The sequence below is a fragment of the Bidens hawaiensis genome, unplaced genomic scaffold (assembly GCF_021521415.1).
Source record: "Bidens hawaiensis isolate Kalapana, Puna unplaced genomic scaffold, B.hawaiensis_p1.1 tig00004364_1, whole genome shotgun sequence".
Lineage (NCBI taxonomy): Eukaryota > Viridiplantae > Streptophyta > Magnoliopsida > Asterales > Asteraceae > Bidens > Bidens hawaiensis.
In genome coordinates, this window is record NW_027491263.1 from 997,745 (window position 1) to 1,069,833 (window position 72,089).

At 39.8% G+C, this 72,089-nt stretch overlaps 1 protein-coding gene across 1 annotated transcript; it reads left to right on the forward strand.

The window, feature by feature from the left end:
* Positions 1 to 39,796: 39,796 nt before the first annotated feature.
* LOC143626447 (uncharacterized) lies at positions 39,797 to 40,255 on the forward strand. Its single transcript, XM_077096540.1, has one exon. It carries the CDS (start codon positions 39,797 to 39,799, stop codon positions 40,253 to 40,255), a length of 459 nt encoding a protein of 152 aa, XP_076952655.1.
* Positions 40,256 to 72,089: the final 31,834 nt, after the last annotated feature.

Genomic DNA, 72,089 nt, shown 5'->3' on the forward strand with positions numbered 1-72,089 from the left:
CTTATTGAGTGTATCGTAAATTTGCGATAAGAAGTACACCAGGTATTTACTGATAAAGAGTGTCTTATCTTGAAACTCGGATACGTGATTCCCGAGGACATGGTTGTCATGCGATCTCCTCGATCAAATGATATTTATGTTTTAAATATGAGTTCTAAAGTATCAACGTCTATCGAAATATGTTTTGTCTCCAAAGCAACCGAGAAGGACTCTATTCTATGGCATCGTAGAATGGGTCACATTCATGTTCGAAAGATGAATTATGTAATGGCTAATGACTTAGTTGAGGGTGTCTCGTTGAAGAACTTTAAGTTATCTGATCACTGCATTGCATGCAAGAAGGGCAAGCAGAGAAAAAGTCTCATCCTTCTAAGTTATTGAATTCCATTGATACTCCTCTTGAACGACTTCATATGGATTTTTTTGGTCCTGTGAATCGTGCGAGTATTTCTGGAGATTGGTATTGTCTTGTGGTAACCGATGATTATTCATGATACTCATGGGTGTTATTTATGAGTTCGAAAGATCAAACACCTATTTTGGTACAAAACCTTATCACTAAGATCGAATCACTATACAAACAAAAGGTGAGGAGAATACGAAGTGATAATGGTACTGAATTCAAAAACATTGTATTGGATTTCTTTTGTGTTCAAAAAGGAATTCACAGAGAATATAGTGCACCCTATGTACCTCAACAAAATGGTGTTGTTGAACAAAAGAATAGAACTTTGATTGAAGCTGCAAGAACCATGCTTGTTGATTCTAAGCTTCCCGTCCAATTCTGGAATGAGGCAATGAATACAGCTTGCTATACGCTTAATCGGGTTTTAACTGTTAAACGACTCAAGAAGACAAGTTACGAGCTTTTGAACAATCGAAATCCTAACTTAAAGTATCTGGAACCATTTGGGTGTCCGTGTACAATGATGAAGAAGGATGCAGGTAAATTTGATGAAAAAGCTATCGAAGGTTATTTCTTGGGATATGCATCTCCAAAGAAACATGTATTTAATTTCACGTCCGGTTGCATTGAGGAATGGTATCATGTGGATTGTCAAAAGTACACCACTCCTGCTCAAGGGAAAAGTCCCGACTGGATGTTTGACTATGATGGCTTATTTAATTCATTTATTCCTTCAACTGAACACCTTGATGAAGATCTGGTTCGTGCATACTTTGAAGATCATCTGACCATTCCAAGATTTTCAAGTTCTAATGATGTTGAAGCTCAACCTGATGCTCCAACTGAAGAACCACATGTTGCTTCTCCAGTTACTGTTGATAATTTATCTTCTTCTTCTGATGATGATCAAGCTGAAGATCAAGTTATTGAACTTGACAGTGATATTGTTTCATTTCCTGAACTTGGTGAACATTACACTAATTTATTTGATAATGTTGTTGTTCCTGAGAATCCCATTCTTCGGATTCATGGATATCATCCACAGGAGAACATCATTGGAGAACTTGATGTTGGAGTTCAAACACGTCATCAATTTGCTTCGTCAAATGAGAATAATGTATTTTGTGCCTATGCTGATTTACATTCCTCTGGAATTGTAAATGTTGCTAAATTCACTTGCTTTCTATCTCAAGTTGAGCCAACAACACCACGTATGGCTCTTTAAGATCCTTCTTGGGTTGAAGCTATGCAAGAGGAATTACAGCAATTTGCACGGTTGGGTGTTTGGGACTTAATCGACAAACCGGCTAGAGTCAAGAAAGCTATTCCGACTAAGTGGGTATTTAAATGTAAGAAAGACGATCGAGGGGTGATTGTCAGAAACAAAGCACGTCTAGTGGTGCAAGGTTTTCATCAGCAAGAGGGTATTGATTACACAGAAGTATATGCTCCAGTTGCAAGATTAGAGTCGATTCGAATCTTTCTGGCATATGATGCTTATAAGAATATCAAGGTTTATCAAATGGATGTTGAAAGTGCTTTTCTCAATGGTGAACTACACGAGGAGGGGTTTGTTTTACAGCCTCTTGGTTTTGAAGATCCTGGTTATCCGGACCGAGTTTACCGATTAAACAAGGCCCTGTATGGTCTACATCAAGCCCCGAGAGCTTGGTATGGAACACTCGCCGAACATCTGACTGATAACGGCTTCAAGCGAGGGACTGTTGATTGCACTTTGTTTCATAAGACTGTTGGTGATGATCTTCTCCTAGTTCAGATTTATGTCGACGACATTATCTTTGGGTCTACAAACGATACGTTATGTAAGGAGTTCGAGAAGTCCATGCAAATTAAGTTCGAGATGAGCTCGATGGGAGAGATGAATTTCTTTCTAGGGTTGCAAGTTCACCAGTCTGCAAACGGAATCTTTATTCATCAGACCAAGTATGTGAACGATGTCTTGAGCCGATTAAAGATATCTGCCGGAAAAATCCCTTCTACTCCTCTCCCCGTGGTTCACAATTTATCACCGGATGAATTGGAGGATACCGTTGATCCTACCCTCTATCGGGCCATGATCGGTTCTTTAATGTATCTAACGGCTTCTCGCCCCGACATTATGTTTGCTGTTTGTCTTTGTGCTAGGTTCCAAGCAAGTCCACGAGTGACTCACCTAGCTGCGGTTAAGCGAATACTTCAGTATCTGAGGGGAAATCCAGACATCGGGTTGTGGTACCCCAAGGATGATTAATCTTAGCTAACTGCCTTCTCAGACTCAGACTATGGAGGTTGCAAGATCAACTTCAAATCAACGACTGCAGGATGTCAATTTTTAGGAAACCGGTTTGTTTCCTGGTAGTGTAAGAAGCAGACAACGGTCTCCACTTCAACCGCCGAAGCTAAGTATGTTGCAGCCTCGAGTTGCTGTTCCCAGGTATTGTGGATACAACAACATCTTCGCGACTACGGTTTGAAGTTTCTTACTACTCCTATTTTGATTGATAATTCTGCTGCAATTTCTATCACAAAGAATCCCGTACAACATTCAAAAACAAAGCATATCAAAATTCTATATCATTTTATACGGGATTGCTTTGAGAAGAAGTTGATTGACCTTGAGAAAGTATATATTGACTTTCAGAAAGCCGATCTATTTCCCAAAGCTTGTGACAAAACGCGTTTTCAATTTCTGCTTGGTTTAAATGGATTGAAGACCCTCGCTGATATCCTTAAACAAGGATGACTATCTTTATTTTCTGTCAATTTTCTTTTAAAAATTATTTTGGTTTTAGGGGGTGAAAATCTAGAAAATACAAAAATACTGTGCTTTTCGTTTGTATCCGAAACATTTAAAAATTTTAGAAAAATTAAAAATATTGTGATGTCATTTCTTAATGTTTTCCCGTTAAATATTTTGAAAAACCAAAAACATTTTAAAATTTGAAAATCCAAAAAATTGTGATTTAAGTTAGTACAGAAAATCCGAAAAACCAAAAAGATTGTGAAGTTTATTTTGTTTATAAGAAAAGTGAAAAAGACAAAAAGATTGTGTTTTTAATGTTTGTATAGAGAAAAACCAAAAATATTTTTGCATGCGTTTGCTGAAAATTATGTCAATTATCTACATTTGAAGGATATGTACTTGTATATGTTTGGTCTTGACATTTACTTATAAATGATCAGGTTAGCCATTCACCTGATAATGGAAAGTAGTTGGTGCGTTCGTTATGTGTTTTAGATTACTTTCTAGCTGAAAATTATGTCGGTTATTTAAGTTTGTAAAGCATGCTTGCATGTTTTGGTCCTATTATTCACTTGTTGAATTGATAGGTTAGCCATTTATTTATAGACTTAAGTTAACTGGGGCGATTAAATTAATCATTATTTTTGTTTTATGCTCCTCAAAATTTTGAGTTTTTGAAGCAAAAAAGAGAAAATGATAGTACATTGACTGTCTTGACCCTATATCCAGCAAGAAGTAAGCTTAAACGACTGTGTGCTTAATCATTGGTGCATTGGTAGATCTTAAAACAAACAAGTAGAGTAAAGTATGTGATATAAACATAAAGAAACGCCAAATTGAAAGAGGTGTTAGTCTCAAGATAAAGTCTTGGTGAGGATGGCAGAAATGTAATAACCTGTCATACTCAAGCCTTATAATTGTTTGATCACCAAAAATAAAATAAAACAAATAACAAGCTTCGAGGTTCTGGACACTGTGAGTCTTTATGCGGCTTAATCATCTGGGTATTCATATGCATGAATATTTTATTCGCTTTTAGAGCAAACCCAAAGTCATTAAACTTGATCACTGTTGTACTTCGTACAAATTTCTAAATTACTAACTTGATCAAAATCCATTGTTAGTCATACATTGTTCCTCCCTTGCGTGCGTCTTAATACCATTAAGAAACGGGCCCCAGTGGATACAATGTATGTAAGCCGACAGATGGACTCGTGCATATTCACTCATAGTAACAGAAAATCAATGCATTGCTCATAAACTTCTATAAAAATCAAATTTTGATCAACAATATAATGGTTTAAGTCAAGTTGGGGTGATATGGTAAAAATCAAATTAAGCTTGAACCGGGTATAGAGGCTGATAGTTTCTGATATTCTGTGCTTTAATTGATCCATTAATCATATCACAAAAACACTTGAAAGGTTGTTATTAGATTTAAGTGGACAACAATACCAATGACCGACTTAACACCAGTCATAATATCGCTGAAATATAAAACTGTGATGGAAGGACAATTTGGTCAATATGATTCTCTGCTCAAACTCATCAAAAATCCAAAATTATGTATTGCTTTTAAAAAATCATATAAAAACATAAAAATATTTTACTTTTTAACTTTTTCGGATAATTTTCTGGTAAATATTTCATTTTTAACAAAAATTTAAAATTCCAAAAATACTTTTTTTAAAAAAATATATATATAGTTAAATTTTTTTTTTGTTATTTGATGTACCGAGTGCAACGTCTGCCTCGATACCAATTGAGATTATTTATATTATTTTAATTCTTTAATTTATTTTAATTCTTTGATTTATTTTATTTAAAGTTAAAATTAAATAATGTTTAATTCGTTAATTATGGATAACGAATTAGAGTGTTTTTAACGAACTACAGTCTAGTTCGCTCACCTAATTCGCTTCCACACTCTATAACGAAACACATCCAGTTCGTTATACATTTTTAACGAATCAAGACACGAATTGATTCTAATTCGTTATGCCACGTCTTATTTTCCCTTTAACGAATTGGCTGATTCATTAATTCAAATTTTAACGATTCTGTTTGATTCGTACATTGGGAAGCGTGTAAGGACTAGGGTATATAGGACGGCGTGAAACGAATTGTCCTATACTATTCACCTTTCTTCCTTACTCTTAACGTTACCCTGCTCAAATTTTTCATATTTTTAAAATCATCGAAATTCGGACTTTTGAGTATATCATTGTGTTCATAAGGTATAGATAGTCATTTCTATGTGATTTTCGTCAAAAATGACACAGTTTTGATAGGGTAATTATGTGATTTTGATATCAAGGTTTTACGGCTTTTGAAATCTTGCTTAATCGGATTCATACTCTGTTTATACACTTAAAATTTGTTATCATTTTGATCGGAATGTAATTTCGACACCCTTGGTGATCTTTAATCGCAATTTGATTATTGAATGCCGGGATTATGATTTGATTGTTGTTTCGGGTGTTTATACATTGTACATGCCCTTAATAACCGGTATTGTTTGTTTCGCAATGAGTTTCCGAGACTTGATTAGTCGTTTGTTCGGCTACTCATCGTAAATTATGGAGTAATTGATCTTCGATTTGCTCCTTTGATCGTTTGTTTTCATCTTAATTTTGACTTTGACTTTGAGAGTCAAAGATTAAGTCTAATTAGTGACCATTCGTTACCCTTAGCGAATTGGAACTCCTCCGTGTCCAATTTGTTAAGGATTCACACGAACTAGATTAGCGAATGAATTATTTAACGAATCAGAATTTAATTCGTTCATTTATAACGAACTAGAGCTTAGTTCGTTCTTTTTAATAGTAATTCGCTAAGTTCTCCTTCGTTAACATATTTACTTGATAGCGAATCAGTCGTTTCGTTATACTTCTATAACGAATCAGACTGTTTTTTAACGAATGACATTTTAAAATTAATTAAATAATTAATGTAATTTAATATTGTAAATTAATATAATATTCCAAGGGTCTAACCGCGTCGACACATTGATTATACACACGGAATAAAACTATAATTACATTTAATTTACATATAAATGCTTAAAGTATATAAAACTGGTGTGATTTCTAAAATAACATTTAATATTTTTTATTCAGGTTTATGGCTGATAACATGGAACAAGATCCACCTGTTGTTCAACAAGAACAGGAACAACACCAAGAACAAGAAGAGGTGATCCTGCTACCATTTGACAAGAAGCACAACATTTGTTCTTATGTTGATTCAGATGTTGCTGATGAAGCATTATTTGGAAATATGCTAGCATTCTTACGACGTTCGGTGATTCATTTTGCTATAACTGCTTGGCCCAAAGTCTATCTGAGCATTATTAGACAATTCTGGAGTACGGCCGAGTACGTTGAAGTAGAAAATCATATTCGATCCACAATCAATGAAACTCCTATAACAGTGGATATTGAAGTGATTAGACGTGTGCTTCGTTTTGGAGACAATGATGATAATCCTTGTGAGTTTGACAAGAAATTGATCAAGGGCTTGTTGCGTCGTGTATTTTATGGTGGTAACATCGGTGACTCACAATATAACAAGAATGGATTTTGCCCACCATACAAGTATCTCCTACACGTTTTATTTCATTATTGGGTGATCGTCGAGGTGGATTTGATGAATGCCGAATCATGCTGCAATCGGCCTTTGTGGCACTTGTCCTCAACAAACCATTTAACTTCTCAGAAATGACCTTCTATCATCTAAAGGAACAAGTTCTACAAACGAATCTGTAAAATGGTAGTCAGAAATCAGATTCAATGATGCAACTAGGGAACTAGAAATCGATTGGAGAATATTGACTTGTTATTTCTCAAGTTGAAACTTCACAAAGCCATGCTATTTATAGACTCTAGAAGATTTATCTAGAAGTGCAACTTGGCAAGTTGCCAAGTTTCCAACTTGTATCAAAATATCTACTTATTATAATATTTAACAATTATGATATCTAACACTCCCCCTCAAGCTGGAGCATAAATATTGATCATGCCCAGCTTGCCACAAATATAATTGATTTTGCTTCCTGGAAAGGCCTTAGTAAAGACATCTGCCAATTGGTCTCCACTCCTTATATGAGGTGTTGTAATCGTTCCATCTTCTAACTTCTCTCGAGTGAAGTGGCAATCAATTTCAATATGTTTAGTTCTCTCATGAAAGACCGGGTTGTTAGTGATATGAATAGCTGCCTGATTATCACACCATAGATTCATGGGCTTATTTTCTTTAACCCAATCTCACTAAGAAGATTTCGAATCCAAACCAATTCACAAGTGGCTTGTGCCATTGCCCTATATTCCGATTCGGCACTGGAACGCGATACTACACTTTGTTTCTTACTTTTCCAAGATCCCAAATTTCCTCCTACAAACACACAATAACCTGTAGTGGAGCGCCTGCTTGTAGTATCTCCATTATAATCTGCATCTGTAAATCCTTCAATTGTATGGTGGCTGTGATTTTGATATAGAATTCCACGACCGGGGGCACCCTTCAGATATTTGAGAATATGACAAACAGCTTCCCAATGCGAGGTTCTTGGAGAAGACATAAATTGACTGACCACACTCACTAGGAAAGCAATATCGGGTCTGGTGATGGTTAGATAGTTCAGTTTACCAATAATTCTTCTATATTTATCCGGATCTTCAAGAAGGTCACCTTCGTGTGCTTTCAACTTATTGTTTGGTATCATTGGTGCATCACAACTCTTTGCTCCAATCATGTCAGAATCTTTCAGTACATCCAAACAATATTTCCGCTGATTCAAGCAGATCCCCTTTTTGCTATAGGAAACTTCAATACCCAGGAACTATTTTAATCTCCCCAAGTCTTTATTCTGGAAACGAGTTCCAAGAAAACTCTTCAGCTTCTTAATACCGCTTTCATCGCTTCCAGTGATTACGATATCATCTACGTACACAACTAGCACAATGCATCCCAAATTTGATGAACCAAAGAAGACCGAATGATCATACGAACTTCTTCTTAACCCGAACTCAGTGACAATAGCACTAATTTTCCAAACCACGCACGAGGTTATTGCTTGAGACCATACAAAGATTTCTTTAACTTACACACCTTACTTGACTCCCCCTGAGCAACAAACCCAGGTGGTTGCTCAATATACACTTCTTCTTTCAAGTCCCCGTGTAGAAAGGCATTCTTGATATCAAGCTGATACAATCCCCAACCATATGTTGCTGCTAAAGAAATAAACAGATGGATAGATGATAACTTGGCAACAGGAGAAAAGGTCTCGGAATAATCCATGCCATATGTCTGAGCATAACCCTTTGCAACTAAACGAGCTTTTAGCCGTGCAAGAGAGCCATCTGGATTAACTTTCACAGTGAATACCCATTTACAACCTATTGCTTTCTTGTTTGCAGGTAAGCCTACTAGTGTCCAGGTGTCATTCTGTTCAAGGGCTTGTATTTCTTCTGGCATGGCATTACGCCATCCGGAGTGATTCAAGGCTTCGCCAACAGTTTTTGTGATAGAAATTGAATCAATGGTAGCAACAAATGATCGAGAGTTTGCAGATAATTTTTCATGAGAAACAACAGAAGCAATAGGATAGGTACATGCACGCTTACCTTTCCTGAGTGCAATGGGTAGGTCATTATCAAGAGGTTCATTTTCCGGGGCTGTAATTGGAGTTGAAGGTTCAGGGACTGGATCTGTCAACGGATCGGATGGTTCAGGAACAGGAGCCGGTCTGGGTCGTCTATGATATACTCGAAACTCAGGAGGTTGTTCAATGCTTGGAGTTTGGTGAACAGTTTCTTCTGATTGTTCAGAGGAAACAGATTGGTCAGATTCTGATTGATCAGGATTAGCAGTGGGGCTGTGAGATTGGTGGGGTTATGGTTAACAGGTAGAACAAAAATTCATCATTTTCTTTGAATGGACGAGTACAAGAAACGGTAAAGAATGGAATTTCTTCATGGAAGGTGACATTTCGGGACACAAAGTACCTTTGAAGAGTAGGAGAAAAACATCGATACCCTTTCTGTAGACGACAATAACCAAGGAAGACACACTTAATGGACCTAGGATCGAGTTTAGTCAGGTTGGGATGAGTCTCATGAACAAAACACGTGCTTTCAAATATCTTTGGAGGGATTGGATATAAAGGTTTTTCTGGAAACAAAACAGAATATGGTATGTCACCGTCGAGGACAACCGAAGGCATTCGATTTATAAGAAACAAGCTGTAGAGACTACATCAGCCCAAAATGTTTTGGGAACATTCATTTGAAATAGGAGTGCTCGTGTGACTTCATGGAGGTGCCTATTTTTCCATTCGGCAACCCCATTTTGAGATGGTGTTTCGACACACGATGTTTCGTGAAGTAAACCGTTTTGTGAAAAAAAGGATCGGAAAGATTCTGACATGTATTCTTTTGCGTTGTCACTTCTTAGTGTTTGAACGGAAACTTTAAACTGTGTTTTTATTTCATTATAAAATGAACAAAAATGTGAGAATACTTCGGAACGAATTTTCATTAAGTAAAGCCAAGTTACACGAGAGTAGTCGTCCACAAAGGTAACAAAATATTTAAAACCAAGCTTGGACATAACCGAACATGGACCCCAGACATCAGAATGAACTAATTCAAAAGGGTACATGGCCCGCTTATTGACTCTAGGAGTTAGGTAAACACGTTGGTGTTTAGCAAACTGACACGACTCACACTGCAGGGATGATACGTGAGAAAACTCGGGACATAATTTCTTTAGAGCTTGGAGAGATGGATAACCTAATCGATAATGTGCTTCAAATGGTGATGAACTTGGACAAACAAAAGAATAAGGTGTCTGAGTTTCAAATATATATAGGCCATTAGATTCCCGTCCTTTACCAATAATCCTCTTCGTAGACAGATCCTGGAAAATACAAAAATCAGGATAGAATGAGACACAACAGTTTAAACCACGAGTTATTTTACTAACGGATAGTAAATTAAATGGAAAGTTTGGTAAATTCAAAACAAAGGATAAATGGATCGAAGGAGTAATTCTGGCATTGCCAGATCCCAGTACTTTTGGAGTCGATCCATCAGCAGTAGTAACATAAGATGAAGGTGCTTTATTTGTTAGATTAGAAAGAAGCTGAGGATTACCGGTCATATGTTCTGAAGCTCCAGAGTCAATAACCCACTTTGAAACAGAAGACACAAGACACTTTGCAGACTTACCTGTCACAGCAAGAGTAGCAGTAGGAGCTGTAACTGGGTGAAGATATTCTTCTGATGAGTTAGTACCTCTTGGTTGTAACAAATTTACTTCTTCAGACAAGTCACTAAGATGAGCAGAAGATCCTTTTGAATACCGGGCTCCTGGTTTCTTACAATTATACTTGGTGTGCCCAAGATCGTGACAATAGTAACATTCCACGTCACTAGGCTCAGAAACACGTTGATGTTGAGTAGCTCGACTATTGAAGGTACTACGTGAGCCACCTCGATGATTACCTCTTGACCCTCCTCGAAAACCACCTTGGATTCCTTCTCTAAATCCACCACGGCTAACTAATGCACTGTTAGGGATGGTTGCTGTATGAGACGGAACATTCTCATGCGGAAGAACACGAGCGAACGTCTCCTGAAGAGAGGGGATGGTAGATTCATTCAACAGTTGGGATCGAATATGATCAAACTCTGGTCGAAGACCTGTCAGGAAACTCATCACTGTTATATGTTCTCGTTGAGTTTGCATGACTCGAACATAGGCACTCAGAGGTAGAAGGGAGTTTTGCTCTTCATACGTCTTTTTGAATTCCATTACATGCGCAGTGAGTGAGAGCTCATGTTGCTCCCCCCGATGGAAAGACTCGCAGACACTATAAATTTTGGATATGTTGCTCTGTCCAGAGTATAGAAACTCCAAATAATCCATTAGTTCTTTCAAATATTCACAGTGATTAATAAGTGAAAGAACAGATGTATCAATGGAGTTTCTAATCTGTAGGAACAATCGAGCATCGTTTTGTAGCCATTGCTCTTTCGTGTCATCTGTGGGACGATTGGAGGTAAGGTGTGAGGCCTTCCCGATGCTTCGAAGATACAGACGCACAGTTTTGCTCCATTCATAGAAGTTGGAGCCATCAAGCTTGTTATCTGTGATTCGGGTTGCTACTGGTTGCACATCAAGATTGTTTGTAGTTGGAATAGGATCAGAAGTTTTGTTTTCACTCTTGTTAGTCATCCTTTACTCTAAAAGTTAACCAAGAGAAAAAGAAAGTTTAATGTAATAATATCAAAGTCTAGAATCTGGAGACTAGACCAAAAGCAACTTTAGATTCTTGACCAGAAATCCGGAAATCAGATCAGTTTTTTTTTTAATCTTAATTTTCTGGAAAGTAAGAAATATGGCAAATGTGGTGGTACGGTGGTGAAAGGGCAGAAGTTTGGTGGTGATATGACAATGGAAAGGGTAGCGAGTGGTAATTGGAGGGTGGTGGTGAGATGATAACAGGTTACTCTATGGCTGGTTCCAAGAAGACACGAGGATGTATAGCTTTTAAGCTGATGAAAACAGGCTATTCTTGCTGATATACAATTTTAAGCTGGATGTGTAACTCTCAAGAGTAGGAACGAGGCTCTGATACCATGTAAAATGGTAGTCAGAAATCAGATTCAATGATGCAACTAGGGAACTAGAAATTGATTGGAGAATATTGACTTGTTATTTCTCAAGTTGAAACTTCAAAAAGCCATGCTATTTATAGACACTAGAGGACTTATCTAGAAGATTTATCTAGAAGTGAAACTTGGCAACTGTATCAAAATATCTACTTATTATAATATTTAACAATTATGATATCTAACAGAATCAAAAGAAGAAGTTCCTGATGTATCCACGTTTTCTAATGCTAATTATTCAAGATCTGATTCCGAATTTGGTCACCGATCAAACTTTGGTGAATGATGAATTGAAGTTAGAACACATGAAGGTTGACACTGTACGACGAATGAAAATATAAAGGTCAGAAAAACCAAGGACCAAACGCCTGATTGGTCACATTATTAATCCTAATTATGTATGTCCTCCCGAGGATCGCTGGATCCATGATGACTCGGATTCCAAGCGTGAGGGATGAGAAGGTGGGAACAATGGGGGTAATGATGGAGGTGACGGAGGTGATGGTGATCATGGTGATGATGGTGGTAATGGTGATGCAGCTCTTAGAGAGCAACAGGCTGCAGTTGAAGCTGCGTTGGATGCTACTATTGCAGCTCAACGTGAACGTAAACGAAAGGGTAAAGCACCAGCTTCTGAAAGCTCAGCAAAGAGACGTGTATCAGCTGGAGCTGGAGTTTCTTTTGATGTTCAACCGTCTCGTCCTGCAAATCCTCATCGCCCGGCAGTGCCTCTTACTACTAGCACTCCGGAGATGACTTTGACGACGACGATGGTTCCTCATGACAGGCTTGGTTTGATTCCACAATCGGCTTTAGCTGAAATACCAATGCCTTCTACAACACTTTCTACTGTTCCTTCAACACCGTCCATGGGGCCTCCTCCACCTAGTTATGTCTCATTTATGAGAATTACAAGGCCTCAGGGACCAGTTCAACCAGTTCATCCATATTTGTATGCTATGCTACCGAACCGTCAGACAGACATGCTTTTGAATCTTCTTCATTTGTATGAAAATCAAATATCTGCTGACCGTGTAAATCAAGAACGTCTGATGGAGAATCAGAAGAAGCTGGTCAGCTATGTTTCATTTTGTCAAAAGGAAACAAGAGCCCTTCGTGAGATTGTTGTGTCTCATGGGGTGAAAATTAAAGAACAAGAGGAACTTATTCTGCAGCTGACATGTAAAGATGATGCGCTGAAAAAGCTCAAAAATGACGATGAGGATCCTGATGAGTCTGATGCTTGAGGTGAGCCTAAACAAACTCAAGACCCAGCTTCTAGTGCGGGTACGAGTTCTGTTGATGATTCGGGCAAACAGATCATTGTTTATCATGACTATTCGGCTGCCAAACCGATTGAGATGATCGAGGCCGATACAGTTATTTTTGTGGATGGAAAGGGGATGATAAGGATTATGGTGAATAGAGAGGAGATTGAAGAAGGCAGTTTGTTGATAAGTCGCTGACACGAGAGCAGATTCCTATCTTGCTTGATCTGAATGAAAACGAGATGACCGTGTTAGAGGCTGAGCCCGATGTTGAGGTAATTAATAATGATGAGATACTAAATGATCCTACTGTTGAGATGAGTACGGATTATATTTATGAAGACGAGGAGGTTGAGATGGAGGATGTGACTGCTGAGGATTACCCTGATCTATTTCAACACACCAATGTTGATCAGGGTGCTCCAGTGTTTAATGAAGAAACGGTTAAAGAAGCAGAAGACAATCTTGAGAATAATTCCAAAGGCAAGAATGTCTTTTATATGAAATCCGATTCGCTTCTTGGCCCGTCTCTTGAGGAGATTCAAAGTTGGTTTAGACACAAGCAAGCAAGTAAGATCATCAAGGTGTAGGTTCCCTGGATGGATCTGCACGGGATATCTCGATCTACACAGGTGCGGAATCCCTGCGTAGGTTGTTACGAGCGTAGAACACGAATCAAACAAACACACGATACGAATAAACGAACACACGTTATATTATAACCGAAACACGTGATATAATCACTGAATACAGACTCAATACTCTCTGGTTCTCACGTCTCTCGACTCACACACGTCTGTATATGATTACCTTCAAAAAACTCTAAACAAGCCGTGACCTAGCGTATAAATACACGACAACTTCGCCTTATATGTTCAGGCGAAGTTGTTGCTAACTTCGCTTGACTAACAAGTTCGCCTGATAAGCGAACTTGTCAGTAACTTCGCTTAAACATAAACAAAACACAATTAACATTACAGACTGGATTACAGACACTAGACTATGAACTACTGACATTATGCACCAACAGACTCCCCCTTGGCAGTAGCTTCATATCTTTATCTTTAAGCACTTGTCTTGTAATCTTCATGCATGCACTCCCTCTCTTACACAGACCGTGACTACTCGCTGATATTTCCTCGCTTCGCCTTTCCAAGCAGGAATATAGAATATCTTCTTCTCGTTTAACACCTGCAGATCAGCTTTAGATAAATTAACAAGATGCATCGGATCATACACTCTTAGCACTTCTTGTTCGTCTTCGTCTTCCATCACGGCTTCAGCAGTCTGGCAATCCACATACCACCATTTCAGATCTTTCAGCACATCTTGAGGCATAGTCTTCATTGGAACCTCTTTCAAACACCGAATCGGCTTATATTTCATCACCATCCAAGGTTTGCCATCTGCTCTCATTCCTCTTTCAGTATCTTCAACTAATTTCCCTTTCTGTGGTTTTAACAACTCAAACTTTTTCTCTTTAATACTTTCTTTCCATACTATCTTCCCAATAACTCTGGCCATATTATCATCACTTCTATTAATCAACCCCAATCTGGCCAAATCCTTTACCTCACACTCAGGTAAGGTATTTAGAGATCTCAAACAGTCTTTTAAAATACTGAACACCGTCATACCTTTTAATCACGAAGAGCCTCAACCGCTCATCATAGATCCAGCAAATAATCCCTTTCTTCGCTTCAGCATAGCCTTTAATGTTGTAACTCTTCTTAAACATTGTAGGGACCGCCGGTTTCTTCGTTTTGACGAACCACTGAGCATAGCCTTCCTTCCACCTAGGCTGCTCTTCCCATTCAGACTCATCGCTTCCAATCTGTTCACTCAAACCTGCTTTCTCAACATCTGGTATCTCATGCTCCACATTCTCTTCTACTATCTCTCCCTCTTCTATCTCTGTATCAATCACAATATCTTCTCCAATCTTCTCTATCACATCACTTGGTAGTACATCATCATCACCAACCAATTCATCAACCATCTCCTCTACGTCCACCACCACCACATCATCACCAGCTGCAGATGTCGACTCCCCCTGAGTTGTGGAAGTTCCAAGAGCTTGAGTAGTTCTTGGTAGCTCACCACCTGCATCTTTCGACGCATTGGGATCATCGTCTCTATCATTTCTTCTCTTCATCCTCAACTCGTCGCCTTTACAGCTCGTCTCCCCCTGAGATGCCAAGAACTCCTTGAAAGCATCTATGATTTTTCCATGTTGTACCAGGAGGGACGACTGCATCTGATTCTCTGTAACTAGGCGCTGAATAGCCTGGGTCTGGATAAGATTAATCTTTGACTGCTCTGCCACGACCCGTTCTAGTGCTGCTATTCGTTCTGAGTCTGATAGGGTTGCATCGAAATCGAACCTCATATGCGATAAATCGTGAGTGTACTGAGGAGGGATTTCCGATGTCACCGGGACCTCAGAAGTAGAAATAGACGTAACCGCAGGTGGTATCGTCACTGATAGCCCTGCAGTGGCCACAACAGTCGACTCAATAAAGCGTGCCACGACCTCCGATGGAGTAACAGTCGGAGGCGGCAACGAAACTATCACGGGAGCCGAAAGTTGGAAAGTAGTGGGTGGAAGGCCAAATGTAGATGAGGTAGCCACCACGGGAACACCCGTAGCGCTTGGCCTTGTAACCTGTAGTGACGAGGGAACCATTTTCATACCGGATAGTGCTGGTGGAGTGAAACGTACCACCCTAGAGCTCTCACCGGCTCCTGATTCTGCACCTATCCGTTCCCTTCTTGACCTTCTTATCAGTTGTTGTACCTCTTCCTCATAATCAGACTCGTCATCATCATCTGTTCTCTTTCTTTTCCCATGTAGTCTTTCTCGAGTCACCATAATCCTTCTGGCCTCTGCCACTTCATCATCAAAATCTGAGCCAGCCACCATTGTAGCTGCCCTAGTAACATGCACAGTCGAGGTACGTTCAACAGGGACCTGAACGTTATCCTCTGGATCCACCCGATCCATATCAAAGAAGCCTTGACCACCAAATTCTGCATCAAGGTCCACGTTCTCCTCCGGTGACACAACAGGAGCAGCAGGTATAGCTTGAGGTGCTCCTGCCTGTTGTGGTGCCGGGTCCCTAAACTCATCCCCAAGAGCAGGCACATACCCCGGGTTGATTAAGTACCCAAAGAGTGGAGTATGGCGAGGACGAAGCTCAGGTTTGCTCCTCGCACTGGAGGATCGACACTGGGCGAAGATCCGTTTGTTCACACTCTCTACATATCGGATCGGACGACGTTGAGGAAGTGTTGGAGCAACATGATTCAAGATCATTTGTAGGAATCTTGGATTCATGATGAAATGCTCACGCGCCATCGCTCTTCGTTGACGATCAATCTCATAAAAGACCATCTGACTAAAGCTGAATCGCTTGTTGTATGTCAGAGCAGTCATCGCTGACTGCATGGTCGCGCCCATGCCACCAGTGCCCGCCTTTCTCCCTGACATGCATACTATCATAACATGCATGAGAAAGCGCCACTGGTCAAGTAGGAATCCCTTCCTTCTCTGCGAATCCCCCAAGGGACCTGAATAACCCATCCTCAAAAATGCTCCATCGCGGAAAGGAGCTACAAACTCTGTCGGGTCATCCCTTGTCTCGTTTCCAAACCGCAGAGCCGCCCGGATATGTTCAGAAGAGAACTGAACCATCTGACCGTTGACTGTTGCGAGCATCACCGGGGGTTCGACTCTACAGTCGTATTCCACGGTCTGCCAGAAATCCTCAATGTTGGGTAAGGATATCAGCAGAGTTGTTGTAATGGCGTGGAATATCCTCGAGCGTAAAAGGAATGTGATGATTTCGCGGAAATCATCAACTCCGCTCGCTTCCGGGTCTAAGGTGATATACATGTTGTGACCCGGGAAGAACTGTCTTTGTTGATCACCTCCGTCATCACCGCCTGCACCACCTGCTCCAGCAATAGCAGCCATATCTGCAACAAACAGGTTAAGTTAGATAAACGTCAAAGCGAATCACAAGTTCGCCTGTTACCATGAGCGAAGTTGTGATCAATTCTCTATAGGCGAAGTTAAAGGTGAGGCGAAGTTGGAAAACAACTTCGCTTCAACTTGAACTTCGTCTGAAAATAGTTAAGTAAAATGGTCCAGGCGAAGTTACGGATAACTTCGCCTAATCACAACATCGCCTCATAAACTGTTTCAAAATCAATAATCAGGCGAAGTTAAACCTCAGGCGAAGTTACGGATAACTTCGCCTAAACTGTAACTTCGCCGAATTTGAATCGGCAACAGTTAGGATTTTGAACGACGTGTAGATGATGATTTCGGAGATCAAGGACTCTGAAATACATGATTTTATGAAGTTTTATACGTTCAAGTGGTTTACTATCACGTAAAAACAAGTTTGAAAATCGGGTTTTTAGGTTTCAAATAATCGAGGTCACGAAACAGGTCGTATCGACCTGTGATAATCATTAACGACAATGATTATACGAATATGGAACCCTACACACCTTTAATCGACAATGAAATCGAGAAAGAAACACAGAATGATTGATGATAATAGAATCGATAAGTTCGCCGAGGTTTCTGTGAGTATAAGTTCGCTGGGTTTTGAAATAAATGAACAGTTTGACCTTTAAAGTCCTTTATATAGGGTCACAGATGTATCGGCGAAGTTGTGGATAACTTCGCCTATCAGGCGAAGTTATGCAGAACTTCGCTGAAATTAAAAAATTTTCAAAACAAACCCCATAATTTGAACAATTTGCGACTAAGTTAGAAAACATCCTTTAAAGCGTTAAATGAAACGATCAAGACCAAGTAACCAGGTATAAAATCATACAACTCCAAAAATAAAAAAACTTTTAAAATAAAGGTACACGGGATCAAATTTCAGTCTCGACAAGGACTACCATGTTTTAGAAAAGATCCGAACAGGAATCATACTAATTTCGTGACTGTCACACAGATCCGTGTTCAGCTGTATTATGACATAAAGAAACACGTTGTAAGCAGGTAATCTACTTAGAATGGTTTTCATCGTTTCTGTGATACGAGTTAGGTTCAATTAAGCTCAAAACTTAAGTGGGCAACAACTCAGAGATTATGATGCCTCCTATCTATTCTCAAAGCGTATTTGGCTTTCCCCAAGTCACCCCGAATTGAGCTTGACCCGTAGTGTCTGATTAAGTAGTGATTACACTTCGATCTTAGACTCTGTTTCCCGTTCACCTTCTTGCGTCTTGATTGAGAATCATTAACCTTATGAACTCTAGAATACACACATTTTTTTTTTAATCTAACATATATATACACAACTTCAAGTAGAAAATAACTGCAAGTCCCGAATCTGGATCACTGCAGTGTCTTGACACGCTATCTTCACGGGACTCAGAACACTCACGGGCTCGTGTATGACTGGGTAATCGCTTTTCTGCCTGTCATTTGGAAAGATATGTATGAAGACATGCACAACTCTTAAGGAGTTTCCACATAAAATCGAGTAGATTTAGTTAGTATCACTTCTACTTTTACGCACCATAAAAAGCTACCATGACATACAATGACTGTTCTAAAGCCTTTTAAGCCTAATAACTTCACTAGTTAAGCACACAGAATCAGTAAATCTATCATTTTCCAAGGTTGGATCGATTTTCTGTTAAAACATAGTAACAGAACTTCTTACGAAGTAGTAGACTTGAAAAATAATATTTCCCTAAAAAAAAATTTTTGATTTCAATCGCCCCGATCAGTTCAAAGTCTTCAGGTAAACGGTTATCCTGAGGATCCAATGGATCCGCTGGACCGACCACATACAAGTATGTGTCCTTCTAACTAAGTATGAATGACTAATTTTTAGCGAAAGAATAAAAACACATCATAAACCGCCCCGGTCACATTCAGTCATCTGGTTAATGGCAACCCTCAAACTCTACAAGTAGAAAATGAGGACCAAACATATCCGAGGATATGTCCTTCAAACTGAGGTAACCGACATAATTTTAAGCGATAGTGACATTTTTTTTTTATATATATATATATGCACAAAAAGCATGGTTACCCGGGATTGATCATCCCATTCAACTCAACAAGGTTTTGAAATCTTGATTTGTCAAACGCTTTAGTATATAAATCAGCGAAATTATCAAGCGTATCCACCTTTTCAAGCACAATCAGTTTCTTCTCAGCACAATCCCGTATAAAATGATGACGTATGTCAATATGTTTAGTTTTACTGTGCTTTACGGGATTATTAGTTACTGAGATCGCAGCAGTGTTATCAATACAAATTGGAGTAAGTGAGAAATTCAGACCATAGTCGCGTAACTGTTGTTGAATCCACAGAACCTGGGAGCAGCAGTTGGATGCTGCCATGTATTCTGCCTCACATGTTGAAATGGCGACTGATGTCTGCTTCTTGCATTGCCAGGACACTAATCTGCCTCCTAGAAACTGACATCCTCCAGTAGTTGACTTCCGACTCTGATTGCACCCTCCATAATCAGAATCTGTGTAAGCTACCAACTCCAAGTCTCCTCCCTTCGCGTACCACAACCCCAGCTTAGGTTTGCCTTTGAGATATCGCAAGATCCTCTTCACACCCTTCATGTGAGATTCCTTTGGGTTTGCCTGAAAACGAGCACAAAGACAAACTGCAAACATAATATCAGGCCTAGAAGAAGTTAAGTACATTAAAGAACCTATAATAGCCCGATACTGAGTTGGGTCCACATCTGCGTCATTGTCTGTCTCAGCACCCAATTTATGGTTGACGCAGATTGGAGTATCGAATGGAGTGCTGTCCTCCATCTTGAAGCGTTTGAGCACATCATGGACATACTTGGTCTGATGAATGAACATCCCATCCTTCTTCTGATCAACCTGCAATCCTAAAAAGAAAGTTAGTTCACCCATAGCACTCATTTCAAACCTTTTCTTCATGACGGCCTCAAACTCCTGACACATGGAGACTTTTGATGCAGCAAAGATAATGTCATCCACGTAGACTTGCACCAGCAGGAAGTCGCTTCCTTCTCTCTTGAAGAACAACGTGCTATCTATCTTCCCTCTTTCAAACCCATTTTCAAGCAAGTAATCTAATAAGGCTGAGTACCAGGCACGAGGTGCCTGATGTAGTCCATACAACGCCTTGCTTAACTTGTACACGTGGTCTGGAAAGTCTGGGTCAGGAAAACCCGGAGGTTGCTCAACGTACACAACCTCATCAACTTTCCCATTTAGGAACGCACTTTTCACGTCTAACTGAAATACCTTCATCTTCTTATAAGCAGCAAATGCCAAAAACAATCTAATGGCTTCCAATCTTGCCATAGGAGCGAACACTTCATTATAATCAATCCCCTCTTGTTGATTAAAACCTTTAACGACTAGCCTCGCCTTGTTTCTTATAATAATCCCTTTCTCATCTCTCTTGCACTTAAAAACCCATTTTGTGCCTATCGCATGCACATTCTTTGGTTTTTCAACCAAAGTCCAAACTTCCATTTTCTTGAATTGAGCCAGCTCTTCTTACATGGCTTCGACCCACGAGCTGTCCTTTAGAGCCATTTGATAATTATTTGGTTCAATCTGGCTGATAAAGCAGGTGTACAAGCATTCGTTGATTATGCCTGTCTCCTTAATGCTTGTGTAAACACAGGTGTGCTCATTCAAGCTACGTCTTGTTTGTACACCGGAGGACACATCACCAATCACATTCTCCAAAGGGTGATCTTTATGAATTCTCGTGGTCGGAACCGAACCGACATGCAAATTGTCTTCCAAGTTAGAAGAGAGCTCGTCAATGGTTGTTCCTTGCTGAGAGTGAAACGGATTGAAAAATTCTTCTTCAGGAGAGGCAGCAGGGGTATCGATAGCATTTGATGAGGAAGGTTGACATTTATCAAACAGCTATCTTTGCACTAGATTTTCTTCCTCATCAAGGATCATCTTCGTAGCAACTCTTTCTTCTACTTCTGCACTATCCAAATAAGGTATGTTAAAAGACTTAAAAAGTCTATCATAGTCGAAAAACTCAGCAGGTCCGTTGCTTGGTTTTGGCGGTTTGTAACTTGTGATATCGGTGTTACACACCACCTCAACCTTGCCGGTCGATGTATTAAAGACACGTCTGTTGGGAGTCCCAACAACATAACCAACTAAGATTCCTTCATCGGCTACTTCACCAAATTTAGAATTTGTCTTTAAAATCGAACAAGGGGACCCGAATGGTTCAAGACCACTCAAGTTGGGCTTCCTCCCATGCATAAGCTCATAACACGTTTTATTAAGTCTTTTAACAGTCAAGACTCTATTCAGGATATAACAGGCTGTAGCAACAGCTTCAGCCCAGAACACCACAGGAAGCTTCGAATCGGCCAGCATAGTTCTGGCTCCTTCAATTAACGTTCTATTCTTCCTCTCAGCCACTCCATTCTGTTGCGGAGTATACGGAGCGCTGTACTGGTGCTCAATCCCTTTCTGAAGGCAGAAGATCTCCATTTCATAATTCTTGAACTCCGTTCCATTGTCACTCCTGATGAACTTAACCCTTTTATCCATAACGTTCTCAACTTTGGTAATCAAATTCTTCACCATCTGAGCCGTTTCATCTTTTGATTTCAGGAAATATACCCACGAATATCGTGAGTAATCATCAGTGATCACCAAGCAATAAGAAGTACCTCCTAGACTTTTTGCATTCACGGGACCGAAGAGATCCATGTGAAGCAATTCTAGAGTACTGACAATAGAATTGACCTTCTTGGTGTGATGGGATTTCTTGTGCTGCTTTCCCTTCTTGCACGCTAGACATTTGTCTTCAAAGTTGAAACTTTTCAAGGGAACGCCCAGCACAAGTCCATTCTTGACAATGTGGTTCATCTTCCAAAGATGAATGTGCCCCATTCTCCTATGCCACAATTCGGACTCCGATTCGCTCGCTTTTGTCATAAGGCATGAGTCTTCCGTGGCCATTTCAGTCGACCTCATATCCATAATATACGTATTCCTCTCACGTGGAGCCTTCATCACAATCCACTCCTCTAGTATCTGAAAACCAGGATGCAACACAATCGCCTCATTCTTTGTAAAATGTACGGTGTACTCCTTATCACAGATCTGCGACACACTCAGCAGATTGTGCTTCAATTCTTCGACAAAGTTTACTTTCTCTAGAGTCATCTTTCCATTAGACACCGTTCCCATTCCTGTAATCTTGCCTCCACTTTCTCCAGCAAAGCTCACTCTCCCTCCTTGAACAGGTTTCAAATCGTGTAACAAGATTTTGTTACCCGTCATGTGCCGGGAACAGCCGCTATCCACAACCCAAAGATTATTGGCAGTCCAGTTCAACTGTTCCTGCACGATTAAAGCAAAAGATTAGAATCTAGGGACCCAAGACCAATTGGTCTTGGATCTATACATCCCGAACTTTGGCTTTCCAAAGTTAGTCTCTGTATAATTCCTGTAAGTCCTATTAGTATACCTCCTTGTAGATTGATTGTGAGGCCTTCCAAACCTTTGTGAATTGAAAGAATTATAACTTACTGTTTGGTTATCAGCAGTGTGAAACTGAGATTGGTTTCTTTGAAAACCTGAATTAGTCAGATTTCTGAATTTTGAATGGTTTTCACTTTTACCAGTATTATATTTACCATTAGGCTTAGTCTCAGTTTTGGTATGCCTCACACCTCTGAATCGCTGCTTCAGAGGGCAATCTGCAACTAGGTGCCCTAATTGATTACACCTAAAACAACACCTATGCTCAACTTTCTTTTCAACAGTTGTTTTGGATGTCGAGGCTGTACTACCGCCCGTTCGTCTCACATATGGTGGGACATAAGGTTTTAGCGGAGAACTCTTTTTAGTTGTTTTATCTTTCTCTCCACTATTTAGTAATACAACCTCCTCCTTTGTCTTACCCGACTCGAATGACTTATCCGAATCTGATGAGACCGGACTCGGAACAGAAATTTTAACACTTGACACAGCCGGACTTGTTTCGCCTCTACTAACATCTGGTTCTTTACTAGTTACCTTAATTGGAACTGTCTGAACAACCTCAAAGTCAACAGATTTCTGATTACTAGGATTAAGTGTAATTGTGATTATAAGGTGGTGGAACCTCATGATAACCAATTCCTCCCCTCTTAACTGAGGAACCTTGATCACTAACAAGGTGATCAAGAATAGCAGAGGAATTTCTGAACTGCTCAAGTTTTCTATTCAGTTCCCCCACTTTCACCTGGTGATCAGCAATCTGTTTTTCTCTTTCAGCTATTAGTTTGGTTTTTTCTTCCAAAACTTCATAGCTTAGATCAATCACTTGAATTTTTTTCAGCAAGTTTTGCTTTTAGACTTTTAATATCTTTTTCACAAGCTTTTATTTTAACTTTATAGCTATTTTCTCTTGCTTTTGTAAAATGATGATCTTCTTTTAGAGTTTTAAACTCAGCATCCAAACTAACATACTGATCAGTTATAGTTGCTAATTGCTCAGACAAGTTTTCACATTTAGAACAAGTAGGTTTAGAACATACCTCGGAGAGCTGGTCTTTATCATCAGCCATGAAAGCTTTTTCTTCTCCAGTAGCTTTCTCACCTTCTTCATTTTCCACATTCGCCAAATTTGCCTGTTCAAAGATTTCTTCAGAATGCAGGTTCCAGTTATATTCACCATCTTCTCTGGAAATCATGGCACTATAATCTTTACTACCCCCATTATGCTGTGTAGATTTGCCTTGACCACGTTCTACACGCTCATTTCTGCACTCCTTAGCAAAGTGGCCGTTTTGCTGACAGTTGTAGCATCTTACCTTCGTCTTGTCAAACCCTGGCCTTCCACCGACAAACTTTCTTCCGGTCTTTTTCATAAACCGTTTCACTCTTCTCACGATCATAGCCATCTGCCATTGCAGATCCATTTCTTCCAGATCATCAGCATCAATCTGGTCATAGTCTTCATCCAACATAGCTGGATCAACAATCTTCCCCTGAATGTAGTTCTCATAGGAAGCAATAAAAGAAGCATAGAGAGCAAACTGCTCTTCAGCAGATTTGACACTCATAGGCATCTTAGAGTAGTTGTTGCTAGGAATACTTGGAGAGCAACTACTCTTGCTTGCTTGCGGTTTAGATGCACTAGATCCACCTGCTACAAAGCAAACATCACCATTCGTGTTGACTGACACATGCCCCTCATGTGATGAGTTGGCGCCCGACTCTCCCTTCGAGTAGTAGGCAGCTGATTCAGTCTTCGAACCTGAACTAGAGTTGACTTTAGCACCATACATACCTGGATCTTGAACCTGATCCGTAGGTGTCTCCTTTCTAACCATGTTAAGCTCAAAGGTTCGGAGCTTGTTAACTGCTGTCTCAAGGTCATAGTCAGCAAAGTCTTTATCTTCTCTCATCAACACAGTATACATCTCCCATTTTGGTGGGAGAGCATCAAGAAGCTTCTCAACAATCTCATCTTCTTTGTATGCAATTGAATAGTTGCTGAGTTCAGTCATCAGATGATAATATCTGGTGATGATATCATCAAGTGATTCGTTTTTCAGATACTTGAAGACCGAGAATTGAGTTTTGAGCAATTTGATCTTCGAAGCACGGATTCCCACATTTCCTTCAAACCGGTTCTCAAGAGCTTCCCAAAGCTCTCTTGCTGTCTTGTACTTTCTAAAAGTATGAAGGATCTCTTGTGGAAGAGCCATAGTGATAGCAGCATGAGCCTTGCTCTCGGCCTCATACATCTTTTTCTCTTCTTCTTCCATTTTGCTGTACTTTTTGATCTGATCACGACCTTCGTACTCCATAGTTGGTGGAATATAACCATCCTGGATGCATACCCACATTTTCGCATCCTGGTACTTGACATATTGTTCGAACCGATCCTTCCAAGCAACGAAGTCGGTTCCTTTAAGCAACTTTGGGGCCTTAGTAGCTGACCCTGCTTCTACTTCCATCTTAACTAACTCTGAGATGTTAATTGACGACATCTTTCTCAAAAACTAAGAAACCCGAAAAACAAAAAAAAAATTCTTCTGAAAAGTACTGTAGGCGAAGTTATGGATAACTTCGCTTAAGTCTTAACTTCGCTGAAGAACTTCGCTGATTCTTAACTTCGCTTGAGGTAAGCGAACTTAGGAGGTAGGCGGAGTTGTAGAGAACTTCGCTTGAGTTAGGTGAACTTGAGAAGGTAGGCGAAGTTGTGGATAACTTCGCTTAACCTTATATCTTCGCCGAAACCCTACGAACAGTGACGGCAACTTCGCCTGATGAACACGAAGTTTCTACAGATCTGATTTCTGGGTTTTTCGAGGTTTTTGACGGTGTAAAGTGTTGAATACGATGGTAGGAGGTAAGAATGACACAAAAACACAGAAAACACGTCCCGCGAATAGTCGAAACGGGACGATTTCTACACCCCCGTGAATATCCCGAACCACACAATTGAGCAATAGCTCTGATACCAATTGTAGGTTCCCTGGATGGATCTGCACGGGATATCTCGATCTACACAGGTGCGGAATCCCTGCGTAGGTTGTTACGAGCGTAGAACACGAATCAAACAAACACACGATACGAATAAACGAACACACGTTATATTATAACCGAAACACGTGATATAATCACTGAATACAGACTCAATACTCTCTGGTTCTCACGTCTCTCGACTCACACACGTCTGTATACGATTACCTTCAAAAAACTCTAAACAAGCCGTGACCTAGCGTATAAATACACGACAACTTCGCCTTATATGTTCAGGCGAAGTTGTTGCTAACTTCGCTTGACTAACAAGTTCGCCTGATAAGCGAACTTGTCAGTAACTTCGCTTAAACATAAACAAAACACAATTAACATTACAGACTGGATTACAGACACTAGACTATGAACTACTGACATTATGCACCAACACAAGGCATTCAGGATTGTTGATCAAGAGCATAAAGAAGAAGCTATTGCTCGAGCCAGTGCCAACCAGAAGACTACCTTCAAGGCCGTGTCGAAAGTACAAGGTGACATTGTTTCTTTGATGTTTGATTATGAACTTAAGGTATACATTGTTAAATGGGAGAAGGGCGTCCAGTACTATGAAAGGATGACTGATCTTCTCTCATTACCAAGATGGGATGTGCGCACTCTGGCGTATCGTCCGTTTATTAATCGCGGTGATGACTACCACACTAAACGTTTTCACCAACACTTGGTGTTTGAGGTGAATCATGGTTTTAAGTACGTTAAGCCACAAATTCCTATCCGCAAGCGTCTCAATGAGATTGATCCAAAAACGGGTTGGAAGAAGTTGGTCCTTAAAGTAAAGCCGCCGAAGACGATGAAGCGTGTGCCAATGAAGACAATGAACCAACACATGCATTTATCTTTCAACCGCTGGTACTACGACAATCGTACTGGCGAGGCCATCATTGTTCTTGGTACAGGTTTAAAGACTGAGCTGATCAAGATTATCGATCCGATGTGGTTGGTTAACTTAACAGAGACTGACAATGATGTGCTACACAAGAACAAGATTCTGATTGAGCGCAATGAAGACTTTGACCTGGCAATGCAATTCCAACACGTTGTGCGTGTTTGTTATGAAAACGGAATTCATAGTTGCAGAGACTGGCAGTCCAAGCGCTTCAAGTAATTTAAAGATAAAGAGCTCAAGACGAGGGGGTGTCTGTTAGTGCACGGTTTTGCGTCTCGAGTCTTTATATTTATCATTAACGTATTTGTCGTTTAGTTTAATGTAATAAACAATTAATTTATATTGTAGTTCGTTAATGTAATAGTCTAGTTCGCTAAGGATGTTTAGCGAACTAGATCTAAGTTAGTTTCCTCCTGATTCGTTAAGGATGTTTAACGAATCAGGAGATGATTCGTTAAGTTATTTATTTTATTATGTATGTAACGAAGTAGTGTCTAGTTCGCAATGGAATGTTAGCGAACTAGACCTATCTTCTGTATATAGTGACCTTTGTCACTGTTTAATTTAAGTTTTGAGATTTAAAGTAACGAACCCCTGTCCAATCTCTCTCTAGCTTCACTACAATATTATCATACATACATTCACCTAATATATATATATATATATATATATATATATATATCATATAACTCTCAATTAAATGTAACTATGAACTAGATCCGTACTTAGGCTATTAATATTAACAGATCTAGATTAGTTAAGATAGACCTGAGATCAAACATCAATTGTTCATCAACATCGATGTCCATCAATGGCACGTGAGACATGTCATCAGCTAGACACTTCCTCAGATGAGAAACATGGAAGGTTGAATGAATTCCTTCTAACTCACCGGGCAAATCCAGCTTATAAGCTATTTCGCCCACACGATCTAAGATCTTAAACGGTCCAATGTACCTCGGACTCAACTTTCCTCTTTTCCTAAAACTGATAATCCCTTTCCAAGGTGAGACCTTAAGCATCACGTTGTCACCAACGTTAAACTCAATCAGTCTTTGTCGGTTATCAGCATACGACTTCTGTTTGTCTTGAGCAGCCTTCATTCTTGCTTTAATCTGATCGAACTTTGAAGACGTTTATTGAACCACTTCTAAACTTCCCATTTCTTTTTTACCAATCTCTCCCCAACAAACCGGGGTTCTACATCGTCTACCATAAAGCATCTCAAACGGTGGCATACCAATACTTGAATGGTAACTGTTGTTATAAGAGAACTCTGCTAGATGCAGATGATCATCCCAACTTCCACCAAAGTCTAAAACACAAGCACGTAGCATATCCTCAAGGGTTTAGATCGTCCTTTCGGATTGTCCATCTGTCTGAGGATGATACGCCGTATTGATGTTTAACCTCGTTCCCATAGCTTCATGGAACTTTTTCCAAAACCTCGAAGTAAACCGAGTATCTCTATCGGACACGATCGATAACGGTACTCCATGCTTAGTCACAACCTCTTTTATGAACAAGCTTGCTAACGTTTCTGATGAGATAGCCTCTCGTATAGGCAGAAAGTGAGCACTCTTGGTCAAACGGTCCACAATCACCCAGATGGTATCATGATGCTTAACTGTACGAGGTAGCTTAGTTATGAAATCCATGGTGATGTGTTCCCATTTCCATTCAGGTATCTCAAGCGGTTGCATTTTCCCATAGGTTTCTGATGTTCGGCTTTGACTTGTAAACAAGCTAAGCACTTACTAACGTAATCCACTACATCTTTTTTCATTCCTGGCCACCAATGACCTCTTTTCAAATCCCAGTACATCTTTGTAGCTCCAGGATGAATCGAGTATCTTGACTTATGGGCTTCATCTAAGATTCGACCTCTAAGATCTCCATGACGTGGAATCCACATACGGTCAAACCTAGTCTTAACACCGTGAGTGTTTTCCATCAACTCATCTTGCTGGCCGTAAACTCTTTCTTTCTTTACTAACTTCTCGTCTACTAACACCTCTGACTGCACTTTGATGATTTCTTCGAAAAGACTTTAATTCATAATCAGCTGGTATGACTTTACTGTTGCAATGACTTCCTCATTCTTATGACTTAGCGCATCGGAGACCACATTAGCTTTACCTATCAGTAGTATTTAATATCACAGTCATAATATCAACTCCAGCCATCTCCTCTATCACATGTTTAACTCCTTCTGCTCTAAGAAGTATTTTAGACTCTTATGATCAGTGTAAATGGTACACTTAGCGCCATACATATAATGTCTCCATATCTTAAGAGCATGCACTACAGCTGCTAGCTCTAAGTCATGCGTCGGATAAGTACTCTCATGGACTTTCATTTGTCTAGACGCGTAAGCTATCACTTTTCCTCGTTGCATCAAAACGCAACCTAACCCATGATACGAGGCATCAGTACAAACGACCAAATCCTCAACACCATCGGGTAAAGAAAGGATTGGAGCTTGCGTGAGTTTCTTCTTCAATTCCTCAAAAGCTTCTTCTTGGAACTTTCCCCAACTTAATACTACCAATTTTTGGGTCATACCGGTTAACGATGCGGCTATCTTGGAGAAACCTTCGATGAATCTCCTATAGTAGCCAGCTAACCCTAAGAAGCTTCGTATAGCAGTCGGATTCTGTGGAGTCTTCCAATTCGTTATCGCCTCAATCTTAGTTGGGTCCACGGTAATCCCTTCAGGATTAATCACGTGACCTAGAAATTGCACTTCTCGTAACCAGAACGCGCATTTCGAAAACTTAGCATACAACTTTTTTTCTTCAGAGTTTCCAATACCTCTCTCAAATGCTCAGCATGATCAGACTCACTCTTTGAATAAATCAATATGTCATCGATGAAAACGATAACTGACTTATCCAACATTGTCCCACACACCCTATTCATCATGTCCATAATTTTTGCGGGAGCATTCGTTAGACCGAATGACATTACGAGAAACTCGTAGTGTCCATATCGCGTACGAAACGCTCTTTTAGGGATGTCTGCCTCTTTCACCTTTAGCTGATGATAGCCTGATCTGAGATCTATTCGTGAGAACCAACTTGAACCTTGCAGTTGGTCAAAAAGATCATCAGTCCTTGGCAAAGGATATCTATTCTTTACGGTTAGCTTATTCAACTCTCGATAATCTATGCACATTCTCGTTCTCCCATCCTTCTTCTTCACAAATAACACTGATGCGCCCCAAGGGGAAACACTTGGTCTAATAAAACCCTTGTCAAGGAGTTCCTGCAGTTCGGACATCAATTCTTTCATCTCGGACGACGCTAGATGGTAAGGTGCCTTCACTACGGTTTGAGCTCCTGGTACTAAATCTATCCGGAATTCTACCTCTCGCACCGGTGGCAACCCCAGAAGATCCTCAGGGAGTACTTCTGGATAGTCGTGCATAATAGGAACATCTTTCAATTCTTTCGTCTCGGCCGTAGCGTTGACAACATACACCAGGTAGGCACCTCACCCTCGCCTTAACAATCCCTTGGCTTTTATCATCAAAATGACATTAAGCCCAGAACTTTCCTTATCACCATAAACCGTCACCACACTACCATCCAAGGACTTTAACCTTATCATCCTACTCTTACACACTATCTAAGCCTCATACTCAGATAACCAATCCATTCCCAACACCACATCGAACCCTCCTAAGGTCATAACATACAAAGTAACAGGGAACTCGTGTCCCTGTCACTCTATCTTACAGTCCTTAACCATTTTCATTATTTTAACCGAAGTTTCGCTAGCGGTTTCTACTATGAAATTTTCAGACACTCGGAAAAATTTCATTTTAGCTAGTTTATTAAACGGCGTGGCTACGAAACTTTTGTTCGCACCCAAATCAAACAATACAGAAGCGGAAATACCGTTTACTAGAAACCTACCTGTGACGATATCTGGAATCTGCTTGGCTTGTTCTTGAGTCTGCATGTAGGCTCTGGTCTTTGGCTTTGTTGGTTCAGCATCTTTCTTTCCACTTATTCCAGTTTCGCCCTCAGTGCATTCCCTAGCAAAGTGACCTGTCTTACCGCACTTGTAACATGCGGGCTTAGCACTGCACTCATGAGCATAATGACCGGTCTTTCCACACTTATAGCAAGCATTCGATCCAACTCTGCATTCCCCAGCATGCATTTTTCCACACTTATAACAAACATCAGAACCTTTACTCCATCTGCATTCACCACAGTATGATTTGCCACAAGTTTTGCATGACCCTTTCTCCCACACCTTCTGTTTCTTATCTTTTGAGTTCAACAACTAAGTACCGGGCCGTTTAACAGGAGCGAACCACTTCTTATCTTTCTTCTCTTCTTTCACCACAACATCATCCACAGCCAGGTCCTCATAAACCATCTCTGCGAGTTCAACAACAGAGTCAAAAGTACCAGGTTTATTCGCCCAGACTAGTATGCGAACATTCTGTGGCAATCCCCTCACATAAAACTTGATTATCTTAACTTCGGTGTTGACCATATCGGGTACCAACCTAGACATTCGGTTGTACTCGGCGGTGTACTCACGATGTGTCATCGTCCAAGCTCTCAAGTTCAGGAACTTCATCTCCGCCCTCTTAACCTCGGCGTCAGCACGGAATTTCTTCATAACCAATTCTTTCAAATCCTCCCACTTCATAGCCTTGATTTCCTCTTTACTCTTCCTCTGCTCAATCGATTCCCACCAGCACATTGCCTCATCACCAAACGATTGAGTGGCATAACCGACAGCTTGGTCAGGATTGCACTCGCTAATGCGGATAACCTTGTCCATAGTGGTTATCCATAGGAGAGTAGCGATTGGGTCTCCCAAACCAGTTAGCTTCGGTGGGTCGCATCCCTTGAAGGTCTTATAGTTGCACCCACATCGGCCCTTTTTCCTGTCATCGTCTTTCGCAGACTTAACCCCACTTGAGGGCCTCCCTCTCTCCTTCCTCATCTCTCCTACCATCACCATCTGCCCCTTCAGCAGTTCTTTCACGGCTTCCAATAGACCCTCCAGGAGTCATATTCTTCACAGCAGTGGCTACAGCTTGAACAATAGCTGCTTTAATTGCGGGATCCAGTTGAATCCCTTCGTTGTTGCTCGGGTTTCATGCAGCAGTGCTTCCTTCGTCTCCGGTGTTGGAAACTGTTTCAACATAAGGTTGTAGGGCACGACGAGGCCTGCCACGACGTCCAGTGCAGCCTTCAGCTCTCACAATTCCTCCCGTTCCAGCCATTATATTCTAAAAAGGGAAAACACAAACGTCATTACTCAAGGAACTATTTAGTACAAGGATAGTAATGCTAACAGGTAATAACAGTGGCCAGCTGATCACGTTACTTTCCGTGTCCTATACACTTCCTCTTATGAGTCTATTTGTGTTGATTCTAATCTTAAACAGTTAATCAATCAAACAATCAAGAAATCCTCTCCATATCAATCAAGATAACACTAACATTTATTATTTAACCATACACTTTACCTTTATTGAGCTTGCTTGAGTGACACATGGCATTCTTGGACTGGCATCTTCTTATTTAAATCGCATTCTCTGTTCGAGTCTAAGCATGTAGGATTCTTAAATCTCTCGAACTTTGCTCTGATACCAACTTGTAAGGCCCCGTTACCGGTACCTCACATTTGGACGTTGGATTTTCTCATTAACATAGTTCTGATCATCAGAGTTAATAGAAACATTCGCGGAATATAAAAACTTTCATAAAACATTACATAACTTGTCTTAAACTAACATCTTTGTCTTTTAAAATAAACAAAACATTAAACGTAAACTGATAAACGTCTCGAGTCTTCCGATGCCAGTCTCTTATTCGCTTGCCACGTGTACCCCTCAAGCAAGCTGCCTCATTCTACATGCTTGTGTGCATACAAAAAGTCTGCTACGCTGAGTGAGTTCTAGTTAATCACATAACGTACAATACATACATACTTACATACTTTCATTCATACTTTCATACTTTTATCTTATTCTTACTTACCTTCATTTCTTATGTTATAAAGAGCATTACGCCCTACTTTCCTCGAGTATTATTAGGGCTCGGTCCCTCTTTCCTCGAGTATTATTAGGGTTCGGTCCCTCCTTCCTTGACTATTATTAGGGCTCGGTCCCTCCTTCCTCGAGTATTATAAGGGCTCGGTCCCTCCTCGTGTATTATTAGGGCTCGGTCCCTCTTTCCTCGAATATTATTAGGGTTCGATTCCCTCTCCGTTACCATACAACCATGCATCATTTTCATTCATTCACATATAATACATATCATATCATCATTAAAACATAACATTACAACTTGAAAATACGTGCAATATCCGAAGATCGTTCACGTACTGACAAGCAATCATTCATACTTTCACATAATCACGTAAGGCATACATTTAACATTTAGGATAAATTCATTAACAAACACATCGAGTATGCACACAGCCCCGAAAAACATAACAAGGAAGTGGGGCTAGAGACTCACCTGGATTTTGTTTCTTTCTTCGTTTATCGTAATTCCCTTCTTTAATTTTGCCCTGCTAGCTGCATATAGGGTACATGTATTAATATTCGTGCTAAGTCTGGAGTACTCAATGGCATTGTATTAGATTACATTATACTTTAGATTATTTTATATAAATCCAAGGTATACGACTTTTAATTATTTAATATTCCTTTTTCTTTCTTTAATATTTTAGCTTAATACCCTAGATTATCCTTTAACGTATAATGACATGGGTACACGTGTGCGTATATTTATACACACATATCTAACTCACGGGTACTTATATATTCGAGTCTTAACGTGATCGGGTCTTTATTATTGTTAATTACATTATAAATAACCCAAGGCATTGTAAACGAGTTGTCTATCTATTTTGTAATCGGGTTATATGTTCTAAGTGTTTGAGTGATAGTGTGATCGAGTGTACATAGTGTAACGGGACTCGAGTTTATATTCGGGCTTGGCTTGATCTTTGGGCCTATGTTGAATAAAAACACCAAGCCCAACCTCTCCTTTAACCATCTGGTCAGTCTTCATCCTTCTTCATTTTTTTGTTCTTCTTACAGCCGCCCAAGTAATCGAGTTCCCTTGTGATCGATCCTCCCTTGTATGCGACTGCCCCCCTTAAGTGTTCAATTAAAATGTAATTGAATCAGATTGAATGCAATTGGGTAAAGTAATCGGGTATAATGATTCAAGCTCAATGTAATCGAACCCCGATTGTTAGCGAATCATGGAGTAATCGAGTATCCATTGTAATCGAGCTACTGTATACGAGTTATAGTGTAAGCGATGTTCATATTATAAGCGAATTCAATTGTAATCGTTATCCAGATTTGTATGCGATGTATATTTGTATATCTATTTTGTATGCGATTTCTGTTGTAAACGAGTCATCATGTGTAATCAGGTTATTTGTATGCGATTGTTATTATTGTAAGCGACTCCTAACTGTATTCGATCAGAACTTGTACTTGTATGTAATTGATGACAGGGTTTGTATGCGACATCCATTGTGTGCGATGTAATTATGACGAAGGCAGTGTCATTGAGTCTGATTGGGATCTTGGGCAGGGTATGCGAACAGGGTGTAATTGGACGAAAAGTAAGCGAGTTCAGCTTGTATACGATCCATATTGATATCGATGGTTCATTGCAGCCGGGTTAATTCGTATTCGAGCTAAAGGTTGTAGGTTAGGGACTGCACCATGTAGCCGAGTTCAATTGTATGCAACATGTGAGAACTACTGGGTCACGGGTTTGGTTATAACCACTCGTTTCAATCCTATCACCTCGTTTTGGCTCGTATTTGACCCGTCTGTAACCCCAGCACCTTATAAGGGTTCTATAATACCCGTATTCACTTCCTTAAACGTCCCCGGCTCGAATCTTAGCCCGTTTATAAAACAAAGCATGAACCTTTAAGGCTAAACGTTTAAAACTAGATCTATGGTTTTCTTTAATGAGCCGAACTTGTTTATGGATTCATTAGGTTTGTTTTAACATCAAGTTCATTACTTTACGTTTCTTTTAGACCCGATCTACTTTATGTATAAGTTTCAAGGCTAACCGGTCTCAAAAACGTAAAGTTTAAGGGTTAAAGACGTACCTTTATGTGTTCGGTGTGGTTGAGGTTTGCTTGATTATCTTGTGTCTAGCTTGTTATTGAAGATATAATAATATTTGGCTTGATTTTTGGTCTCGTATGTCCTTTCTCTCTCGCATTTATATATAGTAGTGGAGGTGTGTGTATGTGTGTTCTTGGGTGTGTGTAGAGATTATGGAAGATGGAAATGAGAGTTAGGGTTTTAGGATGGTTTAATGGAGTATTTATACCCCTTAAAGCCCATGGACCTAAAGCCCATTACTCTTTAATCCTTTTTAATTATCCAAGTCCATCATTCTTCTTTATTTAACACTAATTAATTATTTAACACACGACAATTTAACGCAACTCTCTTTATTTAATATTAGAATATTTAGTATGTTACAGTACACGTTTCTTATTCATTTTAGATATGGGTGACGCTAACCCCCCATAGGCATACGTTCCACTCAAGAGCGAATGAGGGAGTTATGGCGAGACTGTCTTCTATCACACGCCCGGCGATGCCCGATGCTAATAACTGGCAAATTCTGACCAACGTCATGAATTCCATTACTAATTTTTCCCCATTTCACATACTTGAAGATAAGGACGCTTCTGGCCATCTAAATAAATTCACTCGTATCTACGACACTTTCAATATCGCCAACGTCACTCGTGCTTCTATCTACCTTCATCTTTTTTCCATTTTCTCTACAGGGTCGTGCTTCATCGTGGTTGGAAAACCTTCTCCCTGGGTCTATCACTACCTGGGATAATCTTCAAGCTAAATTCCTTAAAAAGTATTTTCCGCCATCTAAAGCCTCGCGACTTCGTGATCAGATATGTTCCTTCCGCATGGACCCTAACGAGCCATACTCTTTGGTTTGGGAAAGGTTCCATAATATGCTTAGTAGATGCACCCAGTATGGTCTACTCGAATGGGCCGTAGTCGAGAAATTCTATAACGGGCTGACCTTTGAGATGCATAAGAGATTCAATACGTCAGTTGGAGGAAACATGTTAGAGAATCTGGATATAGATGAGTGTGAGTCGTTGTTCGAGAGTTTCTCTCTAGCATAGCAGCAGGAGCCATCCACCCAAGGTTCTTCTAAAACCACCACCTCTTCCGCTCGAGGCATTTTTCAGGTCTCGAATGATACTAGCATCGCGGTTGCCTTAAAGGCAATGCAGAAGGATATCCGCGAGTTGAAGAAGATCGCTCAGAAATGCGAAATCTGTCGCGGAGGGAACGATACAGTTGATTGTCCAGTCGATCAACAGGAGAAGGCGGACTACTTGGGTAATCAGAATCGAGGAGCGAATGCCTACGGAAACTCATGATGGAGAGATAACTCAAATTATGGTCGGGAGGCAATGCTCAGGGTTTTCAGCAGAGGTAGGAGCAGGTTCAGGTTAGTGACCCAGAGGCAGCAGGGAGTTCGAGTGCGTGGAATAGTAGCGGTATGGATCCGGATCTTAAGAAGCTTCTAACTAAGCAATCTACGATGCTTTCTCACCTTATTGACAGAGACAATAACACACAGCAGAGATTGGCTGAGCACGAAACTCTATTGAAGAACCAGCAGTCGTCATTTTTGGAGATGTCTCGAAAGGTGGATGAGATGATGAATCAAATGCTCCCTAATAAGAATGTCAGAGCGTTGCAAGGCAGCAACTCCTGTGAGGACGCACGAGAAGCGAGTCCCAGCAAGTACCGCGTCAAACAATGAGTCTCTCGCGGAGAAAGTTGTTGAGAAGAAGATTGAAGATAAGAAGAGCCCCGAAGTCGATCTTACTCGAGTTCCGTATCCTGCTTGTCTTCTGCGGCAAAAGTATGCGCAGGAATATGGACATTTATTGGAAATGTTTAAACAACTAAAAATCAAACTTCCATTTGTCGAGGCACTTCAGCATATGCCTAAATATGCCAAATTCTTAAAAGATCTTTTTCGAATAAGAAGAAGCTGGAGGGGCTTTCGACACTATGTCTAAATGAAGGATGCTCTGCGGTAGTCCAGAACAAGTTGCCAGAGAAATTAGCAGACCCGGGACACTTCACGATTCCGTGTTTGTTTGGCAGCTCGACTGAGAGTTACGCGTTGGCCGATTTAGCTGCTAGCATAAATCTGATGCCATATTCTTTGTATAAAAAGTTAGACCTTGGCGTGCCAGTTCCGACGCGCATGAGTTTATCCTTGGCCGACCGCTCGGTCAAATATCCGCAGGGAATCGTGGAAAAAGTACTCGTTAAAGTCGATAAATTCATTTTCCCTGTGGTTTTTGTTATTCTCGACATGGAGGCTGACGATCAGGTCCCACTCATTTTGGGACGACCCTTTCTGCGTACTGCTAAAACGCTTATTGACGTCTTCGACGGCAAAATTACACTTCGTGTAGGGGAGGAGAACGTCACCTTCGATTTCGTCAAATCGATGTGGAACTCCAGTAGTCAGGACGATTCTGTTTACTTTCTTGACACGTTCATATCTCAGTTCGAACGATGTCTAGACTACATCTTAGGAGCATATTTGCTCAATCAGAAGGACGAGGTTGATGTTCCCCCGGAGCACGACCTGAGCATTCTCGTTAGCTCACCTCCTGAATACCCCGAGGTGTTCACAGTTGCCGATAGCACCGAGGGACCGAAGGAGAGTCCATCGATTGAAGCGCCACCATCCCTCGAGCTTGAAGAGCAACCTTCTCATTTGGAGTATGCTTTTTTAGACGGTGATGCCGATTTGCCCGTCATCACTTTTTCTCAGTTGACGAATGATGAGAAGTCGAGGTTGGTTGATGTGCTCAAGGCACACAAGCATGCTATTGCGTGGAAACTCATGGACATTCAGGGCATCAACCCTAACTTTTGCATGCACATGATACTCATGGAGGATGAGTACAAGCCTGTAATCCAACCTCGGAGGAGGCTCAACCCTAACATGTCAGAGGTGGTCAAAAAGGAGGTTGTCAAACTCCTCGACGCAGGCCTGATCTATCCCATCTCTGATTCTTCATGGGTAAGTCCCGTTCAGGGCGTCCCTAAGAAGGGAGGGATGACAGTTGTCACTAACGAACGTACCGAGCTTATTCCGACTAGGACAATTACAGGTTAGCGGGTGTGTATCGACTACAGGAGGCTTATCGATGCTACCAGGAAAGACCACTTTCCTCTTCCGTTTATTGATCAGATGTTGGAGCGTCTTTCGGGACGACGGTTTTGCTGTGTTCTTGATGGATTTTCAGGTTATTTCCAGATCCCGGTCGCACATGAGGATCAGGAAAAGACCACATTTACATGCCCATACAGTACCTTCGCGTACAAACGTATGCCTTTCGGTTTAGGTAATGCTCCAGCTACTTTCCAGCGTTGCATGGTAGCGATATTCCAGGATATGATCGAGAGTTCCATGGAGGTTTTCATGGACGATTTTTTGGTATATGGGGACTCATTCGATCAATGTATTTCTAATCTTGAGAGGATGATGAAGTGGTGCATAGAGACTAAGTTGATGTTGAACTTGGAGAAGTGCCACTTCATGACCGAAGGCATTGTGCTCGGGCAGAAGATTTCTCGAGACGGTATTGAGGTAGACAAAGCTAAACGACACTATCAGTAGACTTCCTCCACCGACTAGTGTGAAATCCGTTTGTAGTTTTCTCGGGCATGCGGGTTTCTATCGTAGGTTCATTAGAGATTTTTCTAAGATCACCCGGCCCATGACTTGCCTTCTAGAGAAGGACTTCGCATTCGATTTTGGTGCTGATTGTCTGAAGGCATTCGAGTTTCTCAAGGGGAGATTGGTTAACGCCCCTGTCATAGTAGCACCTGACTGGAGCTTACCCTTTGAGCTCATGTGCAACAGTCGGGGCTGTTTTAGGTCAACGGAAGGACAAGCACTTCCATCCTATATATTACGTGAGTAAGACCCTCAATGATGCTCAAGAGAATTACACGACTACTGAGAAGGAGCTTATAGCAATGGTATTCGCGTTCGACAAATTTCGTTCTTATTTCGTGTTGTCCAAAACTATCGTTTATACTGATCACGCGGCATTGCGATACTTGTTCGCCAAGAAAGATGCCAAGCCTCTCCGGATACGATGGATACTCTTTCTTTCCAAGTTTGATATTGAGATTAGAGATAAAAAAAAATGGAGATGAGAATGTAGCTGCGGATCACTTATCACGTCTGGAGGATCCGAAGAGAGAGGAGATTAAAGAGGATGCCATCGGGGATAAGTTTTCCCATGAGTCGTTGATGATGGTGAGAGTGAGATTTGAGAGAGAGCCAGTTTTGTACGTGAGTGCTGAAGAGGAGGGTCTGCCATGGTTCTCTGACATTGCGAATTATCTGGCCAAAGGAGTTGTGGTCAACGGTATGAGTTATCAGCATAGGAGGAAGTTTTCGCAGAATCCAGCCACTACATATGGGATGCGCCGTATTTTTTTCGTGTAGACGGCGATCGATTGTTGAGGAGGTGTGAGTAGGGAGGAGACCCGTGGGATTCTTAGGCATTCTCATGAGGGTTTAACTGGAGGCCACCATGGTTCGTCTTCCACCGCTAGGAAAGTTCTAGATTCCGGCTTTTATTGGCCATCAATATTTAAAGACTCACACGAGTTTGTCAGACAGTGTGACGCGTGCCAGCGCACTGGTAACATCTCATCCCCTAATGAGATACCCCAAAACCCTGTTTAGGTTTGTGAGGTTTTCGACATTTGGGGCATTGATTTCATGGGTCTGTTCCCTTCTTCTCGAGAGAAACGATACATTCTCGTGGCTATCGACTACGTTTCCAAGTAGGTTGAGGCTCAAGCCTTGCCCACTAACGACGCCCGAGTTGTAGTGGGATTCTTGAAGAGGTTGTTCTGTCGGTTTGGTACTCCCAAGGCATTGATCAGTGATAGGGGAACACATTTTTTTAATGCCCAGATGGAGAAGGTATTGGCACGGTATGGGGTCACCCATCGGTTGTCCACCGCCTATCATCCACAGACGAGCGGGCAAGTGGAGAACGCCAACCGAGGAGTAAAGCGAATTCTGGAGAAGACTGTTGGCAAAAACCGAAAGGACTGATCCTACAAGTTGGATGATGCACTCTGGGCTTTCCGAACAGCGTTTAAAACGTCTATTGGGACCACACCCTTTAGGATGGTTTACGGGAAAGCGTGTCATTTACCGGTGGAGTTAGAGCATAGAGCATATTGGGCATTGAGATCCGTTAATCTTGACCTGACCCAAGCTGCGAAAAACCGGTATCTCCAAATTCATGAGGTAGATGAATTGAGAGATGATGCATACGCTAGATCATGGAGTTATAAGGAACTTACGAACGCATTGCACGATCGAAAGTTGAGGAAGGTGAAGGAGTTCAAGTGTGGGGATCGGGTGTTGGTTTATAATTCCCGTCTGAAGTTATTTCCAAGTAAGCTTAGATCGAGATGGGTTGGTCCGTATGCGGTGAAGGCGACATTTCCGCATGGTGCAGTTGAGTTAGTTGATCATGAGGGGAGAGCTTGGAAGGTGAACGGCCATATGTTAAAGCATTATATTGGTGGGCCAATTGATTCGGTCGAGGAAGATGTATTGCTCCTCGACGTCCCACTTTGATTGTTTGATAGGGATAGGCCTCGGGAAATACCTGAGTGTAGAGTTTGTATAATTTTATTTATTTTTTTTTTATTATTTGTATTTTGAGTCTCTTTTAAGTTTTTAGAGTCTGTTTGATGTCTGCTTTGGGTGCTTTGAGCTTTGTTTTGCAGGTTTGGATACTTTCGTTCGTACTCAATCTCCATTCGGACGGGGGCGTTATGAGCCTATTTGATTGTAGAGGGTACCCAAAAGTTTTCGGCCGCGAATGAAATGTTATACGGTTGCTTTATTGGAACATGACATACGCATATCATTGCCCTATTATCAGGGGAGTCTGTTCCATTTTCTTTATGCGTTGTTTTATTTTATTTAATTTTATTTCTGCTTTACTTTTATCTTTTTCTTGTCTCACGTTGAGGACAATGTGAAATTTAAGTGTGGGGATGAGAAACTGACGTTTTTAGATTTTTATAAAAAAAATCAAAAAATAAATAAATAGATAAATAAAAAACGAAAAAAGGGGGTTATAAAAAAATTTGAAAAATTTATAAAAAAAATGTTCCGAAAATTCTTTTGCGCATAATGGAAAATGATATTATTGTTTAAAGTTGATCTTTTAAAACTACTATTTTATATGAGATTAAATAACAAGATAGCGCACTTAATTTGGGATGTGTCGATAGGCCCAACTAGCTTTGATAGTCCTCTTTAGCAGATTTTATATATCTAATAATTTGAAAAAAAAATGGTGAAACCGAATTTCAATGCTTAGGGAGGATTACCATAATCTAAATCTTTGAGAGGGTAAGACTTGTATGCAGTTAAACCAGCACACCACCACATGTCCATCTTTTTACGAGCTTAGAAAATAGTTATATATTTAGGGTGATATAAAAAAAAGAAAAAAAAGTATGTTTTGAAAGTGTATTCTAAGAATTGGTCCAAAAAGCAAATGAAATGAGAGATTATGTATTGTAAAATGCCAAAGAAGCATTCTCAAAAATAGTAAAATAGGCCAAAGATGCACATACTAGACGGGGCTGAGAGTTTACGTGTTACCAAGGGGATAGTGACTCTGAGGATACACTATTGGGGCTCGAGGTTCTTAGTCAATAAATATCAAATTAGGGATTTGTAGGACAAAGTCCAATAATATTTAAGAATTGCTCGTAAGGCCTTCACATGACCATTCATCCATCAAATTCCACCGAGTGCATCTACTTAGTACCATCAACAAGTCCTTGGCTTATGGTGATTTGTCGAACCAGTCTGCTTCGACTCTATTTCTTCTAGCTCTCTTTGTCCGAGATGGGGTAGGTGTAGCCGTAGCTTTTGGACTTTAAAACGCTTAATGCAATTGGGGGCTTCATAGGCTGGTGGCTGGGTTTAAGTGGACAACAATATCGGCAATCGCGGTTTTTGTGTTTATATATGCTTAAAAATTAACCTATATGTTTTAAAGATCGACTTTGAATTATGATTCCATTGCAAATTCTTTTTTCAGGGACGAAAATGTTCAAGTGTGGGATATTTGATATGGTCTAAAATATATATATTATTATATAAATATTTCCTACATTTTTTATACTTTTGGTCTAATTTTTGTTAAATATTACTATCAAGCGGCTCATATGTCGGTGATAAATGGTTTGAAGAGTCAATGAGCTAACAGGGAGTACTTATTCTAAACTTTTGGGCAAATGAATACTCGAATAGAATTAATATAATATTATACATTTGGTTTCAAAAATATCTTGTGATTAATATTAATTATACTTTTGATAGATTGGTTCAAATATGTTATGGGTTTCAAAATGTATGATGATTATCTCTTAAAGTGAAATTAAATGGTAAATTAAATGAGATATTAATTCTATTTTATATCATGCTACATAGGTGCAAAGAAAGAAGACTATGCCATGCATCAGATTCGTTTTTCACATGGGCTTGTTTAATAAAATGATTTCATTAAATAGCTACTTGGGTCCGTAAAAACAATAGATGGAAGAACAAAAAGACATGGACCATTACTTGGAAGTTGGGCCATGGAACCCTAAAAAGAAAAGAATATAAGGAAGGGATTATTATTATTATTATTATTATTATTATTATTATTATTATTATTATTATTAGAAGATGGGTAGGTGAGTTTTCTAGAGGCGCACGGGAGCCGTAAGCTGCAGAAAAAAAAATTTATCATTATTAATTCTTGGAGGGGCGCCCACCACAGCACAAGTGGGCATAAGGATTATCATTATTTTTGTCGTCTTTGGGCGTAGACAGCACAAAGCAGTACAAGATTATTATTATTATTATTATTATTATTATTATTATTATTATTTGGAGGGTAGCCAAGGTATTCGCAGAGAGGATCACACAAAAGAATTATTGGAGAGCTATTTTGTTTTGGTTCTTTGTCTTGAATATTTCGTTTAAAATATACAGTTGAATTATGTTTTTTATTTCAATTTATTTTATGTTCCTGAACATGGTTTGTGATGATGCTTTGTTAACCGTTCTGGACTTGTCGGTTTTCGGGTTTTGTTTTGGGATTTTGATTAATTAAAAGTCTTGAATATATTTATTGGATGTGTCTCATGAGTATTTACTTATAACTTGTGCTTTAATGAATGTTTCACATGTTACTTGATTGAATGTCTTTTGAGTATAGGTTGCATGTTAGGGTTGTTTATTGTGTGTTTGCAACTTGTTTATGGTTTATTGAGCTCATTCACAATTGAAAACTAATTTTTGGCAATTAATTAGAAGTTTATACCTACTTAGATATCCGACGGGTGATAAGTAGTCGGGTTTGTCTGCGGTATTAGAGTTTTAGGTTAAATTATCTGAAAGGAGGTTTGCTTGCCTATTTTTGCCTTAATTTCATTGTTTACCCGTATCCTCTAGACTGTTCATAGACCACCCCGTGTATTTATGTGCAATTGAGATAGTGAAACTGACGGGTTAGCTATTTTTTTGGGGTAATTAATCATAGTTGGTGAACTGACAGGTGAACCAATAAGCCGGTGTTTTTACATGATCTTTAGGATTTCCTCTTAGGTGACACCTTGAGAGTGATTAGGGATCCATTAGGTTTCCTAGAGCTTCATATCTTTAGATTCCCGGTTCCCATAGCATTTTCTAGTAACCGATAAAATCCCGAGTCGTCACAATTCGGATTCCTGGCCTAGGTAACCCTTTCTCATATTTGAATTTACTAAAGTTTTTATTCGGTAATTTAATTTTATAGTTTACTTTAATTTAATTAAGTAATTAGTTTAATTAATTATTAGTTTTTAAAATAAAATAAATAAAAATCCAAAACTATATATTTTCTTAATTATTACTTTAAATTAGCTTTTAGAACTAGTCTCGTTATTTAAATTAGTGTCTCTAGGGTTTGATATTCCTGGTATTCCCATAGATATTCTACACCGATAGGTTCACTTGCCTGTTGCTCGTGGTTTGATTTAGGGTATTCTAAGTTTTTATTACTTGTTGTGCTTGGTCATTATTAACTAAATTTTTATATACCACTTTACGCACATCAGGATCACATAATCCTTTAAATCTTTTTGTTAGAGATCACATAATCTCATAAATATTTGACTGACTTTGTTTAAGATAAACAACCCGTTTATCTTGACTAATTGAAAAAGGTCCAACATATTCACCTGCGATTATCTGTTCTGAATAATGTGGTGATATCGTTTGAAAACCTTTATGAATGAGTGATTGATTAACCTATAATAAAATAGGTTTATATAAATACCCAGATCGTTTCTTAATCCGGCTATAAACCTTTAGTCTGGTTTTGATAGATTTAAACCTTGATTGATCATTTGTTTGAACAAAATATTTTGATTTAAAATCTTTTCTCTTTATTTGCCAATCATGTGCTATGTTTCTTCTTCAAGAAGAAATGTCTATGATATGTTTCTTCTTCAAGAAGAAACATCATTTGTCTATAACCTTTGTATATAAAGTCTTTTGTTTCTTAATCATAAAGAAACACTATTTTTAATATAACCTTTGTATGTAAACTTTTACTTTTCTTAAACATTTCAACTATACCATTTGTATGTAAAAGCTTAGGTTTCTTAATATTGAAGAAGCTATATTTTAACTATAACCTATGTATATAAAATTTTTTATTTCTTAATTATAAAGAAATATTATTTTAATTATTACCTTTTAATTTTATCAAGGTCTAGGCTATACCCTCGACTAGGGTCTCAGCCGTAATAATAATATTTTATTCAGACAAAACCTCTACCTTGCTTAGCTTAATAACTACTTAGAGTTTCGGCAGCAGTTCCGCACTTGCACGAATATCGGGGTCGTTCAACTTTTCTTGGCACACAAATAGAGGTGGCGTTCGGGGTCGTCGGGTCATGCACGCACTTCGAGGCAGAACATCGGGTTACTTTTTGGTGGCACGCACTTCGAGGAAACGTCGGGTATTTGGCACGTATTACGAGGTGATGATTGTTGGGTCGAGGCACGGAAAACGAGGTAGAGAGAGTATTTTTAGAGAGAAAAAGGTTTTGGTGTGAGTTTTGAAGTGCCATGAACCCCTTTATTTATAGCTGATTTCGGGCTCCATCGCGATACGCGATGAACCATTTCTTATGGTCATCGCGTATCGCTATGACTCATGTATATCAGAGCGTGCCACGTGTCGCCATGAAGCCTGACACATCTGTCACGTGGTGGAAACGCGTCATCATGTTTTTATCCTTGTCATCGCGTATCGCAATGGCCTAACGTCTTGGGCCGTAGTGTATCGCGACACCGCCTTTTCTGGGATTTGGTGAGAAGTCCATCGCGTATCACGATGGTGCCTTGGCTATGCCCATCGCGTATCGCGATGGGTTAAGATATCTGAATTTTCATTGTTAATCCCTTTATTTTAATAACTTGTCATGTCCGGTTCCCACTCGTAACGTCCAAAAATACTAAGGCGTCTCTCGACGATGCGAGCGTGGAAAGTGTAAAGTGCGCCATCAAAGCACCACATTGCACCCAACGCCCTTCGTCGTCGCCTTCGCCATCGCCATCGTCCTCGCCCGAGCCCTTGCCCTTGCGCGTCGGGTGCTTCGCACCCTCCGCTAGGACCACTGGGTGCATGCTAGACATAAAAGAATATTTCTATGGAAATTTATCTCTTTATAAAGAGCTTCCAAATCTTTCACACTTTCCATGTGGGGTGGGTTTTATATTCCTTATTTATACTCATATGCAATGCTTCCATTTTATTTCATCTTTCCATATGGGATGGATTCTTTTCTCCATTTTTTTAATATGGGATTGAACTTCCTTATTTGTATTTTCATTTCCTTAATTGCCTTACATGAAATGTTTTTATTTCTTGTATCTAAATTTTCCATTACTTATTTTTAGAATATTTTTGATCCTTTAACTTTTCTAAGTTGTTAAATTTGGATCGAGATTTTGGGGATGTTAAAATTTTTAATGTTAACTGAGGGACATTTATGTCTTTTTACTTATTTGTTTATTTTATTTCACTATAAATAAAATAAAAAATAATAAACAAAAAAAATAATAAAATCACATTTATCCTCACACTCTCATACTCTCTGTCTCCATGATGAATCTACAATCTACATTGACTACTCCATGCCAAGTAAGAACTGGCCAAATCAAACAAGCAGATGACACGGTAAATCGAGTTTTGCGATGGTGCTTTCTTGTTTATTGTGCAATTTCTCCACCATCATCTTAGATCTTGATTAATGTATGGGGCTTTGATTTTTTCATATTATCAAAAGAACCAAAATCTTTAATGAAAAATCATATGGAACCGCTTGGTCTAGTCGAAGCCCTAACGGAGGCTCAAGCTTCCGTCATTCTTGCCGGAAACCACCGCCATCTCGTCGTATGAAACCACCACTGCCTGCATTGTTATATGAAATCATTAATATAGGATAAGGTGGTGATAGGTGATCTATGATGACAATTGAGGTGGTGTGGCTATGACCGGATCGTTTTTATGACGAATAAATCAAAAGGGGCTTGTAGCAATAGCCCCTTATGGTGGTGAAGGCTATTTCTTATTGGTGACGACATCGGCGGTGGCGGTTGCCTGGTGGTGGTAATGGTGGCGATACACGGATTTAGGGTCTAGGGATAAGGATTTCAAATAACTTAACAGATTTTAAGATTTGGAATTAAAAAAGAATAAAATTTAATAAAAACCTAAAAAGACTGTTTTATCCATGAGTTAACATTATAAAACTTATTGAATTAACGATTTGGACGTAATTAGCAAGAAGCGGGAAACCTCAATGGTTTAGTTGCACAAAAAAAAAATTAGACGAAAATCGCATAATTGACCAAACCTTAGGGACGATTTTGGCACTTTACTCATATATATATATATATATAAGATTAGGTTCATTTCAGAAGTGTTTCTTATTCTAAAATTTTCAATCAATTTCCCATAGTTACAGTATCATTGTATGGTGTAGGAAACTAAATTATACAATACTACAAATTAGTATTTTACATACAATGACACACCAATCCAATATTTGATATGGAAACAAAATTGTTCTTTGATTAACCAAACAATCATTCTAAACTAAGAACCTCCATAATATGCGATGTTTTCGTTTTCGTGTTTCTGCCCGATAGCAGAATCTTGGTCGCGGACATTGTTCTCGTGATAAAAATTCCTGCATCATGATAGTCGTATGTTGTAGCCCATTTTAACTTAAACCAATTTGGTGTTAGAGTATCCATAGCATCTGCCCTCGGATGTCAATGACCCTTAGGTAATTCACAAAAATGTCCTCCACAAAGTAAATTAGAATTTGAGACTGTACTAACGTTCATAAGATAATTTCCCTACACAACAAAAAATCATATATTATACAATGGTATCACGTGCACACATTCATAATATAAAATATAATATGACTTCGTACACAGCAGGCAACAACAAAAACTCAACAAACATGATAAAAGAACCCTTACATACAAATACCTACATAACAAAACGAATGTGTCATTCATAATATAGTTAGTCTTTAACAGGTACTAGTCATACACAGGATAGTAGAACCCATACACATCTTTTATTAATATCACAACAAAACGCAAAATACGAAAATATATGAATGTTTTTAGTAAAAGCTAATTTTGGTATGTGATCACTTGTACATGGTTCATAAGTGTTTTACATTCTAGTACTTTATTTATATAGAAAAGGTAAAACAACACACTTGGTTTATCTAAGCAGATGAGGACAACATTTTACCTACACAGACTAGTGATTACCTTACATTTATAGTTTAACCTACGCATATGACCAACACAGTTTACATTTGATTTACTTAACATTTTACCTACACATACTAATGCTACCCTACACAAACTAAAGTTTACATTACATTTTTTGCATTACGTTCACATTGTGTTTGCCTACACATACGGCCAACACAATTTACATTACAGTATACATTGCATTTTCATAGTTTCTTTTACATACACGTACCTGTTTTTTAGTTACACACACTGTTTTTAAATACAAAGATCACGCTTATGAGAATATAATATCTCTGACACTTATCAAACATAAGAACATACACATACACATAACTATATTTAATCACCTAAACATACTAAAAGTAGTTATATAAGCAAACTTCTCAAAATAATTTATATTAAACATACTATTAGTTTATATTTGACATCAAAACATATTTAATACGGTTATACATAATTACATACAAAGAACATATAAAAAACAATAAAGATTTTTCACCAAGACAAAATATTGCACTTATATACAGCCATAAAATTATTCCAAAACTATATCACATAGTTGATTCATTCATTGTATGTGTCATTCAATATCGTACCTACACATAAACCTAGCGTACTAATATAATACCATGCCTACACATGAATTGAGCATACCTACACAAGAATCGAGCATGTCTACACATGAATCAAGCGTGCATACACGGGAAAATACTATTGTGTAGGCATTCATATGCGGTGTAGGAAAATACATATATGAACACACACATCAATTTACAATATACACCGACTCATAAAAAAAATACTAAAATACGTAGTTTACATACTCAGGTGTAGGAGGATATTTGAGAAGTCGGAGGCTTACATGGGGAAGTAATGTAACCTTACACAAGTCATACAAGAATATAATAAATAGTGTAATCTTGTCTGGAAACTAGTGTCGTGTAGGCATCACTTATCATATTGTAGGCACCAACAAAATATTATTAAACAACAAAATAGGTAAATTGAATCAAATACGAATGTAGCCGATAATATTTCTAGAAAAAAAAACTAGAATCAGATTAATGCTAAAAAACAACCTAATTTTTTCCCCAATTATTAACTCTTATAATAAAAATTAAGAAACTTTATTCATACATCGTAAGCTAATTAGTCATACAATGTAACACATATCAAAACAAAACTAATATAAAAAAGCAAGTAAGGGTTGTAGGAATCGATTTGAATACAAAAAACCAATAATAATCCACCCAAATCAATAAATAAAAGGAATCGATTATGTAATTTAGTTGTAGGACTGTGAAATCGCTTATGTAAGCAAATATACAATCGAAAACCCAAAAAAAATCAAAAACAAAACCATAACCTCTGCTGCGATGACACTATCAAGCCCCAAATCGATTTCTTTCAACGTTTTTCTTATACGTGTGCACTGAATCTTCAAGAAAGTAATACAGATTTCATGAATTGATTTTGATGTTGAGGCATTTGGGTTGAGTTTGATTAAGGGAATAAGGCATGAATAAGGGAATCTGATTCAAAGAGTTACGTTTGCTTCAATTGTGCCTACACACAAATTACAGTTATACCCTTTTAACTTTAAAACATGTGATTTAAATATCTTCTTAATTACAATTCTGCCACTTGTGCTTTCTACCACTGATTACATCTCATCAACGGCTACGATCCACTTCTCGCACTTCTCGCTTTAATATCACTTCTCGCAAGATCCATTCCCTATATATATATATATATAATAGGTATTGGAGAGAGAAAGTTGAATTGTTGAATTTTAAGAGTTTTACAATGAGTTAAGCACAATGTACAAGTGATTATTACATAAACTCTTAAACATCATAATCCCGCCCAAAAAACCTTGTATGCGTTCCCAAAAATCAAGTCCAAATTTTGAATCCCCGATCGGCGAGAAAGAGTGAGACGACACGGAGCAGGAGATGACTCACCGTATGTTGGTTTTCGCGGTACCAAAATCGTACCCTTGAATTGATCTTTAGTACTGTACTGATCTTTACACCGAGTAGCAATTTGTGGATTTTGGTTTTGATGGGTTCAAAGCCATGGACGCAACCAGCTTCGACCTATTATCCACTTTTGGGACACGGAGGATGAAGCTCACGACAATCGCACTAACCAAAACTCACGATTCGGTGACGCCACCGCGTCGTCTCCTGTACCCGAAATCCGTAACTATCTATCCTTCATTTATTATTTACTCCAGTTTTATTAATTATCCCCAAATTGATTGATTACTTTAAATGTTCAAATGTTAGGGCTATATGGCGTCACAAACTTTGTTCATGTATACCATGTTCTCACCAGGTTACTTTTATTATTATTACTATACTATTATTATTAATTTCATCGCAATTTGATTATTAATTTGTGAAAAATATTCAGAATTCAATCGGTTGAGCCACTGTCACCAAGGGCTGCTCACGCAGAAGCTGTTGTGGGAACCATGGTTGCCTTAGAGGTGATAAATGAGTAGAATTATATTAAATATATTAGATTACAGTTAAATATAATGCATTTCATAACTTTTACAATTTACTATTAAAATGTATGCATATAATTTAGGATTTTGCTTGAAATAAATTTATAAGGGGTGATAGGTCTGGCTGGGCATTCGACGGATGATCTTTATGTGCTTGACTTAACCGATGGCAAATATCAGTGGCATAGGTAAGGAATTTAAGTTTGTATGTTTTTGAGATATTAGTTGTCCTTAGTGTTGGTTTGTTTGTTTTTATGTTTGCAAGCGGCTTTAGAGGGGAGGGTCCTAGGCCTCGGCTCTGTCTGTCTCTAAAGCCAATTTTCATCACAACGATGTTCATTTCCCCATTGGAAAAGCTAACGGATAGTTCAGTAACTACAAAAATGCAGCTAACTTTCTAGGTATATTTTGGATGAAAATGTATCTAGGTTAATTATATGTACCTTCATGTATGTATGTTTCATTTGTTATTAATTAGTTATTGGTCTTTGTATTTGATTAGTTTAGCAGGTTAGCTTGCATGGTGGTCAAGTGAAATTATGGAGAAGTGAAAGGGAACTTTTGTTTAACAGTAGCAAGGTGTTGTCTTTTTCCATTATTTTAGTTTTTTTAATAAATTTTCAAGATTTCAGTTGGATTTTACTTTTTTTTACCAACTCAGTACGCCTAATTCAAAGTTTGGATCTGCTTTATAACTGACCACTAATAGCATTTCAGTCATCATTTTTCTTTATTTGCTATGTTTTATGCTTCATTCAGGTATTCTTAAATCGTATGTAAATCTTGTGCTGCAGAAGTCGGTCAACATTTGTTAAGTGCACTTCTTGATCGAATGATCCATGCTAAAGACGGATCTGAATTGGAATTCTCTGCAGAACCAAGATGATTTAAAGAACCTTGGTTGTAAAATTACTTAAATACCCTTTTGATCTTGTTTATGATAGTTATAAAATTCTTTTAGTTTTGAATGAATTTTAATGTTTTGAATGCAGTTGCTAAGTCAGTTACTCTCTTTAAATAGCACATTCTAGCAACTGAGACACATGGTGATTCGAGTTTGATTTCACCCTTTATTATCTTTTGAGATCATTAGCAGATTAGTTGATTTCATGTTTTGAGTTGCTGCTTAGGCCTCGCATTTTAAGGTAACTGTTATGACTTTTGCATATTTAAGTGGTAATAGTGGTTGTGTATTTGAACTTGTTATGTAGGGGGTCTTTGGACTAGCTTTTTTAACAAAGCGTATAGCGTTTTTAGCTTTTTTTTTTACAAAATAAGCTTAATTTGGTGTTTGGTTTAGCTTTTTAAGCTGAAATCTGCGTAATCTTTTTGACATTTGTCTCAAATAATTTGCTATTGGAGCAGGAAGCGATTTTAACATTTGTCCCAGGTAAGTTTCTGTCACTTAAATAATTCTATACCATTGTTCGTTTTTAGGATTTACGCCTATGGTATTCGTATTTACGCCTGGAAGGTAACAAAGTTATTGATGATTGAAAGTGCATTTTTGTTCTTTTGTATGAAGTAAAAGGACTTTATAGTTAATTTTGATATTTATAGCAGAATTGGTTTTTTCATAAATTTATACTGTTATCTTTATGTATGTTTCAGGACTTTTGCGTAACATCGATGATGGAACAGTCGCTGAAGTTTGATCTTTTTTGTTTGGAGAAGTCAATTGTTGGAAGTGATGGTTTAAGTTTCCTTCAGGATTGTAACTATTATTACTGTTCAGTAAGCAAAAGTTTCATTCGAGACCTTCTGAACATGAATCTGCCAAGCCATACAAGGTTGAGTTCATGTTTTAGCAACCTAAACGGTTTGATTCTCGGTTCGGTTCTCGGTTTTTGTAATTAGATACCTAAACGGGTCGTTTGAAAAAAAGGCATCGGTTAGGTTCGCGTCAAAACGGATCCTTTTAAAAAGGAATCGGTTTGGTTCGGGTCATAATGAGACGTTAAGAAAGGTACCGGTTTGGTTCGTGTCAAAAAGGGCCGCTTTAAAAAGGTAAAAACTTGGTTTGTCTCAAAACGGGCTGTTTTGAAAAGGTATTGGTTTGGTTCATGTCAAAACGGGCCATTTTGAAAATGTGTCAGTTTGGTTCAGGTCAAAACGGGCCATTTTAAAAAGATTTTAGTTTGGTTGGTTTGGTTCCACCTGGGAGGTCTGTCAAAACGTTAAGTAGTGACAGACTAATTTACTATAATTATAATTTAGTATTAACTCAAACTGAACCGTTCTCTGCCATTTGTAAATTTAAAAAGTGGTCGACCGGAAGTAAAAAATAAAAACCGCCAGTGAAACTATACCGATGTCCGGTTTGCAGTGATTCATGGTTTTTAACTGAACCGTGAATACTCCTAAATTGAGAAGTATGTAAGCTTGATTTATGTATCTTTTCCTTATATGATAAATTTTAAAAAATGATGTATGGATGACATAAATTATGTACAGATAATGTTAAAATCAAATAGTATAATGTCAAGACGTGTCATTTTAAAAAAAGTACCATGAAGATTATCTTACAATATGATAAGTAGTTGAATATTGCAGGTACGTCCCCGAAAGGAATTTAATAAATGCGCATGAGAATTCATGAAGTGCATATGAGATATGTCGGTATAACAATTAATTAGTTAGGTTAAGTGGTTAACAATAATTTGTTTTAAGTGTTTTTATTGTATGTGATTTGTGATTCAACCCGAACCAAACCGATATTGCCATTATTTGTGTTTTTAGATCCCGCCGCATCGCGCGGGTTTTCTACTAGTATATATATATATATATATATATATATATATATATAAAGTTGTCAAAAAGTTATGATTGTATTATATCATGATGTTGAAACAAGACTGCTAGTCTAAATAATAAATTGTGATATATGTGACACAAGTGTAAGTGAAAAGTTGAAAACGGAATCAAATATTGTTAAAATAGGTTAATATATTATTAACGATATTATGGGGTTGTGTTATAAATCGTTACATTGCAAATTTGGACGCTGGGTTGATGTTGTGAAATCGTACGGGGTGCATGAGAGTTTTATGTTGCATGGATTATGATTTTTTTTTAATATAGCAAGGTAAACATACTTTGAAAGAAAATAAGTATCTAGATGTGTTAAGATGCATGATATGCCTGATGTGACATTCGTCAATTTTCGGTTTTGATTCGTTTTCGTTTTATAATCGTTTATTATTTAAATCGACCCGTCTTACAAACCGAAACCCTCGATATATTCAAAATGATGGATTTTATGTTACAATATTGTTTTACACTTGTTGGGTCTTGAAAACATCCTTTTTGGTCCTTAAAACGCGTTAAAATCACTTAAAACGAACTTTGGGGGCCAAAATTGTCATTTTTTAAAGTTGGAAAATCATCAGCCACCACCCCATCGTGATACGCGATGGGGGACACCCTAAAGCATCGCGTGGCGCGATCCCAGGGCAGACCAACAGTTCGTTTTTTTGTTATTTTGTGTTTTGTTTTGATCCATTTTGCATGCAATTACTTGATATTTACACCCATATTTGACCATCAATATTACCCTATATATACACCACCATTTCCCTTCATTTTCCGCTACTACAACTCCAAAATCTCTCTCAAATACAAAGATCCAAGGTTGTTTATTTTTGTGTTCTTGAAGGTTTGACTTCCAAAAGTCAAATTGAGTTTAATCTTTCTTTCTAATTTGCTTATATAGTCTTAATAATACTTGAATATGGTTGTACACCATATATATAATATACACCCCTTGTTACTTTTGATAGTTACTTCTCCGGTCTTCATCGGTGAGGTTTCGGACCTCGTAAGGCAAGGCTTTATAGAGGACTTAGTGTTCTTGATATATATATATATATATATATATATATACATACTTATATAACTTGTTTATACATACTAACCATGCTTACCTTCTGCTCATTTTAGTTTGTTTGTCATATTTACAAGTTCCATGGTTATGGGTTTGAAGAGACTAGCCTCGGTTTAACCATAAATAGCCCCAAACCGTAAACCGAACTTTGTTTACTAGCTTTGTTAAATAATTGTTTAAACATGTTTAATGTTAGATTTGAGTTTCTAAAATCACTTTTATAAGTTCTATGGTTATGGTTTTGTAGAATCTTACCTCGGTTTTAACCCGAACCAAGATCCGAACCGAAAACCGAACTTTTATTTAAAGACTTTATTGTTAACTTTTTGGTTGTAAAACTTAAGTATTATTACTTATAAATTATTATGCAAGTTCTTTGATATTTGGGCATGTGGAAACCATCTATGAACTTATTGTGAGATGGAAACCGAACCAATAGAACTACATACTTGGTTAAGTCTTATTAAGTTTTATTGAGTTATCTCATAACATTTAATATTTTGGAAAGTTGACTTTGGGTTTGACCAATTATCAAGACCCGAACCAACAACCCGAAACACTCGTTAAAACCCGTTTTAGTATCTTTACTCTAAAGGGACTTGCATTCTTGCATTGTACCCACCTTATTACTTAACATAGGTTGAGTAAATATTAAGGTTAGATACTTTAACCCAGTTTCGAGCAAACTTACATTTTAAAAGGTTATTATAAATTCTTAAATAGTTACATTTTAAACCTTGAACTTTAATTGTTTACATTTCTCAACATTTATTTTATTTAAAGACTTTCGAGACAACCTTTCAAATACTTGGAAATGTTGGACCCAACTTGATCTTATAACAAAGTTTGGACCGACAAAACCGAACACTCTCTTAACGGACGTTATTAGTTCTAAAACAATAGAACTACATACTTGGTTAAGTATTATTAAATTTTATTGAGTTATCTCATAACATTCATTATTTTGTAAAGTTGACTTTGGGTTTGACCAATTTTCAAGACCCGAAACACTCGTTAAAACTCGTTTTATTATCTTTATTCCAAAGGGACTTGCATTCTTGTATTTTGCCCACCTTATTACTTAACATAGGTTGAGTCAATATTAAGGCTAGATACTTTAACCCGGTTTCGAGCAAACTTATATTTTTAAAGGACTATTATTATAATTTCGTAAATATTTATATTTTAAACCTTAAACTTTAAATTGGTTGCATTTCTTATCATTTATTTTATTTAAAGACTTCCTAGACAACCTTTCAAATACAAGACTTCCTTTCACCTAGACCTTGTCCGTTAAACTCATATTTCCGGTTACTCGTCATTTTACTGATCAAATTTATTACTTGAACGTTAGTACTTTCATACCCCGTTTTCCATCTTTTGTTTTTGGGGGTGACATTTCATACTTATTCAAACTAAATGCTTTATACTTGAGTCTTAAACCACAAACGTTATTGTATACTTTACTTAAATAATGGCTTGATTTGGTGTTCTATGATTATATGCCTATGTGTTTATCGCTTTTGGTTGGTGGAACTATAAATCCTAGTCTATTTGGCAACCCCTTATTGCAAGGTGTCGTTAACTTAATTCTATTAACGATAACTATAAAATCCTAGACTATTTGGCATCCCCTTATAGCTAGGTGTCGCTAACGTAATTCTATTAGCGATTTTATCTTTTATCCAAATTATTGCTACTATTTATTGTTTCGTATGCAAGATTGTGGCTTTTCGTACTATATACTTATATGCTCAAACTTATGAATTGCTCACCAACCTTTGTGTTGATAAACTTTATTTTATGAAATGTTACAGGTTTGACTTTGGTTGACACGAGAACTTGATGAAAAACGTTATCAAGACTATTAGGATATTAGCAAAACGAATAATATATATATATTTGTTTACTCGTATTCAATTTGTTTTGTATGAACAAGTTATGTGATTGTTTATTGATTTATGAAATAAATGAGTTGATTAAATATTGTCACTTTAATAGTGTCTTGTGTTTTGGGCAATCCGTTGCACCCCGGCATGTTTCGCCACCTTTGGTCGGGGTGTGACACCAGACCACTCAAAATGCTAAACTGTAATTTAGAATCTCGTAGCAATGCTGAAAGATATGAGTAAGTGGACATGTAACAAATAGTATGATAGATTACATTATAAGATGAGATATTATTTGATATGATAAATATGTATTTGATTTAAGTATATCTAGTTACCTATTATAGTTTGTATAGGTTTATGATTTCTACCCTATACAATGGGGTTTTTTTTTCTTTGTGAATGGGATAACAGAATTACATATTTAAATGGTATCAAAACCTAACTCTATAACCTAAAACAAGGCTCGTTTTTTTCTTTCTTCTTTCCTTCTCGGTTTCGATCGACCATGGTAGACAAATCCAAACCAACCGATGGAGAATTATCTGATTCATCCAAACACACACGTCTACACCCGCGTACTCTATAACCAACATCCAAATAGAGATTAAAACCTTAGATGGAACCAACATCATGTACTTTTCTTGGACGATGTTATTCCAGTTACTCGCCAAAGCTTACAAAGTTTTGGATCACATCGATGATGTTGAATCTCCTACCCCGGATTCCGACGAAGATGCAGAATGGTCTGAACTTGATTCACTTGTCCTACAGGAGATCTACAATACAATATCTAAAAAGATTTTGGCCCGGATCCTTAAACCAACACCACTGCTCGCGCGGCTTGGCTTTGCCTCGAAGGTATTTACTTAAATAACAAATGTGCCCGGGCTGCTGTGTTAGAACAACAATTCTCGAATTTGTTGTTGACGGCATGCACATCCATGGAGGATTATAGTCAAAAATTGAAAGACATTGCCGAACAATTAAGCGATGTTGATCAACTAGTTTGTGAATCACGACTGGTTCTACAACTTATTAATGGATTACCACGTGAATATGATGTAGTCGCAGTCATTATTAATCAGTCAAGACCCACCTGGGACGAATCCCTCACCCAAATTGATCTTGAATAAAAGAGACGAGCCGCTAGACAACACCAATCGGATTTGATGGCTTCCGGGGGTTATCGCTACCAAGGTAATAATAATGGTAATTTTAATCAAAGCCAGTTTAATAACTCAGCAAGTTATCGAGGTGGAGCTCGTGGCTATGGTTACCATGGACGAGGTCGGAATCAATGCCATCGAGGACGCGGCTCATTCCAAGGAAATAAAAATTCATACCATAACAATTCCAGTTCTACAAATTGGTCAAACACTCAATCGGGACCCAACAACAATAACCAATGGACGAATAGCAATTGGTTCCCACCACCCAGCCCATATCCCACCCGATAACATTCCAAGGTCCAACAGTGGGAACAATCCAATTCCCGTCCATGGTCCGGCAGGTTGGGCCCAACTCTCAACCTCAACAAATGACTAATGGGGAAACAAATTTTTCAAGCCAACTTATAGCCCACAACATCAACAGCCTTGGCAGGTTCTAATTTTGAGTTTGCTGGTTTCTCAAACGGACCGCGGCACGATTCTAATATTGAGTTTGCTGGTTTCTCAAACAATAATGCAAATGATCTCACTTACGCTATGGATCAAGTAAACCTTAACGGTATGAAACAGTCCACCTAAACTATGGTTGACCCGGCTTGGTATATGGACTCCGGGGAATCATCCCATCTTACTCCGGACCCAGGTAAATTTTCTTCCTGTTTGTCGAATTCTTATGTAAACTCGATTTTTGTTGAATGGCAATCACGTCCCTATTCGAGGATCCGGCAACACCACTTACCCAACCCAAAACCGAACCTATAAGTTAAACAACATCTTTTACACACCCTCCATTATTAAAAATTTACTTTCTGTCCGGAAATTTAGTATTGATAATTGGACTTCTACGGAATTTGACCCTTTCGGTTTTACTATGAAAGATTTCAAGAATGGAGCAATGCTTTCCCACCAAGATAATACGGGGATCTCTATCCATTCACCGCACCAGTTTTTTCGTCAGCCTTCGTCAACACCAATATTGATCAATGGCACAATCAACTCGGTCACCCGGGCAATCATATCATGTCATTATTATGTTCTCGTTGTTTTATTTCTTGTCATAAAAAATTCAAATTACATTTATGTCATTCATGTCAAATATCTAAACATAAACGATTACCATTTTATGATTCAACTTCAATTACGTTTGCCCTGTTTGAAATTGTTCATTGCGATTTATGGACCTCACCAATCACCAGTAAAATGGTTATTAATATTATATGGTTCTAATTGATAATTTTTCACACTTTGTATGGGTCTACCCCTTAAAATTTTAATCTGAAACTTTTTACCAACTTCACCAAATTCCACCAATTCATCTTAACCCAATTCAATATCAAAATCAAATCTTTTCAGTGTGACCTTGGCGGTGAATTTGACAATAACGAATTCAAAAACTTTTCTCAAACAGACGGATTAGCCCTCCGTTTTTCTTTCCCTCAAACCTCCCAACAAAATGGTCGTTCTAAACGAATGATACGCCGCCTAAACAATATTGTTCGTACCTTGCTTAACCATGCCCACTTATCTCCACTTTTTTTGGTTGAAGCCCTTCACACGGCCTTCTACCTCCATAACATACCACTACACGTCTTAGCCTTTACACCCCTCACTTTTCTTTATACCTTCGCCACCCAACCTATGACCACCTTCGTGTTTTTGGGTGACGTGCTACCCTAATACGGCTGCTACCAACTCCCATAAACTACAACCATGCTCTGTTGAGTGTGTTTTTCTTGGATACCCACCAGACCACCATGGCTATCGCTGATATGATCCCGCCACAGGCAAAATTCTCTAGACATGTCGTCTTCGACGAACACTTTTCCGTTCTTCGAATCGCTTAGTCCTGACACTTATGAATTTCTTGAAGAACCATTACTCTCTCAACACATTCCGCCTATGGTTTTTCCATCCCATACACACGCACATACACCTTCTATTTCCATTCTAGCACCGATCCTTCTGGCCCATCTGTCCACATGCCAAACCCTTCACCCCAAGCCACCACTCACACCAATACAACTGAACATTAGAAAGATACAAAGCGCGATTGGTAGTTAATGGAAAATATCAAACTATTAGTGTTGACTGTGATGATACATTTAGTCCAGTTGTCAAACCAGGAACTATACGTTCAATTTTAAGTTTGGCTATTTCTCGGGCATGGCCGATACACCAGTTAGATGTTAATAATGCTTTCTTACAAGGGTAATTACAAGAAACGGTGTTCATCCACCAACCCCTTGGGATCTTTTATAGGACTGAGGTCCTTTTAAGGATTGAAACAGGCACCTCGGGCATGGTACACTCGCTTCTCAACATTTATTACTACTCATGGGTTTCGTCGTAGTACTTGTGACCAATCACTATTTATCTACAACCACGGGGTGCACCAGGCATACCTCCTCCTTTATGTCGATGACATCGGTTTAACAGCTTCTCATACAGGTCTACTTGACACAATTATTTTACTCTATCATGAGAATTTGCTACGATTGTTCTTGTTAATTTACATCACTTTCTTGGGGTGTACCGTTACACGTGATGACAACGGGTTGTTTCTCTCTCAGTCCACATACACGCGGGAGATTATTGAACGTGCAGGTATGACTATTGTAAACCACGTGCGACACCCGTTGACATCACGTCCAAACTTAGCGCAACCGAGGGAACCCTTCATATTGATGGCACACTTTATCGCATTTACTAGGCCAGACATTACTTATGTTGTACAACAGGTTTGCTTGTTTATGAATGCTCCTCGTGACTCTCACATTGGATTTATGAAACGAATTATACGGTATCTATGCAGCATCATTGATAACGCTTTACGTATCATCATGTCGCTGGTCACCACTTTAACCGCCTACTCTAATGCAGACTGGGCTTCATGTCCCGATTCACGACGATCCACCTGGGGTTACTGTATCTTTTTCAGCGATAATTTAATCTCGTGGTCTTCTAAGCGTCATGCTACCATTTCTCGTTCTAGCACAGAAGCAGAGACAACCTAGATTCGGAATCTTCTTCTTGAGCGGCATCGCCAACGCGGTGGCCGAGACAACCTGGATTCGGAATCTTCTTCCTTGAGCTTCACGTGCCTCTTGCTCAAGCCACAGTCTTATACTATGACAATGTCTCCGCGGTCTACTTGGCTCATAATCCAGTTCAACATCAACGAACCAAGCATGTGGAGATTGATATCCACTTTGTTCGAAAAAAGGTACAACTTGGTCACGTTCTGGTCTTACATGTTTTTTCTTCTTCCCAATATGCCGATATCTTTATAGTCACACTACAACCTACGGCGGAAATGCTGGGGCGTGAGCTAATTGCTCACAGCTCTCAATATACTATCATGCAATAACTAAAATGACAATATTTATTTATTTGATTGAAATATTCAAACAAAATCAAGTAAACAAAGTACATAATTTAGAAATAAAGCAAACAAATAATTTAAACTAAACTAGTCTTAATTTATTCTTGATAATTTCTTCTAACTTAAATTCTTCACTAAGACTTCACCAAATCTTGCAACTAGTTCAAACCATAACCTGCATATGCGTATAAAATAGACAGGTTTGTTAACAACACTTGTTGAGTGAGTAAAACACCAGTTTAAGACACTACAATAATAATATATAATAAATAAAGAAAGATGCAAATTGTTCTCGTGAGATAAATAGTTAAGTCATAACACATAAACAAATCAAACAGATAATAAGAAAGGCCTAAACTGTTGCCATGCATCGGGAATTGGTTACCAAGATGGGTGGCCGGTGAAACCATTGTCATGCGTCGGACGCCAGTCGCTACGACGGTCGTATGATCATACTATAATGTGAAGTTGGACCTCTCCGAAATGTATTCAAATAAAGCAAGTAAGCAAATAACAAGTTAGGCATAAACATATATGCACACAAGGATTAAACAGTTGTGTTTTTAAATAATAGATAATAGACAAATACTGTAAACACGCATATGTCCCCAAAAGATTTAAAATAGGTAAAAAAGGGGAGTGATTACTGACCTTAGTAAATAACCTAGAGATAAATAAATACGGTAGCAAACAAGAGTCACGCTCTTCGAGAAATACCGACGAGAAAACCTAATAAAGAATAATTGCGCGAGAATAAATATAATTTCAACGACGAATCTAAAACTAGATAGAGGATTAGGAATTCGGTGATGATCGGGTGTTCTTGAAAAAGCTAATTATCACTTTAATTTATCAATTTTATTAAATAATATATTTTCATTATATAAACTTACTTTTATAAAATACTTAAATTAATAAATATTTAAAGTTTTTGGATAGATTATATAAAGAGATTGTTTTAAAATATTTATTTTAAACTAAAATACCTTTAATATATTTTTTTATTTTAAATAAAGATTTCTTTAAATAAATATTATAAATAATAGTTAATAGATGATAAATAATAATAATATATAGATAAACAATAATCTTTGACTTATATTATATTTTAATATGTTAAATAACGTGATAACATTTAAATATACATTTTATATTAAAACCCTTTAACATTTTTTAATAACTAAGATACACACACATACATATAAATATATATATATAGTTTTAACCAAGCTTCGAGAAAAGTGAACGGTTAATATGTCGGTTTTAACAAAATAATAATCAATTACAAGTTTTTATAATATAATATTAACTAGATGATTTAATATATTAATATAATTATTAAAACAATTATTAAAAAATAATGGAGATAAAAACGGGGCTGAGGGGTGTGAACCCGCCCCCCCCCCCCCCCCCCCCCGCGGTGGTAACAACCGAACGCACCACCCTGGCCAACCGGTCTATCATGATATAATACTAAAACTCATCTTTTGAAAATAAACAGACACAAACCCCAAATCAACTATAAACCCTAATAATAAAATCGATCAAACCCGATATTGTTTTATCAATTAAGAATAGGGTTATTGAAATTGGAATCAATACGAACAGGACCATGTATATAATTACCTTAATTACTGCTTAAACAAATGTTGATTAGATCAAATAAGGGCCGACCAAAGGATGATTTAGAATGGGTATTATCAGACGTTGATAATCCAATTACAGTTTGGGGTATTGATGATGCTGGTAAGAGGATATCACAGGCTAGATTAATTGGAATATAGTCATTGAAGAGGTATGTACCCGCCTCAACACCGAGCAAGGCGGGTCAACCCACAAGATATAGACAAGAAGCTTGAAATCAAGACATTATGAAGGCACAAAGCCAAAACCTAAGCGCATGGCGCATATCACATATGCTCACGCATATCACATATGTTCATGCATCACATGCTCAGGCATCATATGCCCAGGCACCACACATGCTCAGGCATCATATGCCCAGGCACACATATGCTCGCGCATCACATATGCTCACGCATATCACATCAGCGCGCGGCGCATCAGCGCGCGGCGCATATCACATCTGCGCATGAAACATCTGCGCGTGAGAATAAAGAGAAGACCTCGCGCATCCTCAGGATTGGCGCATATCACACATGCACATAATCAACCTCGTCCTTATCCAAATCAGGATTAGGGCAACCTTGATTGTGCACGTCAGACAACCTTCCAGAAGGTATCTTTTTAAGGAATAAGAATATGCTAATGTCGACAGCTGCCGATGAAAGGTGGACAACTCAGCATAAACCATGTGCTACCACGTGATTACAACCAATGAAAAAGCACCAGGTGTCCCCAAGGACACGTGGCGCCGAGCAATTGGAGGAGGCCAACAAAACCCTAATTGGGTCTGAGCCCAATCAGTGGAAACCCTAGCACTATAAATACAGCATCAACTCCACAAGGAATCATCATCAAATATCACCTGACAACATACAATCACAGAGTATTCAGCTATTAAGCAATACACTCTAAATTCCTTACTCTCACATATTATTATCTTCTCCCACAAATACTTATTCTCACACCGGAGGGTTACCCCAAAGAGGACCCCTCTGTCCCTTTCTGAGGGGTAAGTTTACGGTGCTGTTCATTTTGTAGGTGGAAGAACACAGATCCAAGAGAACCATCGGTGAAATAACCTAATCACACCCGAGGAAAGTAGATCGTCTACCAGTGAGTCGATCCACGTTTCTTCATTGACGAGGTTGATTATGTGCATGTGTGATATGCGCCAATCCTGAGGATGCGCGAGGTCTTCTCTTTATTCTCACGCGCAGATGTTTCATGCGCAGATGTGATATGCGCCGCGCGCTGATGCGCCGCGCGCATATGTGATATGCGTGAGCATATGTGATGCGCGAGCATATGTGTGCCTGGGCATATGATGCCTGAGCATGTGTGGTGCTTGGGCATATGATGCCTGAGCATGTGTGGTGCCTGGGCATATGATGCCTGAGCATGTGTGGTGCCTGGGCATATGATGCCTGAGCATGTGATGCATGAACATATGTGATATGCGTGAGCATATGTGATATACGCCATGCGCGTAGGTTTTGGCTTTGTGCCTTCATAATGTCTTGATTTCAAGCTTCTTGTCTATATCTTGTGGGTTGACCCGCCTTGCTCGGTGTTGAGGCGGGTACATACCTCTTCAAGCCCCCCCAGTCTAATGTGTGTCTTGTCTCGCGCGAGCAAGGCAAGATAGATGTTAGACTTAACAGTTTGCTCTTTTTAGTAGGGGTTTTGTCTTTTTCTTCTTATTACTCGTCATTGCGCGGAATTCTATCCTTTTGGTTGAAAACGAATCTTCTATGTACGTGATGGAGACGTGTCAGACCTTTCGTGTGCTCGAGGTGCTACAGTTGCCTTTCGTGTCCCCTCACAGAGTGTCAGGAACACGTGTCGCGCTCGCATTGGTCATTCCTGCGAGTGGCGGCGCGTGAACTCTGGCAACAGCTGTATTATTTCTTTTCGTGTCCCCTCACACAGTGTGATTGACACGTGTCGCGCTTCCGTTGGCTTACACCTGCGAGTGGGGGCGCGTGAAGTCCGATCAGCACCCATATTTCTCTCTCCTGGGCCTATAAAAGCCAGCCCTTAGAGTTTTTTTTTATCCTTCATCTTCTTGTTTATCATTCAGAGCTCTTTCTTTCTGTCTTTGTCTTCCGATTACCTTTGTTCTGCTTCCAGCTATCTTTTCTTCCGAAGTTTCCCCTGTTCGATTTTACAATTGTATGTCTGATAGTTCAGACAACACAATCTCCCCCATCCATTGCCGTAGAAAATCGTTAGTAATGTCTACATTGAAGAAGACCGGCAAGGGGAAGAAGGCTGCTGAGGGCTCATCGGAGGAGGTAGGGAGGACCAAGGCCGTGAAGAGGTGGAATGAAATCCCCTGCAAACTGAGGCAGGCGGATCTTGACAGCCTCATCGCCTCTCAGGGCTTTCCCCCCCTGTTTGGCTGCATGTTGCCTGGGTCCGGGCAAACGGCGGCGGACCCGCCCACCGGCTATATATCCCTTTATAGCCATTTTTTCACCCACTGCAACCTTCGTCTCCCGATGACAAGGTTTGTGGGTGCACTGCTTAAATTTTATGGGATTCATATATCCCAAGTCCATCCGTTTGGACTTGTGCGCATGACTCACTTTGAGTTCATGTGCAAATCCCAGCGCGAGGAGCCCACCCCTCGGCGCTTTCAGTTTTTTTACAAGCCCAAGATCCAAGACTCCTGGTTCTCTTTTATTCCTCGCAGTCAGAAGGTGAAGTGCTCCACTGTGTCATTCAAGAGCCTTCATGACTGGTCTGAGAGGTTTTTTTATATAAGGGCTGGTGTGATCCCCATCCGCATGACCATGCGCGCGATCACATCTGCGCCTGCGGATGTGGGTGTCCTCAAGAACCCAACTGGCGCCTGGGTTAATAAGCTGACCGCTGAACCATCCCCCGCCAAGAACATTTGTGAGGAGGCGCTGGTGGGGGTTGGTATGAGCAAGAGGTGGGCGGACAGCGCGCTTGAGCCCGTTATCCAAGTTGACGGGTTATGTAAGTTAATCTCATTGCTTTACTTCTGCGCGAATATAATTCTTTTTGCTGATATCATTTGACTTGTTTTGTGCAGTCACCAAGGAGTATATCCATGCCGCCTATGATGAGCACATGGAGGGTGGATCCGTCGCGCTGGGCGCTGGGGAGGTTGGCTTCCCCGATCGCTTTGATGACATGTTCATCCCTGTTGATCTGGGATTTCTGTTTGACAGCGATGCGCCTGGTAAGCCTTTGTACTTATGCATTTGCCTTTATAATACCAAATTTTGCTAACACTTCTGTTGCGTGTATTGTAGATGCGCTCGAAAACTACGAGCTGGAGCTCGCGGAAGAGGAGGAGGAAGAGGAGCCGCCCCAACTAAAGCGTAAAGCTAAGGGAAAAACTGGCGCAGGGGCCAGTAAGAAACAGAAGAAGGATGATGCCCCTGTTGTTCAGGATCCTCCTACCCAGGCGGGGGGATTTGGGAAAACCCAGGGGTTTACCACCAAGGTTTCCTTGTCTTCCCTGCCTCAAAAAGTGGGCAGACCTCCTGTCCACTTGAGGTATGGTGGCGCTACCTCCTCCCTTCGCGCTACGGAAAAGGGAAGTGGCATTGCGCCTTCGACAGGTATACTTTGCTTATCTTTTATGGTTCTATGAGCGCGATTCTTATAGAATTACTAATGAATCTTGTCTTACTCAAATGTTTGTAGAGCCGGCGACAGCGCAACAAGATGCCGAGGCTGCGCCGGAGGTTGCTTCGAAGTCCCCTGTTTTACCCTCAAAGAAGGGTAGAATGGACTTCATGGCGATGTTTGCTTCGCGAACGGAGTTGCGCCAAGGTACGTATTGCGCTCTTTTTTTTCTGACTTTCTTTTAGATCAAGTCATTAACCATTTGTTGTTGTTGATTTTTTCATAGAAGCTGTAGCTGGCGTACAAGCTTCTGGCGGCACTCCTGGCGCTGGCGCCAGCGCCGCTGGCTCTGCTCCTGCTCCTGCAAGCGATGAATCTCCCCTTATTGGGATTACTAAGGAGCAGGAGGCCGTTTTGCGCGCCGACCTGGCATGTAAAGAGATGAATGGGAATGCGCAAGATGCGAAGAAGGGAAAAACAGAATTTCATTCAAAAGCATTGAAATTTACAAGTTTACAAGATGAGATACAAACTACAAATAAAAAAAAAAAACATGAAGGGCTTCTCAAGTCTCCACGTTGACATCAGCCTCTTCATCATCCTCATCATCGCCCTCGGCATCTGGCGCAGCCTGCTCCTCGTCGTCTCCAAACTGACCATAGTCAAGTTCTTCATCTTGAATGGAGTCTTCTATCATGACAGTGTCAGGAGCGGATCCTTTGGCCACGCCAGAGCCGCTAGCAACGCCAGCATTCGCCGCGCCATCATCGCCGCCGCCAGCCCCTTCGCACTCGTCAAGTAATTTCTTAAGCGCGACGAGATCAGGCTGGTCAGCAAGCGCGGATATCTGCAAATCATAAGCAAAAATATGAGTACAAAGATACTTGGAAAATAAATCAAGGTAATCTCATTAAAGTTAAAATACCTGCGCAAGGATGGGAATGGGAGTATTCATATACTTCTCCCCCATCGCGGCCATGTCCGCGCAGGCAACGGAGCTCTGATAAGGGTACTCGGATGGGTTCTTCTTCAGCATGCCATATTCATAGCCATCCGTAAACCCTTCAGCTCGCCCCACCAAGCGCGCGGCAGCGTTGCAGTCCATCACAAGGGCCTGAAACTCGTCTGAGTATTTCATCGCAAAAGCGCAACGAGTCATGCCCTGTGAGATGAGCCAGTGGCGATCCTGCGCGAGGCCAGCAACAGACGTCTCGAGGGCAGGAACCTGAGAGTTTAATAACTCAACAGTTTCCTTAGTCTTTTTCAGCTCCTCTTTGTCGGACGCTGCTGCCGCCAAGATTTCTTCTTTTTCAGCCCGCGCAGCATCAAGTGCTTCCTGGCTAGACGCTGCCGTCGCCAAGGCTTCATCTTTATCGGCCTGCGCGGCCGCCAGCTCCCTCTTCAGGCGCGCAACCTCACTCTCCAGTGATGATTTTTCAGTGATAGACTGGACAAGAGCTTGGTCACGCGCCTCCGCCTCCAGCTCCAAGTCGCGCGCTCTGCGCGCGTACTTGGCCGCATCCGCCTCCGCCGCCTGCAGCTTCTCCCGCGCCGCCTGAAGCTCATGCCCGCGCTTCACGAAGGCGCTGTTGGCACTGGCTCTGTTCTCACTGAGCTCGGCTTGGAGCTTTTCAGCTCTCTCGCGAGCATCAGAAAGATGCCAAGCAGACACCTTAGCCTCTTGCTTGGCTTCCGCAAGAGCATCACGTACTTTTACGTAATCAGAGCGAAGCTCTTGGGAGGCAGCAATGAAGGCCGACCCAGCAAACATATGATCATTGAGCAGGTCGTCGCGAGCGCGGTCCTCCTGGAACCTCCTTTCAGATGGAGGCACAGCATGAGCCCAGAATTCCGCACACACCCCCATGGACTGAAATGTGCTATCTTCAGTAATATTCCATCTCGGGCGGTAAGTGTGATCGGCTTCCTGCAAAAACAAAGAAATTATCTAAGTCATCAAAACATTAAGATGGAAGTCCGCGCAGCGAAGCAAAAAAGAACCTATACCTGTGGGGATGAAGCAGAAAAGTCAGCGCCAACCCCACGAGAAGGCTCCACCGCGAAACCTCGTGGCGCAGCAGGGCTGGCGCGGCCGCCATCAGAGTCTTCAGCATGAACATCCTCACCCTCCTCTGAAATAGGCCTCTTCTCCTGCGACCTAGAATCAAAATCGGTCTCGCGAGGAGGGCTGTGCGCAGGAGGAGGTGAGGGAGGTCTCGGCGCCGCCAGGTCGGCGCGCAAAACGGCCTCCTGCTCCTTAGTAATCCCAATAAGGGGAGATTCATCGCTTGCAGGAGCAGGAGCAGAGCCAGCGGCGCTGGCGCCAGCGCCAGGAGTGCCGCCAGAAGCTTGTACGCCAGCTACAGCTTCTATGAAAAAATCAACAACAACAAATGGTTAATGACTTGATCTAAAAGAAAGTCAGAAAAAAAAGAGCGCAATACGTACCTTGGCGCAACTCCGTTCGCGAAGCAAACATCGCCATGAAGTCCATTCTACCCTTCTTTGAGGGTAAAACAGGGGACTTCGAAGCAACCTCCGGCGCAGCCTCGGCATCTTGTTGCGCTGTCGCCGGCTCTACAAACATTTGAGTAAGACAAGATTCATTAGTAATTCTATAAGAATCGCGCTCATAGAACCATAAAAGATAAGCAAAGTATACCTGTCGAAGGCGCAATGCCACTTCCCTTTTCCGTAGCGCGAAGGGAGGAGGTAGCGCCACCATACCTCAAGTGGACAGGAGGTCTGCCCACTTTTTGAGGCAGGGAAGACAAGGAAACCTTGGTGGTAAACCCCTGGGTTTTCCCAAATCCCCCCGCCTGGGTAGGAGGATCCTGAACAACAGGGGCATCATCCTTCTTCTGTTTCTTACTGGCCCCTGCGCCAGTTTTTCCCTTAGCTTTACGCTTTAGTTGGGGCGGCTCCTCTTCCTCCTCCTCTTCCGCGAGCTCCAGCTCGTAGTTTTCGAGCGCATCTACAATACACGCAACAGAAGTGTTAGCAAAATTTGGTATTATAAAGGCAAATGCATAAGTACAAAGGCTTACCAGGCGCATCGCTGTCAAACAGAAATCCCAGATCAACAGGGATGAACATGTCATCAAAGCGATCGGGGAAGCCAACCTCCCCAGCGCCCAGCGCGACGGATCCACCCTCCATGTGCTCATCATAGGCGGCATGGATATACTCCTTGGTGACTGCACAAAACAAGTCAAATGATATCAGCAAAAAGAATTATATTCGCGCAGAAGTAAAGCAATGAGATTAACTTACATAACCCGTCAACTTGGATAACGGGCTCAAGCGCGCTGTCCGCCCACCTCTTGCTCATACCAACCCCCACCAGCGCCTCCTCACAAATGTTCTTGGCGGGGGATGGTTCAGCGGTCAGCTTATTAACCCAGGCGCCAGTTGGGTTCTTGAGGACACCCACATCCGCAGGCGCAGATGTGATCGCGCGCATGGTCATGCGGATGGGGATCACACCAGCCCTTATATAAAAAAACCTCTCAGACCAGTCATGAAGGCTCTTGAATGACACAGTGGAGCACTTCACCTTCTGACTGCGAGGAATAAAAGAGAACCAGGAGTCTTGGATCTTGGGCTTGTAAAAAAACTGAAAGCGCCGAGGGGTGGGCTCCTCGCGCTGAGATTTGCACATGAACTCAAAGTGAGTCATGCGCACAAGTCCAAACGGATGGACTTGGGATATATGAATCCCATAAAATTTAAGCAGTGCACCCACAAACCTTGTCATCGGGAGACGAAGGTTGCAGTGGGTGAAAAAATGGCTATAAAGGGATATATAGCCGGTGGGCGGGTCCGCCGCCGTTTGCCCGGACCCAGGCAACATGCAGCCAAACAGGGGGGGAAAGCCCTGAGAGGCGATGAGGCTGTCAAGATCCGCCTGCCTCAGTTTGCAGGGGATTTCATTCCACCTCTTCACGGCCTTGGTCCTCCCTACCTCCTCCGATGAGCCCTCAGCAGCCTTCTTCCCCTTGCCGGTCTTCTTCAATGTAGACATTACTAACGATTTTCTACGGCAATGGATGGGGGAGATTGTGTTGTCTGAACTATCAGACATACAATTGTAAAATCGAACAGGGGAAACTTCGGAAGAAAAGATAGCTGGAAGCAGAACAAAGGTAATCGGAAGACAAAGACAGAAAGAAAGAGCTCTGAATGATAAACAAGAAGATGAAGGATAAAAAAAAACTCTAAGGGCTGGCTTTTATAGGCCCAGGAGAGAGAAATATGGGTGCTGATCGGACTTCACGCGCCCCCACTCGCAGGTGTAAGCCAACGGAAGCGCGACACGTGTCAATCACACTGTGTGAGGGGACACGAAAAGAAATAATACAGCTGTTGCCAGAGTTCACGCGCCGCCACTCGCAGGAATGACCAATGCGAGCGCGACACGTGTTCCTGACACTCTGTGAGGGGACACGAAAGGCAACTGTAGCACCTCGAGCACACGAAAGGTCTGACACGTCTCCATCATGTACATAGACGATTCGTTTTCAACCAAAAGGATAGAATTCCGCGCAATGACGAGTAATAAGAAGAAAAAGACAAAACCCCTACTAAAAAGAGCAAACTGTTAAGTCTAACATCTATCTTGCCTTGCTCGCGCGAGACAAGACACACATTAGACTGGGGGGGCTTGAAGAGGTATGTACCCGCCTCAACACCGAGCAAGGCGGGTCAACCCACAAGATATAGACAAGAAGCTTGAAATCAAGACATTATGAAGGCACAAAGCCAAAACCTACGCGCATGGCGCATATCACATATGCTCACGCATATCACATATGTTCATGCATCACATGCTCAGGCATCATATGCCCAGGCACCACACATGCTCAGGCATCATATGCCCAAGCACCACACATGCTCAGGCATCATATGCCCAGGCACACATATGCTCGAGCATCACATATGCTCACGCATATCACATATGCGCGCGGCGCATATCACATCTGCGCATGAAACATCTGCGCGTGAGAATAAAGAGAAGACCTCGCGCATCCTCAGGATTGGCGCATATCACACATGCACATAATCAACCTCGTCCTTATCCAAATCAGGATTAGGGCAACCTTGATTGTGCACGTCAGACAACCTTCCAGAAGGTATCTTTTTAAGGAATAAGAATATGCTGATGTCGACAGCTGCCGATGAAAGGTGGACAACTCAGCATAAACCATGTGCTACCACGTGATTACAACCAATGAAAAAGCACCAGGTGTCCCCAAGGACACGTGGCGCCGAGCAATTGGAGGAGGCCAACAAAACCCTAATTGGGTCTGAGCCCAATCAGTGGAAACCCTAGCACTATAAATACAGCATCAACTCCACAAGGAATCATCATCAAATATCACCTGACAACATACAATCACAGAGTATTCAGCTATTAAGCAATACACTCTAAATTCCTTACTCTCACATATTATTATCTTCTCCCACAAATACTTATTCTCACATCGGAGGGTTACCCCAAAGAGGACCCCTCTGTCCCTTTCTGAGGGGTAAGTTTGCGGTGCTGTTCATTTTGTAGGTGGAAGAACACAGATCCAAGAGAACCATCGGTGAAATAACCTAATCACACCCGAGGAAAGTAGATCGTCTACCAGTGAGTTGATCCACGTTTCTTCAGTCATCGATATATAGCATAATCAGAAACGGGTTAGGATGGTTTATACGTATCATTCATTCGTATCACGTTTGATTGTATTTTCCTAATTAACTTGTCGGTTAGGTCGAAATAGGTAAGATTAAAACAACTATTGATTCAATTTCCATGCAAATAACGAGAATTAAGGTGCAAGTTAATCAAAACGGGTCATGGTTCATGGGTTAAAGGGTTAGAGGATATAATAATATAATAATAATACAGATCTTGCAAAATAGTCCTTGAACTATAAAGATGGGTTTAAATGATGTTAAAGTTTAGTTTAGGATTAAAGGTGTATATCTTTCAAAGTTAATTTATATATTTACATTTATGGGTAAAGTTGTGCAATACACTATGTACATTCTGCAATGAAAGTTGTGTGCCCCTCCACGTGTACATCTTCCAATTGTATTCTTCCATAACAGATTCCTTCAATAACATCATATCAAAAGGGTGTCATGCATTTGCAAAATCATCTCCTGGTACTTTCCACCGTCACCTAATCAAATCAAGACTTCTTGAAACCGAACCCTAAATCAATGTCCATGTTGTTTCGTCCCCTGTTGACCACTTGAGTATTTAATCAACAAAAGAGGTATGCTACGCTTATTCTATTGATTTAAGTTGTTATTAATGTAGTTAGGGTGGGTTTTAGTTGGGTCATTATATCATATTGATATTGAAAAGCTAATTTAGGGTTTGCTGCAACTTGTTCTTTGGATGTTGATTATTGGAAAACTGATTTAGGTTTTAATGATCTTGAACTTTTGAATAAAGTTTTTTTGATGGGCCATTGTATTAGAATGAGTTGTGCCACA

Excerpts from the sequence above, each read along its gene's own strand:
- LOC143626447 (XM_077096540.1), top strand. The coding sequence starts at position 39,797 with ATGGTTTACGGGAAAGCGTGTCATTTACCGGTGGAGTTAGAGCATAGA.